Source organism: Plectropomus leopardus, chromosome 11, assembly GCF_008729295.1.
Source record: "Plectropomus leopardus isolate mb chromosome 11, YSFRI_Pleo_2.0, whole genome shotgun sequence".
In the NCBI taxonomy this organism is placed as follows: Eukaryota; Metazoa; Chordata; class Actinopteri; order Perciformes; family Serranidae; genus Plectropomus; species Plectropomus leopardus.
In genome coordinates this window covers 3,109,379-3,181,467 of record NC_056473.1, presented here as the reverse complement: position 1 = coordinate 3,181,467, position 72,089 = coordinate 3,109,379, and the positions used below count along the sequence as shown (strand labels likewise).

Genomic DNA, 72,089 nt, shown 5'->3' with positions numbered 1-72,089 from the left:
CCATGATTGTATTTCATTTGTTATTTACGACATCTATTGCTCGTCTGTCCGTCCTGGAAGAGGGATCCCTCATCATCCTCTGCCGCTCTTCCTGAGGTTTCTTCCTTTTTTTCCCCCGTTCAGGGGTTCTTTTTCGGGAGTTTTTCCTTGGGTGATGTGAGGGTCTAAGGGCAGAGGGATGTCATACACTGTAAAGCCCTCTGAGGCAAACCATGTTTTGTGATAATGGGCTCTATAAATAAAACTGACTTGACTTGACTTGACTTGACTTGTACTATTGTAGACCTATCACCACCACCTAATTAAATGCATAGTTGCAGGATAAAAATTAGATAAACCTTCATAATATTGATATTACATTAACTTAGTATTGTGTGGAATTTAAACTTGAATTTACATGTTAGCTGATTAAAAAAATGTAGCTATAGTAAGATAATGACTGACTTGATAATTTAATTTTTCTAGGATTTTACATTTCCTCCCCTGACCACTTAAAATGTTTGGACAAATTTAGACAGTTAAGACTGTGTTAGGGACCTGCAGGCCAAACTTTCTTGATTAAAACTTGTGTTGTACTATCAGTTATAAAGTAAGTGCTGCTTAAAAATGAGAAGTTAATTCCCCTAACTCAGTGAAGTGCACTTATTGCACATGATTCCATTAGAAGTTGTCACATTAATTTTTTGTTGAGCCAAATCATTTGTTTTTAAAATGTGTAGCGTCTCCTACTTTGAACCTGTTGTAGCTGGAGTAAAAAATTTGTTGTGTTGGTTTTGCAACATGTTTGTCTTGTTGGCGTGGCTGTCCCAGTGGGAAGCGGTTTGCATTGAGTCAGCCACTGTCCTCTTTGTCCTCATCTGTTGACTTATGTACCCTGCAGTAAACTGAGAATGTTGTGAGTTTTAATTCTACTGTACTCACGTAACATCCCTCTATGACAAGAACTGCAGAGTGAGAGGAAATTCAGCTTTCAAAATGTGGAGAAAATTGGGACAAAACTAGATGAATAAAGCAACAGCAACTAAAGCTAGACAATGCTAATAAAGCTCCACCAGTGCGATGGTCATGCAACAAAAGCCAACTTAACTCCAAGTTTTATCCACTCTAAAAATACTTACCTAAAATTCAATAAAAGCACATGAGATTTACTGTCCACTAAATAGCCCCTGACCACAGAAAGCAGAAGTAGATATAAGAGAGGGCAGTGCTATATAACAACCCTGGCTGTGTCGATGAGAAAGATAAGCCTGCTAGCAGCAGGGGAAAAAGGTAAACATCCAGAGAGATTAGATGAGGGACATGCACAGTTCAAACATCGGTCTGAGTGGCAAAAAAACTGCACTGGTGCCAAAACAACCCACCTTCTAGTTTTCAGAGGTAACACAAAGAGGCTACTTTGATCACATGTAATCACACATTTCTTTTTAGTTACAGGTCAACACGTGAAGTTTCAGACTAATGTGCCGGCAGTTGTGACAAACAAGAGAGTGCATGCTGATCGACAGCTGGGCCTGATCTTATCTGAAGCGTGCTACAGCTGTGTGTGCTTGCTGGCCTGCTCCTGGAGCGTGAGGTCTGGGTGTGGTTTCTCGTCAGCCTGCTGTGTGTGTCCCAGGAAAGAGGCACACAGAGCCAAAAAGCTGCATTCAGACTTGTATAATTCACATAAGCACACAGAAAGAGACTTCTTGTGTCACTCAGTAAGTTTACATGATGTCAGAAAAAGTCTGATTATGTAGTTAATCCGACTAAAACTGGACTTTTAAAATATATGTAAACATGTTAGTCTGACTGAAACTGGACTAAATCGAATTTCTCAAAATCCCAGATAATGTGATTATAAGTCGAGCTATTCCGTCATGTAAACACCTCAGTCAGACTTTAACTGCACTAGATGATCTGCGGGTGCTCATAGTCGCCACATCCCTTCCCCTTTGGTGTTTACGGATGGGGACTGTCCGGCACTTATGAGGGGGGAAGGGGGGCAGCAAAACGGCCAGGCAGTTTAAAACAATGTAAGCACTGAGGAGGGACTTGCGATTTTAATTTTGGCTTAGGTGATGGACATGTAACTTGAAAAGGTTGTATTATATATTTATTTCAAATAAAAAAGTCAAACCCCAGCCACCCCCCTCCTCTGATAAATACAGTACAGTCCCACAACCCCGGCCTGGAAGCTAAGTGATGTCCTGCTGTGGACCGGCTGCAGCAAAACATATTTTAGCCACCTAAAAAAATCAATATCATTTTAAGTGTGCACTATATTTTAATATTTACTCCTCTATACACAACAGCTGGTGGAGGCAGTGGTAGAACAGCAGCTCCACTGTTCTTTGGAGTAAAAGAAGTGTTTTTCTCAGAGGAGGCTGGTGTTTTTGATAGGACGGCTTCAAATCCCCATTGGCAAGGGCTGTCTTATGGCAATTGGCCAAGTGGTGAGAATATTCTAAATATAGCGTAGGCTGCATTTAAACTGATATTGATTTTTAGGTAGCTTAAAACTAAACAAGGAAGGCAGAGTTTGCTCAGTGCCGCTTGATTATAAGTGTGTGACGTGGCAGTATTTTAACCTGAAGTTAATGAAAATAAAAAGTAGTGATTTTGTCTGCATCATAGATTGTATAAACAATATAGGTTTATGGCAACTAGCTGAAAGGGGGCATATCTCCACCTGCTGTGGCAGAGTTGGACATACTGTTAAGGGGTTGGACATACGATAAATGGATTCTCCCCCAGTGTTTGTATTCCTGGACAAGGACAGCAGTCCAATTAAATGGCCTAATCAAGCTATAACCATAGCTTGACAGAACTGTGCATGTAAATGTACTGAATCACACTGAACAGTATTTCTGCACTGAGGGAACACCAATGTGGAGAAGAATGGTTTGATCCATCAATGTGTTTTCCACAGTCGTCAAAGGTCGTATTATTCATTGGATCCCGGTGGCTCTGCAGAGTGAGTCACACCACCTCCAGCACAGAGAGGATCTCCACCTCACAGATTCTTTGCGTGGACAACATGCTTACGTACTGCAGACAGGGGAGGAGGGCTTGTGTGCATAAAAGTGACAGACACCAGTACAACTGTGTGGCCAGTGAGTCACTGTACCTGTCTATTGGTAAGTGCTCCATGTAATGGAAAGCAGAACTGCCAGTTCTCAGCTGCATCGTGTATTGTTGGGTGATAAGCAGATAGGATGGTTTGTAACAAGAGGAAGAACACACACAATCATATATGGACCAAACGCCCAACCCTCTGTCATATACGTAAATCACTGACATTTCTCACATCTTTCAAAGCTGGCTATGCCTACAAGTCTCCTCACTGATCATTCCACTTGATCCCATTGATTGCATTTCTGGTTTGACACTTTCACATGTTGCCGCTTTGTTCAGTGAATTTCTTGGCCCGCCTGACTTTCTGCTCCGAGAAGTGTCACTGTTACCTTTTTCAGCTGCATTCCCCGCTGGATATGGGTGTGTGCCTCTGAGGCCACGGGGAGAGGCGTTTTACACTCGCCAACTTCTTCAAGAGTGTCAACAAAGATTCCCCTCGAGCACATTCCCAGGAAGACGATTCACTGGTCACTGATTAGTTCTGGGTAAATATTTGACTTTGTGTATCAAACATAATGCTTGAACACCGATTTACATTGAACGTAATTTTGACCTGATGACATTCCAGTCTGGATGAAAACATTTTCTGATCTAATGGTTACATTTACTTTTTTGATGAGATTCCTTTTCTGGCTTTTTATGTCTGTGATTTTGTTAACTTTGTGTGCTTCCTGAAACAATATTGCTGGTAGTTTTATCATATTTTTTAAAGTTTCATTTTTTGTCTTAGCCATGCTAGCAGACTGTATGTATACACTGTATATATATCTATATATAGATTCAAAGAAACAAGATGGCACAAGTAGCTTTATACATTTCACTTTCACACATTTTGACATGATAAATGACATGTTAGGGCACATTCATCTAAGTATACATGGGTGCATGTATAGGTAAGGGATTCATTTTCATCAGCCACGATACAGCTTAGTAGGAAAACTGTCTTTTTCAGAAAAAGGGCAAAAACTGGATGACGTGCATTGAAACGTAATCAGTGTCACAGTAAGCATGTTACCATGCTGATGTTAGTGTTTTGTTCAAAGGACTGCAATGGCCATGAACAGCCTTGCAGAACCCATCACTTACATGATAGAAAAAGTCTTATGATTTTGTTTTGACTTTAACTGGACTAAATCAAATTTCTAATGCGATTGGAAGTTAAGCTATTCTGTCATGTAAACTGCATATGCTTCTAGTCACTACCCCGGCCTCCCTCTATGATTTGGGATAGGGACTGACGGGGGAAGGGGGGGGGCTGCAAAATGGGTCAGACATTTAAAAAAATGTAAGCACTGAGGAGGGACTTGTGTTTTTAATTTTGGCTTAGGCGAGGGACATACAACTTTATAAGGTAGTAATTTATATTTATTTCAGATAAAACCCCAGCTTCCCCCCTCCTCTGAAAAATAAAGTACAGTACACCGGCACAGAAGCTAAGCGATGTCCTGCTGTGGACGGGCTGCAGCTAAACATATTTTAGCCACCTTAAAAAGTCAATGTCAGTGTAAGTGTTCACTATATTTGAATCTTGTCTCCACTTTATCTTCCACAACAGCTGATGGAGGCAGCGGTAGACCAACAGCTCTGCTGTTTAGTGACGTAAAATGACTGTTTTTCTGAGTGGAATCCGGTGTTTTTTATATAACGGCTTCAAATCCCTGTCCGTAAGACTGTTTTACAGCAAGGTAAAGTGGTGAAAACATTTGAAATATAGCGTAGGCTACAATTGAACTGATACAGATTTTTTTAGAAGCACCCTGAAATTATTGTAAATAAGCAGTTGTGATTGTGATTTGGTTTGTATCATAGACTGTATAAATAATATGGTCTAAAGCAGCTAGCTGAAGGGGGCATATCTCCACCTGCTGTGGCAGAGAATGAACCAAATCACATCACAAAACCAAACACACTCCTTGATGTATTTACAGCTACACTACTCTGAACACCTATAATTTACTTGTGCACTCTGACTCCGTGGCAGACTGACAAAACAAAAAAAACCCATTTACCTCAGTTCCCGTTTAACTGCACGGCTACTAACTGATGAAAAATATTATACCATCAATAACCACCAGTCATCGAGGGTAGTATGTTACAGTACTTTCCCATGAACTTAAGTTTCACTGAACTTGCTCCAACCTGCCACTGCCAGATAAGTAAGCCTGGTATAATCAAAGCTACAACAGCCGTCAGGCTCACCTCACCCTATGTCAGAGAGGGGGAGATTCCTCTCTCCTCCCACAGCGGGACTTGTTTGTTTTCCCCCCCTCAGAAAATGACAAAAATAGCCTTCCGGTGTCTCTCCACAGTGTCTCTACTGTTCCATTAAAGGGTATTTCTTTAGTATGTGATTATCTACTATACTTGCGTGTTGTGGTTCACCAGATCTGCATATTATCTGCTTGGTTCATAGTCACTGTAAGTAATTTAATATCTGTGTTATCCTCCGTGGGATACACCAGGGTTCAATTCTGGGTCCCATACATTTTTTCTGTAGAGGCTACAATTAAGAAAAGTTTTCCTTTCATCACAGGTTGCAATAATATATATCACACCACACTGATTCAATGTTTTACTATCATTACATTACAGATTTTTGCAAAAACTAAAGCGATAAAACACAATTGCGAGATGACTGCATTTCCACTGAGTGATGTTATTTGACTTCTCCTCTAACAATAACATCCCAAGTGGTGATGGATGTTCAAATCATTAGCAGGATTATTTCTATTACAACCACGAACTAGCCGTCATTATTTCCAATGAAGGTGACGTAGGCATGTTACATGAGTGATAAGGGAAAGGCAAGCTCCTTATACTGGAAAGTAGCCATGTATGGGGGATTTCTGGGAGGTGATAGTCCACAATTTCACAGAGGAATGCTATAGCATCATGTGACCTATAAAAGCAAAAAAAAAGTTTTTCCATTGCAAGTTTGCGAAATATAGTTCTCTTAATTGCCTGAAAGACCACCTCATATGAGCTCAAACTTTTGTGCAATAAATAAAATTGACGTGTTTCCATTAGGCATATTCTATATTTGCGCATCTTGAGGGTTGATGGAAAACCACCTACTGTCTACTGACCAATAAAGACAAAAAATGCCAAAACAAGAAGTGTCAATTATCTGAGAGTCTAGGCTAAAAGTTTTGTGTCTTTTCTTGTGGGAGCACAGTGAACACTGTGGGGCGATTTACTTAATTCGCTTTTCTTTTCTTTTTTTTTTTTTACTACATCTGTGGCAGTTTACCAATAAGTAATCTGTGGTTGATTCACACTGAGTATAGCCTTGGCTTTCCTTTTGGAACAAAAGAACAAAAACACATGTGCTGGTGTTGATGATCACCTTTGTGTCCTGAGAGTGTAAATTACATGTGAGCTTCCGTGCACATAAAGTAAATGTTTTTATAAAGCATTTTGTACAAACTGGTTTATAAATCTCTACATAAATACACTGTTACTTCAGTATGAATTGTAATCACATGATCCCTTTGTGACATGTTAATTCAACAGTAGAATGATTAACTAGCTGCCACTGTCCATCTGGACATGAGATTAAACTGTTAATTTAACTATGACACATCCCTGTGGTCTAATTAACTCCACTCCAACATGTGCCACCGAGGTACTTCTCATTTGTGCCAAGAGCAAAAGTACACTAACACCTTCGCTGCCAGCTCCAGGACTTAAGCTCCTGTTTATGTTTGTTGACAGCTGGCCAATGTAACCTCACAGGGCACCACTTCACATTTAAGAAGTCTCTAAATGTGTTTCACGTATGGCTAGAAACAAATGCATGCACTGTATATAGTGAGGCTCATTAAATGAAGTATGTTTCTTGTTTGTCAAGTTTAGTTTTCATTTGAAGAAATAAAGCAGCTGCTAGTGACACTTAATGTTGTTGACTTTGGGGTCTTGCAGAGCCGATGAGGCAGACCCCCTGGAGGGTTTATGAGTGTTAAAGTTGTCCCTGTGCAGAGATCAACAGATGTTCCCTTCCATTGCTCTCTGATAATGACCTGCAGACTGAGGGGAGGTTGTGTGTGTCTCGGACTAAGCAGTGGGAAATAGCTTTGACGTATGCTGCTGTTCCTTGAAAAGGCGAGCGTGATGTCTTTCGTCACAACTCCACTTTCAAAGGCTTTAATGTCACGAGAAAGACGTCAGTGTTCCTTGCAGTCTTACAGCTTATCCGCTGTAATCAATCAGGTAATTGCTCCAGACTTTCGCGGGGGTTTCATTATCCTCGCATTCTCCTTTTAAAGGAGCAGCAGCTCTGATCACATCATTCGTTACAGCTAGCCCATCACCCCCACACCGAGCCGCAGACCACTCCACTGTGCTGTGTTGAATCATACTGTCTGGCCAGCCTTGCGCATGGTTCTGATAAATAACTGTGAAGAGCTCTTTGCAGCGCTGTTTGCAACAGGCGACTGACAGAGTTCAATCAATGCATCTGCCAGTAAACAGTGAGAGGCTAATGAGATTTGCTGTCATTTTACAGCACTGTCATGCTGTGGCTGTCAATTCTACTCTGAAAGATGATGTCTGTCACTGCTTGTGAGTCTTATTTTTGTCAGCTTATTTGCTCAAATCATTATTTTTAATAAATACTTTGGTAATAGGCCTCAACGGGTAGGTCTGGTAAAATGCTATGGATTATTAGACAGGAGTTCTGTGCCTTCTGTGCCACAGCCAGCCATGGAGGCGGAGGTCAGTTCATTCCTATAACAGCTGCTAATTGACACATGACGTACCCGCCCCCCGATCTACAAGCCCATGACACTTGGGCTCTAGAATCCTCTGGTGGCTGAGTGTGCCCGAGTGGGTTACTTTCACCAGCGGAGTGACTGACTTCCAGTGCAGCGCTTTACTAGCTTGAATGGTAGTCTAAAATATTTAATCTTGGGGCTGTGGGCATCACTTGACAGACCGTGTAATTCTACTTTTGGCCACTATATATAATTTGCATCAGAGCCTGGTGCACTTCCAGGGGGCTTGGTGGAAATAGCTAGCTATTTGCAGTTCATTGTGTGAAAGTTCACTCATTCACACAGTTTGATAAATCTGAAAAAAAGTTTAAACATGAAAATTCACTGTTTTATGTGGCTTGGTTTAAGTTTAAACATGCACACTAATAATCCACTTATAATATAATCCACAATTAATCCACTTTTATCCAGAACAATGACAATATTCTTCATTTAATACGAGTCACATAAACAGCATACACCATAAGGCCTTTTTCTAAATCAGCATCAATTTTCTCATCTAACACTCAACAAGAAAACTATTGGCATTCACACCCGGGTCAATTGACTGAAGCAGGCACAGCTTTTTATCGCCTCCGGCTCCAGTGGACATTGATGGGAACACAACACCCAGCTGAATACAGTAATTTCAGCTCCCTAACTGGCGAGATGCAATGATGTGCCATCACTAATCACCATCTGTTTCCACCTAAGCAGTGCTAAAACATTGATCCGTATAAGTCAGACCTCTGTTGCTTCTGCTGTCTACAGTTTACCTGTTCTCCGGCCTGTCCGTGACGTCACACAGACACCAACACACACACAACACACACACACAAAAAGGCAAACTTGTTTACTCCAGCGGTGTGTTCCCTGGAAGTGGGAATGCAGTCAGTCGCCTTTTAGCAGGTTTATTGTGTTTAAAAAACAATGTGTGCACACGCTCATTTGGTGGGAAAGGGGTTTAATTGTATTTCCCAAAGGTTTTCTATCATTGGACAAGTTGTTTTTAACTTTGGAGTTCAGATGAGTTTGTAGCATGCTATTTTATTCCATATTTTACCGACTTTCCCACTTATCTTACCAAATCATAAACAAACGAATTTAACTTCAGTGACCAGAGAAAATCACATTCAGAGCAAACAGCAACCTCAGTAACTGAATCAAAGAGCTGGCATGGAGCTCTGATTGTCTACCTCATGGCACGGCTAAATTTGACTCTACAGCACACAACCCTAATCAGCTGCATCAAAACAATCATTAACTAACCTCCCGTTGCCTCCTTCTGTTTTTTCTGCCTCCTTCTCCACACACGACGGAGGGCTAGTCAACACCTCAGAGACCCCTCGCTCTCACCTCGCACACCCCGTGTCCCATCAAGCCCTTCACACAGCTCCATAACACAAGCAGGACCTCACACACAGCACACAGAGGAGGCTGAATCAGTATCACACACTGAGAAAAACATCATGCTTACACAACACGATGTTCAGTACATTTGAACATTACATTTTCAGACAGGCTGTGTTTTACTTTCAGCCTGGATTTGAATTATGAATTTAGCTCTGTATCCGGCACTTTTTAGTGCCACATAATTCTGGGTGCATGTTTGTTTTTATGCATGACTCCTCTGTACAGCTGCTGTGCTGATGGTACAGCATGTCCTACATGAAGCTGAATGGATGTTTTGATACGACTGCACAGCACGTCCTTAAAAACACAGGCGGACTCTGAACCGCTGTCCACTCACAGAGCATACATATTCAAACTATCTAATAATGCTTAATTTACTGTAATAGGTGCAGACTTTCATAAACACTAGCTTAAAGTTGATATGATCACTTAAATTAATGGCTACAATTTTGCTGTTTATGAAAGAGCTAATATAAAGTAGATTACTGTGAGCTTAGAAAGCCTCACAGCAGTGAGAACTACACAAAGTATTTTGCTGCAACATATTCAACAGACTAACAGATCAAATCAACACATGATTAATCACACCTCAAAGGACAAATATTTCCATTGCTATTTTATTACACACAATTTCGTCTAATCACCAGTGCGTCTCCTTCTCACGTGTTTCAGTTATCTAGAGCAAATATTAAAACTATAAACAATGTTTTTTTCTCAGTGACACACCAATCTCTTCTGTGTTTATTCTTGCTCTTTAATGGCGTAAAGGTTGTAAACCTGATTCCTTGGACGTCAAATAAGTGATGTCCTCCCATAGGTTGTGAGGTTACAAGCACACCATTGATAGGCTGCCTCTGAATGGTGTTAGGAGGAAGCCATCTGCTCCTGTTTATGGTTCATTAACCCCACTACCCCTGGATAACCAGGCTACCCCACAGCAACAGGTACCAGAGGCCTGATATTTAGTATAACTGCCAAAGTATTGTTTCTGCTTCAACCTGCTTCGTAATTCAAAAGACAGCAATAGTTGGAAAACCCTTACCTTCCCAGAAGTCCATAGGCATACAGTGAATCTGCCAGCAGTAATGTGATCTCGTTCTTCTGCATAGACATGACACACTCCTCCAGAGCCTACAGGTGTCAAAATACAACGTGTTATTTAGAGGACTGACTGGGCTTTTTACATAATCACACAAAATACATAAAAGGATAACTCTGGGTTGTGCATTTTATTGTCTTTATTACTGAAAAAAAACAAACATCTGCTGATAAATTTCAAGTTTAACCTTTTGAAACCTGATACCAGTTACAAGTTAGGAGTAACAAGAACATTCCTTAAAATTTGGCAAAAAAAGAAAGGAACAAAGGTTAAAAAAAAGAAAAAAGTGGAAAAATAAAAATATATATTAATATTTAGATAAAATAATTCATAGCAATTGTAATAAGAATAAGAATAATGTGCTGGACATTTTTTCCCTATTTTTCTACGATAATTATTAGCTTTTAAAAAGTTCTCTCTGTCTCTCTCTTTTAAATTAATTTTCAGGTTATTTTCTTGTCTTTTTTTCTTTTGACAGTGCCTTTTTGGCCATGTTGTCAAAGGAAATCAATCCAAATCAGAACAATGCAATTCGCTTAGGTTTTATAGGTTTAAATGCAAGTGAAAAGCATCTGAACGTAGCAGGAGAGAACTGATGTCATTCCAGGTTTCTAAGGGTTAAAGCATATGGATCAGCTTTTAGTGATGCTAGATCTGTCAGTTGGTTCTGACTGAAATATCTCAAGAACTATTGACAGATTTTCATAAAATATGGTACATATATTTGTTGTTCCCACAAGATTAATCTAAATGATTTTGATGATAGTTTGAATCTGAATTATTATGATTCATGACCCAAAAAACTAATGACATTACTTTCAGCCTCAGCCGCACTTTGTGTTCTATGCTAATTTTGCGCCAGACTGTATAAAAGAAGTGGACGTATGCTGAATTCATGTGCTGTCAGAAAATCGTAGTTTCCCAGTTGGGAAGTTGTTCTTCTGACTTTGTTGTGTTTATGAGCTTTTAGGTCGTAAAGTTGAAAGAACATGAGAGCTACAAAGAGGATGGGTTGCAATTCAATGCTAAAAGTGTTTAAACAAGAGGTTTATAGCTGTTTCTGGTTTATTTTTTTTTTTTTTTATACCTTTTTAATTATTTATATATATATATATAAGGGTGGCTTATATTAAATATGTGAATATTAAATTGAATATATATATCATATTCAATTTAATATTTTCATATTTAATATAAGCCACCCTTCATGGACAGCAGTTAAAATTACAATATTAAAACACCACAATACATTTTACATGTGGTCAAAATTTCAAAATTTGATATTTAGCAGTAATTAATTAATTAAAAAACTTTCTTACCATTGACCAAACACTGACTTCTGCCCATTATGTTTATGCATTTATGACGTAAAGTCTGCAACTCGTGTTATAAAATAACGTTGTTATCAGTGGTAGTATACTGGCCTGGCATGCTTTAGAGTTAAACGTTTACTTGCTTGCTTGCTAATAGATGCAGATACTAAAATGTAATAAAAGTAAATAACAGCTACTAGTAACAAAATAACAAAATATATAATTTTTTACCATCACCGTTACCGTTTACATGTCCTGAAAAGTCGTGCAAACATTATAACTCGGCAACTAAGGTATCATCGAAAGTTCCCAATTTCCCACTTGTAATTACAACTTTTAGGGGCTGTTCATGTGCTCATAACTGGTAAGTACGGTAAGTACAATATTTCCGAGAAGCATGTGAAGGCAGAATAGGTGCAGCTTCACAGAGCTGCTAACATGTCTGTAGACTCTCAGACTGTAAAAATACCATATGTAAACAAGACTACTGGTCACTGTTGAAATATGATAGAATAAAACTGAGCTAAATATGTTACCTGGTTTACATCACCCTCTCCGATAACAAACACAAGCTTGCAGTCCTTCTCCACCACTGTGCGGTCCTCCAGGACACATTGCATCTTCACAGTAACCTCCTGGCCCCAGGCAGGCCTCAGGGCATGCATGGCCTCAGACTCCAACACCTTCTTCCTCAACAACCGATCCTCTGCGTGAGGAAAATACAGAAGGTCACGCAGGAGGAAGGAGGATTAATCTTCTGATTGTTGGTAAACACATGCTCAGAAACAACCAAAAACATACCAAGCTTGAATTCAGTCACATTTTAAGTTAAATTAATGGGAAGCAATTGTTTCTGATAACTTAGTGATCATTTTGCAAGATTATCAATACCAAGTGTGTCTCACTGAAGTATCCTCACCTGTGATGTCCTGCCAATCATCTGCCCCAAACAGCTCCTCAAAGGTGGAGGAAGTCCACTCCACCAATGCATATTCTGGAAAGAGACTCTCTGCCAAGCTGTCTCTCTCCAACACCTCATCCTCTGTCGATGGATCTTGAAATCGCACCATCTTCCAGCTATTTGTCTTTCTCAGTTTCCTCCGCTCCTTGCATCCTGTGTCTCCACTTTGCTCAGGATCAGAGGGTGTTTTTATCTCAGTGCATCCACTCTCTCCTGCACAGGTTTCTGTTTCAGCCTGCTCTTTCCCACTCAGCTCCTCGCCTTCCTCTGCAGGCCCACAGGGCTGCTCGGTGTGACCGTCCCCGTTAGAGAGCTTGGGGTTGGCCTCTCTTACCTCAGGCTGCGTGGGCTCCGCTGCAGGGTCGCCATGCTCCTCACAACACGGCTCTGTCTCCATTTCACTGCAGAGAGTGGCGGTCACCACCTGCATTAGCCTCCAGAAAAGATAATCTTCCTTGTTCGAGCCAATGTTCCTCTTAGGTGCAGGTTAGTAGTTCCGTTGGAACCAACCTCTGCCACCTACATTCAGTCAAAACCAAGAAAAAATCTCCATGATGCAATATTTACAAAAATCCATTTTGTTTTAAATCCAACTCAGAATGCATCCCTAAATCCTGGTTTTTATGTAAACTTTTTTGGAAAAGCTTTGTCCCGCCTGCAGCTGCGTTGCCTCAGCACTTTGACCCTGCTTGTGTCCGTCTTAGTCCACACAGTGCAGTGATGTGGTAGCAACAAAAAAATGATCAATGTAAAGAAACTGTGCAGCGCATCGAAGCACTCCCAGCCAGCAGGCTTGTGCAGTGGTAATCTGCAGGATTAGAAGAGAAAAACCTAATCTGCCAGAACGTCTGTAAGCTTCTTAATGACTTCACCATCGTGCCCCACAACGCAGTTTCCATGAATGCAGTCTACCAATAAGATCTCGGGAGATACAAGCTCAAACTTAATTTTCTTTGAGTTATGTTAGGAGATGTTTATTTTCACTTTTTAAGAAAGTGAAACACTAATAACCTGCAGGCTGTTAAATACTGAAACTAGATTACAGAATAAATACATTGTTTCTGAGATGTAAAACTGCTGGAGGATAAAAGTTTCACATCATGTGTATAATGCACTGGCGTATCTTCCCAATTACTCTTAAAGCTTAAGACATTGCTTTGTTTTTAACCCATAAAGCTAGTTCAGTGATTTCTTGTCAGGTAGAGATGGATGCTAAACTGTACATATATACATTATTATGGGTACCATAGATGTACAAACATCTATACAGATAGATCTATATAGATGTAAACACCTGTAGTGCTATTTATCAATCAATATTTTTTTTGTGTGACTTGCTGAATGTTGGAGATATCTGCAACATCTGCCTTCTCTCAAATATAATAAAAAAGTATGGCGCTCAGCTTGTGGTGCTCAAAGTGCCAAAAAATAAATCTGAAAAACTTAAGCAATGTCTTTTTTGTAGAAATCATGACCCTGTTATTCAAGATAATCCACAGACCTTGTTGTGAGCAGTTTCGTGTAGGAACTATTTTCTTTATACACCCTCCAACCACTCATGACAGCACAAGATGTAAACATGAACATTAGCTAGCTTAGTGGTGCTACATGAGCTAGCAGTAGATGCATGCTTATTTCTGCAGTGATTCGTCTGGTGAGTGCAGCTCAGTAGGAATTAAATGGTTCCTACATAACATTGCTCACAACAAGGTCTGTGGATTATCTTGGGTAACCAGATCATGATTTTTGGAAAGAGACATTGCTGTTGATATTTTTTGACACTTTGAGTACCCCGAGCCGAGTGCCTTCTAGTTTTATTATATTCAAGAAAAGGATGGTCGATATCTCCATCACTACAACTCACACCAAAATGATTTGGATCGATAAACAGCACAAATACTCCGTTCATATGGAATCTGACAGATAGTAGAAGGCAGACCGACGACACTTCCTGAACTGCACTGGAAAAGAAGGGAGAAAAAAATCGAACCGAATGGCAGGACAGCAGAATACATGACCATATGTTGCTATGGTGATGCATCCAAAAAATGAACATGTGTTAAATAAAAATAATTTTAAATCTATCACGTTGATATAATTATTGTAGCAGTTTACAAAGCCATAAAAATAAGATTTCTCTTCATATCTTATTACAAACTTAGTGATCGGTAAACTCCCTCTAAAACACAAAGAAAGTTAAATAATCTCCAAAAGTCATTTATTCTTTCATTATTCATCGCCTGCCATATGTCCGCTTTTCTTGTAAAATCTCTGTGGAATTTAAATTTTTGATCATACAATTCTGAGTGTTGTTGCACCAGACTAGTTTTTCGTTGTCCAGAACAGCCATGTTTTCTCCTTGCGCGAGAGCTATGTATAAATTGAAAATTCCATTCTGAAAGGGCAGCAAAATGTTTAAAAAGTTTAAACTTTGGATGGCCATGCTGTCTGCTATTGTCAGTGTTCTCTGCCGGCCTCACCTAATTTTACCGTCCTGCTCTCATTTACTTAAATGACATCCTCTTTGCCATCTACCGTCTGCCAGATTCCATGTGAACGCAAAATAAAGTAAGATGAAAAATACGTATTTTTGATTTTGGGGTGAATTTTCCCTTTAAGTTATAATTCTAAGAAAAGTAAACTCTATGTTCTAATGAGATTTACCTCATAATTACGTACTGCGACAACATTGATCTAAAAGTTGAAGTCCTCTGGCCCCAAGTCAGTTATGTTACCCAAAAAACAGCCACTTGTTGACAGAGGGTGATAATGAGATTTAGATGAAAGTGTGAAAGTGTTATGAATCTGTTGCTCTCAAAACAGAATTGGTACAGAAAACATTGCCCAGTTGTTACATTGGTGCACAACTGCAAAGTAAATGACAAAGGAAATGACAAAGGTTAAATATCACACATTATATCAAGTATTTGGTTGTCATGTCACTGCACAAGCAGAACTAGACTAATGCAATACTGATAACACTCACAATAGAAAACATCGTCCGAGGTGTGTTGTAAAAGAACACTGCAAAACTGACTATGGGACTGCTCTTTAATCCACAGCCAAAGCATGTTGTCTGTCAGGGATTAAAATAATCCATATTCCATATTTGTCTTTTAATATCTCTGACACACAGAGAAATGATACACACACAGTAAGTACAGGTGTCATGTGTTGGTAGTTCGTCCCTTCATAAGTACAACACTTTAATTAAATTCTGAGATACTTCACTTCAGAGGAAGGGCTTTTTTTATACTGCGTTTGACTTCTACTCCGCTACATTTCATTGAAACATATTGCACTTTTTATGTTATTACTTTTATATTATATGTGACATGACAGTTTTAGTTAAATTTCATATAATATATTATTGTAAAACATATGATAATCTTACAAAATTAAATTGCTGCTTACACATTAAATGAACAGACACCTATTCTGATAATGGATTCATTCAACTGCAGTCATATTTCAAACAAAAATGCAAACTTTCTGTGTAACAGCTTCTTAAAATGTGAAGATTTGCTGCTTCTCATTGTCTTATTTGATAGTAAACTGAATGTATTTTGGTTTTGGGCCGTTTTTCGGCAAAGCAAGACATATTAATGTGTCACTTTTGGAAGTTTTGAAGGGATTTTACAGACAAAAGCAAATAATTAGTTAAATGGGAAAATCAGTGTTGGTAATGAAATGTAAAACATTACAGATAACTTTACCCTGCTAAAAATGTAATAAGTAATGTAGATATTTATTTACTTCATCAGAGTGTTTTACCCTATAACATACCATCACTTTTCTAACAATTGTTTAAACAGATTAATAAAGAAAAATTCAGCAAAAAAAAAAACAATACCAAAAGAAAGCATCCCTGCACGGTGAAAAGATCCAAAACAAAAGAATAAATGTCATATTCTACATATAAACTTTTTAAAGAAAACAATATATTTATATGTAACCCCTTTGTAATTACCAACATTTTGACTAGTAATTCTCAGCAACTTAAACTGATTACAATTACATTTATTTTGAAATTTGATTACATGTAGCTAGCTACTTTTCAACACTGGAGAAAATGGGCAGATAAATCACTTCTGATAAGTAAATATAGCCTAAATGACATTATGAATGGGGTCAGTGTACATATTAGGATTTTTTTTCTGTTGATACATAAAGCTATTTTTCAGGTAAATACCAGTTTGAAGTAAACGAAATGTTTTGGGTTTTTGTTTGTTTTTTTAACTGTCCCTTATATATAGGTGACTTAAAGGATCTAAGCACTTGTTCCAACACTGACTATTTGTCGTGGAAAAAATAATAGCTTTCCATAGGTCGTTTTGAAAAATCTATTTCTATTTGTCACTTTTGCATGCGTCTGCAGGTGTATTTACACTCCCTCGTGTGTGTGCTGCAGAAACACACTGAGTGCATTTACCAAAATCCAGTTAGAGGAGTTCAACTCAGACCAAAAATAGATCAAAGACAAGATAAATACAGGCTTGAAACTCCGAGGGCACAAATGCCCAAACGATCGTGACCTGGAAAGCGAAAGTAAAATAGTTTACTTCGCTCGTGCGTGTGTGTGTGTGTGTGTGTGTGTGTGTGTGTGTGTGTGTGTGTTAGCCCCGCCCCGTAGCCCCTCTCCCCCTCTCCCGTGACGGAGCAGGCAGTATGTCGCCAATAGTCTTCAGTTGTAGAAATGGCAGCGCTGAGACAGGAGCATCGGTATGGGCTCTCCTGTGGTAAAATCAACAAAAACACCCCGAATCAAACTCTGTATCACGTCAAACTCACGGACACCGCCATCCGGACCCTCGAAGCCTACCAGAACCTCAAGGTAAGAAAAACGATCCGATTCAACTTTGAAGCTTACGTGCGTTTTTTTCTTACAGCTGTATTTCTCTTAAATCGCCCCCCCAACTCCGGGAACTGTAACTGAAAAACGTTTCCTATTTGGTAGGAAAAAAGTTAAGTTTAAACAGTTGATCATCTTAACTCTCAGCGACAGGAGCTTTTGTTAGAAGATAAATGTTGGTTTATTCTAGCTGCTATACTGTAGATTTATTGCGATCATAACAGGCTGTTCAATAGGCTTTAATGAATGAAGGGATTTCATTAAATTCCCCTATAAGCCTCTGCTAGAAATTGTTTGGTACACAAGAAGAGAGGCTCCGGCTATTTTTTTTTTATTGTTCATATCTGCTCGTTTACCAACGCGTAATCTCGCGGAAAAAGGCATTAAAGTTCCCGTATGACATATGAGGGTTGTGATTATGCCCTGAGCTTTGAAAGCTGTTTTCCTTTCTATATATTACATATGAAAAGCATAATTTAGATTCTATTTTATTTTAGATTTGTTTTGCTCACGGGAATAAATTAATGAACAAGCTATCAAGAAAATTATTCTCTGAATCGGGAGACTCTTTTATTGCTTTTATGGTTCATTAGATTAGACCGAGACAATTTATCCAAATGGGCTTTCCCAGAGCAATGATACAACAGTCAGTCCCACAGTTAGTTTTTTTTTCATTCATTTTTTTGTTAAGATTAAAGACAAATATTTGCGCCACAGTCCCGGGTCACAGTAAACTCTACGGTTGGATGTGTGGCTCGGTGGCAGGGCTCGACAACTTGTCGCTGGGCGTCTTTAGTATTATTGTTTTTTGCCCTTTACACGCCTGGAAGCCCGCCCAGCTCCGGCGCTCATTGGTCTGTGAAGCAGAGTGAACTCCAGAGCTCAGCCAGCCTGACAGCTTCCTCCAGGCCAGAGCAGGCTGGCAGGCTGGAGAGGTTTCTGCAGGAGTTTTCCAAGTCAAAGACCACCCCAGAAAAACACCGTCTTTAGACCGCTGGACTCCCACAGAGACTGTGGTGTGGGAGATTTTGTCCTCAGGAGCCCTCAGCATGAAAAGAGCTTCCTGTTATTACGTGTGAATTATTTGTGATTTTCATGTCTGTTGTGGTGGAGAAGAGAGGGTCTTGTTAACCCTTTGAAACCCGAGGAAATTAGATTTGTTTCTTTCAATAAGTTTAGATCAGATCAGATTTGTTTATTTGTCAAGTTAACACACCATCAGCAATGCAATGACATGTTATGGAAGAGAAACAACCAGTCAACTCACTATTCAATACACAATAAAAATAGAATAAATATTGAAAAATAGATTTAGAAATAGATATATCTCACATCTCATACATGGGAAGAAGGTAATGAGCAACTCAACAAGACATGGCCCCAAAAATAAGCAATAAAGTTAGTAAAAACTTACAAGACAATTACCTGAAAATAAGTTGAAAAGAAAGAAAAGGGGGAAAAAACCCCAACAAAAACAAACAAGAAAATGACCCCATAAAGTGCAAAAATTTAGATGTATTTATAACAGAATTTTAATTATATGATTAGAATGATTATAACTACAGTTTTCTGGACATTTTAACCATTCTTTTTTATTTCACATGTATTTTTGAAAACTAATTATTAAGTAATTTCTTGCAATTTGTGGGACATTTCTTGCAAAGTTGGTTATTGCTCTTTTCGCCCATGTTTTTGAAAGAAATCACACCAATTTGCTTGGTTTAAAAGGGTTAAATAGCCCGCGAAAGGCTGCTCTGAATGCAGCTCAAGAAAACTGATGTTAATCCAGATTATAAAGGGTTAAACCTAAAATAAACAGTTCTTATACAATGATTTATCTGGCTGTTATTATTTTTTTCAAGTAAGTGAGTAAGTGTTGTGGTTTATGACTTTATGACTCAGAAAAATGCATGAAAATGCCATAATTATACAAAGTCAAAGATATTCAAGTCATGGAAAGAAAATTGCTTTTCAAAATAAAAACAGAGATATTCCTTTTTGATAAATCAGAATCAGTGAAACTTTGCCACTTTTGCTAAAACAACCAATCAGGGGCATAAGACAGGGCAGGCACTGCAGTTGCACTGGGGCCCATGAGGTGTGTTTGGGAGGGGGGGCTCTATTGATTAATAAATCATTTCAATTATCCAAAAACTATTTGCTGATAGATTTTCTGTTGAATTCATTAATCTTTACCATTTTCTTGTAAGGTACCATTTATGTAGATTTTATGATTGTATTTATTGTAAGTAGTGGCTCTGTTACTATTCAGCTTGTAAAGGATCCCTTCAACTGGTGTTAATCATTTATTTTTTTTAGTAATGCAGTGCTAAATGTTAGTAATCACTCACTGATTTATCACTCTGTAGTAAGATATTATGTCTATAGTTATTAATACATTGTTTATAAATTTATTGTGGTCCAAGCATTTTATCTGAGGTGGGCAGGCAAAGGGTATCTGTCACAACCTGGCAATTTAAAAAAAATTGAAATTGTTATTAATATCTAATAACTACTCTGTAACTGATATTTAGATATTCATCAAAAGGTGCATTATTAGGGAGTGGTATCACTTAATTGGTTAATTGTTTCAGCTCCAGTGCAAACAAAATGTTAATAATCACATTTTAAATCATCATATAAAATAAAATAAGCTGTTTAAGATATACCATCCGATTTTGCCCTGCAGCTGTGTTTGTAACAAACATTATGAGCTCTAATATTTATTATTCCATTCAATATTAAAAGCAAATGGATGATGAAGAAAATTACAACAATACTCTTCAAAGAGGAAGACATTTCCCAGAACCATTAATAATAAATTAAGCGTGCTGTCAATCATGCGCGCAGCTGTACGTCACAGATAATTGTCTCCATCTATTAACTATGTATCATGTCGCCTCAGAGGCATGATATTTTTTATGGCATTAATATTTTTTTATCAGGCGGGTGGAAAGAAACAATATGATGTTCTGGAGCTTAAGGCAGGTACACTGTGGTCTCGGAGAGCAGGACATTTATAAACCACAGCATGGAGCTTATCAAAAGTATCTTTTGAAAAAATATATAATTGGTTTCAGAAGGAGCTTTGTCTGTCCTCTGGGATCTGTTGCTTTTATTTATTTAATCATTTAGAGGGGAAATCAGCTGAAACAAACAAACATGCTCACAAACTGACCGACACAAGCAAGTTTTCTGCAAGCAATAGATTGATTAATCACACACATTCCTCTGAAGATTAGGGCTATAACCCCCTCAACTGTAGACTTAATGACACTGAAATATGGCAGCAATTCACCAGGGCAAAGCCTGATGGGAAATGGCAATTATGGCAATGTTTTGAGATTTGATGAGCAAAGTTTACCAAACCCTTGTCTCATCAAGCCAGACTGCTGTTATCTGGAGAAATCCAACTGAGCAGAGCCTGAACAATGGAGATATATTTCCACTCATAATGCATGAGCTGTCCATTCGATTAATCATGATTCCTGAATTACTGACCACTTTATTCTCTCTCTCTCTCTCTCTCTCCTCAGGCATCACTATCAAATCAGCCAGCAATTTGCTTCAAGGGGAGCCAGGGGGTAAGATGTTTTGCATACTCTCCCTAATGCCTCAGAAACTGAATGCTCTAATTAGTTTGGATTTGCTGTGGAGCACACTTGTGACAGTTCCTCTGCACATCTTATTTCATTCCTGGCATTCAATAAGTGTTAGCATGACACCAAGAGGTTGAAAACCCAACCACTGCCAATTCATTTGGTGCAAAAAAGTTGTAAAAAGAAGAACTTCTGCAGTAGTGAAATTGACATACTGTTAAAGAAACATAAACAAAGTAAACGTGATTTCAAGGAAATTATTCAAGTATTAAAAGGAAAAGTGCACATGCAAAAAAGTTTTTAAAAATGTATAAATCAAGAGTTAAAATAATTGAAAGGAAAAGCAGCAAATCCTCATACATACGGTATATATGAGAAGCTGGAAAAAATGACTTGCATAATAATAAATATAGTAGCCAATTAATTTTCTAATTAATCATCTACTTGATTTAGCTGCACGCATATACTTTAATGTCGTTTGGTTGTAAAGTAGTTATCTAGTAGGGGAGTAAAAAGTATGATATTCCCCTCTGAAGTGTAGTGGAGTATAAAGTGGCATGAGATTAAAATACATAAGTAATGTTAAAGTTCCTCAGATTTGTACTTCAGTGCAGTACTTGAGTAAATGTACATTTGTACATTTCAGCTCTGGTCAGCAGAGGGACGAACAGTAACTGAAATTACAGTCAGTTACTGGGATCAATGCACCAAGTATTAGGTCTAACATTTAGTAATCCAGTCATTATAATTACTCTAATACATGATCTATATTTGATTAAATTGTATTCATGCATTTTTTAAATGTTCCTCGAATGTGAAACTTATTTTACCTTGCGCTGTGGTCTGTGAAAATGAGATGTTTTTCTCTTGTCTTGTTAGAGTGCTCTCCACCACCATTTCCTTGCACCTAAGAGAAGAACAAAGATAATAAATCATTGGTAAATCCCAAAAATCCATGGGTTCTAACAGAATAAGAACAAATCCTGAGTACGAGCACAAATGAAAGAAAATTTGTTTGTATATTGTTTCTTGCATGAGCCCCCATGTGTCAAATATCCTAGATGGCATATGAAGTACTTAATCTACAAAAATACTTGGCACTGAAAGCAGAAGGGCATTCCTGTTAAAGAAAGATGCCTGTGTCCAGCTAGATTATCGGGCTCTGCCTGCTAGGCTACTACACATTTACCACACAATCAGCCCTGTCTAAAAGGAGCTGTTCTAATCCCTGCAAGAGCCGATTGCATTGACGAAAGTGACTTTGCTCTGTACACAAATGCCGGCCCTGTGTGCTCACACGGGCCCTTGAAGCCCTGAGACAGTGTACGCTACACCCCCAGGCTGCTAGCCAGGTTACTGGGTCAGGCCTGCGACTGGGAAGGCTTTGTTCAGGGAGGGGGAGGAGGGTAAAGGGGGTTGGCGAACCCCAGGGAGCCCCCCATGTCTCCATGTCTCAGTGCGGACATGAAAGATTTGAAATACGGGAATGATGCACGAGCGGTGGAATTTTGATCCAGGCAGTGCGCAAAACATGCCCAAAACACAAATATTACATGTAAACATGTAATGAAACATCTGTAAATGCAGCGGCAGATTAACCTGCTCATGAGAGTCTTTCTGTGAAGAAATGTGAAGTGAGTACAATTTAAGTGTTCTTTAATCACTGAATGGGATTTGGTGATTATATCTAGGCTGGCACATTACATATTCAAATTGCTTTGCGGAATTCAAGCGCGGGCTCCCTCCCCCCTCCGACAATAGTCCCCAAGCTGGACGATTGGGCATTAATGAGGTAGCTGCAACCATTGGTGGTGGGGGAGGCCAGATTAAGCCGTTAGTGGGGGGAGGATGTTGGTGAACATGGCAGTCTGGCATCCAACAGACCCGAGAGGATCACCAGTATATGTGTCTCCAGGCTTAGAGCATCACAGATACTTTTTATTTGCTAGGATGAGTTTTTGCCAGAGATCATCCCTTCCCCAAAAAGCAGCATGAGCTCCAAGAGGTCATGTGTCGCGATCTGTGAGGTTGGTGTCAGCTGACAGTTGCCAGCTGCAGAGCTCCATCACAGAAGCCACGACTGCTCCTCTCCAATCTTTGTCCTCGCTGGCTCATGTCATATTTCCTGTAAAGGGGCACTTCCAGGGCCACAAAAACAAGAGGAATTCTTCAAATCACTGTCCTGGCGTCACTCCAGGGCTCAGCGGTATCAGGGGCCAGGGCTCCTATCAAGAAATAGCACGCTGAGGTTTCTCGGCTGCTTTTCTCTTACCCTGCGGCATTTAGCCCCACTATTGTAAATTGTCTGCCAAGCTTGTAATCATGCGATGAGAGACACAGGCTCTGAGATGCCACTGAGACTCAACTGTGGAACTTACAAATTACAATCAAGAAAATGCTGCTTTGGATCTAGCTGACCTCTATATTTACTAAATTGGAGGAAAGTAAACTGAATGGTTTCGATCTATAGCACCCTGAGCAGTGAAAAGAAATTTGAAAATGATGCAGCTATAAAGAAATAAGAGATTTCATAAAAGCTGGAAGTTGAAAAGAAATTAGATTTCAGGATTACTTTGAAATAATCACCAGGGATTACAAAATATATTCAGAGCTGGTCTGGGTTCCCATGGCCAGGAATTTCACATCGCAGTGCTTATTTTCCTTTCGAGCTGGCAACGCCGCCTGCCTGTTGGCATGATCTATATCCATTTAGTAAGAGATGAAGCTTGTGTCAGTTGTTATTTATTAGATCCAGGCTGCAGGGTGCATATTGATCAGGAAGTGTGTTTTATCCATTGCTACAGTGCTTGTTATTTAACCCTTTGAAACCTGGATCGACATCACTTTTCTTGTGCTGCAGTCAGGTCTTTTCCTTGTTTTTTTGCAAATGTTTTTCGTTGTTGCTGTTTTACTGTCCAGATTTTTGTGGGTTTTATCAGAATTATCACAATTATATATTTGAGATTATTTTACAGAATTTTTGCAATTTTCCACTAATGTTCTTTTACTAATTTCTATCCAACTTTCATTTCTTCTTAAGTAGCTCGTTGCCACCTTCCAATGTTTTTGAAAGAAATTAAGCCAATTTGGTCTCCCAGGGTTAAAAGCACATACCTCACATACTTTGATGTTTCCACTCACACCTTTGTATGGGCTTGTGAGCACTGTATCTATCCAATCAACAGTGTGGTACTCAGTATTATTTTGCACCACTGATTATAACTTTTATGAGTGGAATGTTGTCGCAGTAAACAAGGACATTACATGTGAATACTCTACGTCTGTGTTTCAGGTGTGACATCGATTTCATTTCCTGCTCAGTTCATAAATTGCAGTTGCCAGAGTAATTGTTTTTGTTTATGGCCCTGTCTGTATTTATGTGCACAGCTGCCACATAAAGGCAACGGTGTTGGGATGAGGGGAAAGACGAGGTGCTCTTAAAGATATTCTTATGACGACTGTGTGTGAAGGCTGAGCTTCCCCTGGGCTCTCTCCCGTCGGCCCTCTTGATTATTTTGCCATTTCACCCCATGCCTTGGCTGAGTCCTTGGGAGACATCAGGGCCTCTATCTCACACACGGCTGCTCTGACTCTACCCCCCGCCACACCATGCCGCTTTGCTTCACCTCCCCGCTCGCACTGCAAATAAGCTTTTTGCAGTGTGCGAGTGTGTATGTGTGCATGCACACATCCTTTTTTCTCTCTTTTTTTCCCTGGAAGCTTATTAGAATAACAATAACAGGAATGTGGTTTGAGAGCTGTCCTGTCCCAGTGGCATAGCAGTGAGAGGGAGAGTTGTCCCACGTGTTTCTGAAAGGGCACACGCCGCTCTATTCATCCAGATGTGTTAAGCGAGGCCAAAGTCTCAGTGTTCTCGGCTTGTCTGAGGCCCACTGTGTTTATGCCGAGTTAGTTTGGCCTTAGGATCTTTGGCTTGTTCAGTATATTTTAGGAACACGCCTCATGAGATCCTGCAGTTAAAGAGGACTTTTATTTACTTAGCTCCTCTGTCATTATTGTGCTCTTTTGCTTCAAAGTGGGATTTTGAAGGATGCCATGTTGACTGTGGCAGCGTTTTAGTGGAGCATTTTAAGGTTACAAGAGTGTTGTAAAAGATCAGAAATCAATTGTACAAACTGGGCAGGCAGAGTGACTAAAGATGGCAATATGTAAGTTAAAAAACCCCAAATATGCCATGAAAAGAAACACAGTGACACACACACAGAGTTTTGTGTTCTTGTTGTTTGTTTACATTCCAAGCCAGAGCGATTAGGATGGAAGATGTGACCGTCACCCTGGGAAACTGGAAATAGCACCGAGAAGGACTCACAAAAAGAGGGCAAGCTGCTTTAAATAAGTGACATAGGGAATAAGCAAATTTAAATACTACTCGATTGGTTGTTAAGTCCGGGGTTGATATTACAAAAATGAGTAAGGAAATCCTTAAAAGATTTTATTTGGACTATCATAGAACATAGAAATGGCAATGCTGTTTCATAGGACATGCAACAGATGATGTGATACTTTAGACATATGATTAATGTTTGGGCAGTGGAGCTTCTTGGTGCTCATTTACCCCACAGGCTACTTGGGTCCTGGCATCAGAAGTAATGACTAAATATAATGCTAATTATGGTGTGTGTAACTGATGGCAGCGTGATGCTGTTATTTACTAAAAATATCTTCTTTATACAGAGACCTTTGGTAGCTAGTGCCCAATCACGGACATTGTGTTACAGTATATTATTCCAGAGGTGGGGACTCGAGCCACATGACTTGGACTTGAGTCACAACTTTAACTGCTTTAGAATAAACTGGGCAAAAAGACAACTGCAACTTGCAGCTCGGTGTGACTTAAGTGTTTTGACTTGATAAAGCTTGATAACCAAAGATTAAAAAGTGTTAGGCCTATATAAAAAGTGTGCCATGCATCAGTTAATTTCCCCCAAAGCAACTGATATTAATGCTTTTAATTCCCAGCAAGCCGACACTTAATTCCCCAGATCCATTTTTTTAACCAATCTGATAACATCCAATCAAGTTTCAGCAGAGAACCAGTAAGAACCAAAGTTCAAGCTCCCAGGAAGTGCTCCAAGCTCTGATGCAAATTTGACATAGTGGCCAAAAGTGGAATTACATCATCCATGTTGGTCATGTGATGTCCACAGGCCCAGAAATGTATTCATTTTTTAATATCTTTTTCACCGTCACTCATTTCACCATCTAGAAGTCACTGAATTCGATAACAGTTGGCAAGACTAAAAGAGCCACAAGACTACATTTTTTTAGACCACCATTTAAGCTAGTGAAGCGCTAAACCAGAAGTCAGTCACTCTGCCAGTGGAAGTGACCCACTCGGGCACACTTGGACACGCTAGGCCCCCTAAGTCTTTAGTGTGCAAGGTTCATGGGCCTGTAGATCGTTATCTTATACCTGGAGAAGGAGGCTCGTTTTTTTCTTTTTTTTGCTTTATGTGCCAAAGAGCAGTTCTCATCAATAGGACCCCGCCTCCATAGCTGTATCCAGACTTTCCTAATACATAAGAGCTAAAGTTACATTACCAAGTGCTAGTGAGAAGACATGATACCAATGATGATTTTGTTAGTGTACATAAATTTTGCTTTGGTTAAACAAAAATTAATTGCAGTATGAAAAACATGCCCGTAAGCAAATTACAGATGGAGATGCAACAACTTCCAACTCGGTTTGACATTTGAAGTGGCACAAAGAACGTTAAGTCAGGAAGCTAATATTAAAATACTTAGCAAGCTAATGCTTAGCTAATGTTAGTGAGCTGTTGTTAAAATGGCATCATTTTATGTGAAGAGCAAAAAAATGGCTTGTTTAGGACTCGAAACCCAATTTTTAGGACTTTGGACTTGACTCAGAAATTACCTACCTTGAACTGGGACTAAAGTGCAAAGACTTGAGACTCAAGTTTAACTTGTAAAACAATGACTTGATCCCATCTTTGTAATAATCACATTTCACATGGTGCTTTTCTAGTAAAACACTAATTTAATTCCAGTAAAATCCTACGCATATTTTAAGAGACTAAGCCTCATTTTGCCATTTCAACATTTTCAAATAATGAATTATTAAGATCTTTAAATGTTTAGATGATTACAAGGATGTTAACATTTTAATGACTTCTGATTAATATGACAGTCCTTCTGTGCAAAGCCATCAATTATTAACCATCCAACAGGTCATTTGGCATTGGAAAAACAAAACAAAGTGGACAATAAAGAAATATTCCATACAGTGTCTGCACTGGCCTCTGAGGAGTCTTATCGCAAACATTTTGTTCTTGGATTTAAAAATGTGGCAAAACAGGATATGAGCAACACAACCAGTGCAACTAAGCATGGGCAGTGTTTTTGTTTACAGTAGTGACGAAGCTTAACCCCAAGAGCTGCAATCCAACGCCCCAGAGCTGCTGTTTAACCAGAGAGCTCTAACTGGCTCATGTAATCCTTATTGTGGTGGAAAATACATACTGCATAAAAATGGACTATTATTATGTCTGGAGTTAGAATTCTCAAATTCATGCACATTAAGTAGAATATGCCTCAAAAAAACAGGGGAAAATTTCTTTAAGTTCTATGGTTTCATTTAACCATATTTTAGTTAATATATTTTGCAAACTCAAGGGGGGCACTATTAAAATCATGATACTTATGACTTGAACAATGAAAAATCCCTTTCTCTTATTACACCTGTTACATGTGTTTGACATTTTTCGGCTCACCTCTTCTATCCACGCAACTCAGTTGAACACACCACATCTTGGTGCATGTTTTGGATTCCCCTTTCTCCAAGTTTCCCCGTGAGTTAATCAGGTTTAGGCATACTTTTCCAACACACAATCTGCGAATTGTTAAAGGATTACAGACTGTCTGCCTGCCTGCGTGGAGAGAAAAGTTCAGTAATGTGAGTATAGTGCAGCGCTCCAAGTGGTTTGTGGGATCGCTGCAGTGAAACAGGCTAGGGAATCAACAAGGGAAACACATATAGTGGTGACAGTGCATCTGAGGTCTAATATTCAGCGTGTAAAGGGAATTTTCTAACATCCAAAACACTGGACACCATCTAATGCAAATTAGTAATGCAAAGGTTTATTTGGGGGGAATCCATTGAAAGAAAACTGTTTTTTTTAAATATAGCTTTTCTTTACAAGCAAATAGAGGAAGCAGTGGCTCTAACATAGCCATTACAAACCTCCATCCCTGTGTGTTTAAAGAGGAAGGCACCTACAGTAAAGAAAGGTGGGGTGTCGGGGGAGGGGAGAGACGGAGAGTGTTTGTCGAGGTTGACAGATTAGCCCCAGCCTCTTGGAAAAAGACTGATTCTGCTTGGCATAACAGGCAGTACCTTGGGGGATGCTCGACAGTTGCCCATCCCCATATCCCCACACTTACTCCCGGCAGTCCCCAACCCCCCCTTTCTTTTTGCTTTCCTGTCTCTACCAACCCCCCTCGATGTATAGATCCTCAAACACAGGAACCACCACTTCCATCCTGAGTGCATGATTTAGACCATAAGAGGTGGTGTCACACGTTTTGTTCATAAATAAATTGTTTACTGTCAGACCATCTGAATGGTGAATAAGGATAATTTATGTGACCCTTGCATTTTTGCTAGATACTGGACTTGATTGCTTGCATGTGACACTAAAAACGTAGCTGACAGTTGAATGTTTCCTGTCAGTGCTTCAACTTCTGGAGTTTGGTTGTTATAGAAATACAAGTATATAAAAAATAGAAATATAAAAATAGAAATACAGTAATAGTAAATAATTAGCACTAGAATGGAAATATTTAACTATTTAAAAATAAAGTATGTATAACATGCTGAGTATGTAAGTGTGTAAAAATGTAAATGTAAAGAAATAATAGACAAGTAGGACTAATATGTGAATATTTAAATTACAATATGGATGATGTGCACTGTGTAAAATGTGTAAAATATAACTATGCCTTATGCTACAATGCCACGTACAAAACTAGTATTTAAGTTAAAATATAAACATATACATATTTGTGCAATGCTACAATAAGCAACGGCCATATGCATTAGTGAGATTAACAAGAAGAGTATATACAATATGTGCTATGTTAAATATATAGCCTATATTCAAGAGTTGGAAGAATATTGCATTTTTGAATAACTGCAAAGAGGACTGCTGTGGTTGAAATGTTGCACCAAATAGTGCAGTTAAGACAGTTTTTGCACCTTAAAAACACTATTGCACATTTCAAGTTTAATAAATAAATGATGGGATTTTAATTGTAGATGTCACACATACATATAAACCTAAATAAAGGAGGAACAAATAGTGGCCAGGATCCATCCCCCTCTTCTCGGCTGAGTTGCCTGTCACATTCCTACAGGAAGAGCATTTAGGGCCATCCCTCATGCACCGGCTCTACTGGGAGCCACCGTCACCTACCCATCCCTCCCCCACCCCCCCACCCCCATACACACCCAAACCTCCCAGTCCCCCCCTTTCCCCACCAACAACACACAGCCACACGTCCCCACTGTTCATGAATAATCCAGGCGGGCCGACAGGCCATTGCACTCAGCTTTGTGGGGGAAGAAGCTAGAACAAAAGACGGGCAGCTCACAGAGCAGCTATGGCTGAGTAGGCTCAGATGAGAAGACAATGGTAACTAGTGTCAGTACAGACAGGGGCAGGAGGCAAAGACTTCAGAGTAAATCACATATCCAGGCGCTTGCTCCCATCTCAGTGTTGCCATGCCAAATACCAGAGCTGGGAACCCTGCCTTCTCACTTTCGTCCACAGAGCAAAGAAAGGAAAGACAGAGAGAGAAACTATCCTCTCATCTCTTCCCGCAGATGTTTGTACTGAGGGGAACAGCAGATCTCTTTAGTGGAGCTATTTTTTCCTTCCTCATCAAATAGCAGGGTTAGGAACTCTGTTTAACCTCATCAAAGATGAGCAGTTTCAACATGCTCGGTGAGTTAAAGATGAAGTTTTACAAGGACATCACCGGCAGTGTCCTTTGTCCTTGTTCAAACTGCTGAGCCCCCTGCCAAGATTTTCTGTTCCAGTCCAGTTCACACCTTACAACAGCTTGAAAGTATTTGACATCTCCAAACACACAGCCCCTGGAGTAGCAGATGTGGCCGGGTCGAGGCCACAGAGGCAGTTATTGTATCAGCCTGGACGCCCCATGGGGGGGGGGGCACTGACAAGGTGTTAAGAATTGCCGTTCTGATGCCATTTGGTCGCTGCGACTGTAACTGTCCAACGGTTAGACTCCCATGTCGTGATAATGTGCGGCGTTACTGCACACAGGTCACACTGCTCTTTCTTTCTATTATGAAGCTGTTTAATTTTATTTAACTAGACAAATGCTAATAGTACACTCTGATGATAATAATACCCCATTAAGCTTTTCTCCCATTAATTAATCATGAGATTAAAGGACTCACACAATCATAATTAGAATACTATGGAGCATAAGCAATCTAATGAATTCTTTCCGTGGTTTCAAGCTGGACAAATAACGCTGATTTAATAGTTATCTACATAATTACTAACAGCTCCCACAGCAGGAATAACACTTTCAAAACACACTATAAAGACTTATATAACTAACAGCAATATCTTAAGGGAATACTTACCCACAAAATCACAATTTATACATCAATTAGTAATGCTGTGTTACCTTGAATATGTGCATACCATTTTTATTGCATGCCTCCCTGAAAAACAGTAAACTTATGAAAGTATTGATTGATTTGGGACCACTTTTACCAACAGCAAAACTATCAAACATCCGTTTACAAACTTTTGCACAACTAGTGCAGTATAATCCAAGTCTTATTTATCTGGTATAGGGTTGCAACTTGTAAGCACTTTCTTTATTCATTTAAACGGTCAAATTAATGATTGCTTACGCGATTAAGTGTTATTTTACAAAAACAGTAAAACATTGTTCATTTCAAACAATACAAATGCATTTTTTCCTCAGTCATAGCTAAAAGCAACATATTGCATATACTTTGACAGTTTTTCATAGATTAACTGCTTAAATTTCACGTGTGATTAAGTTCTTAATGACTAATTAATTGATCATTGATTCATTGTTATCATCCCTTATCCAGTCATTTGCTTAGTACTTCCTTAACACATACATTTTCATCAAAAGAACTCTTAGTTATGGGTTCTGGCTTTAAAGTAAGCAAAGATAAGTATACTATAATACTGCAATTATGCTGCATGAGTTATGTTAGAGTTTATATTGGTGTATGTGAGAAAAACATGTCATGACTTATTCATTGACAAATGATCATTTTGTGGGTGAAGTATTCCTTGAAGTAACTTGAAGGACTCACATATTTTTTCTAAACTGAAAGAACTTGAGTAAAAGTCATTTAAATCTTTGCATCTTTGATTTAAGACTCATTAGCAGCATTCAGCTTTTGCATCAAAAGATTAGAATCATTTTGTGCCCCACAACATCATTACCCTCAGCATATGTATGCCATACAATCAATGTACGATGCTGATGTAAATATTACTAAATGTAAGCATGACATCTAAGAGTTGAAAAAATGTACTTGAAACCCAGTTTGCTGTCACAGTGCTTATGGAATTGCATGCAGTTTGAGTCATGTGTTTGTTACATGGATGTGTATACATGACTCATCAGTTTACTGACCTGAGAGCACTTGAACTGTTTATTTCTATGAGCTATTATCAGCTGTGTCTGAACTCTTTTCGCCAGGGTGACAACCTTTTTTAAAAACTGTCCTTTGGTGTGTATCTAGTGTGACTCATTTACCTTTAACTCATATTCAAATTGAAGATTTAAAGCTCAGTGTCTATTTCTGTTCGTTCATGGATGAGTGTGCATGATGAAATCCCCAAAGTTTGACTCTCTGTTGACATGGAGCCTAAACCAGAGTCAGCTAGATATTTTACCTCACTCCCACCATGTGCCCTGTGGCAGTGTGAGGCTTCCTCAGGCTAAAAAAATACTAAACAATACACACACACAGCCTCAGGGGATCAGCCCAAAGATCCACATGGAGATGTCTATGACTCAGCGTCTCTATGTAAATCTACACCTACTACTTGACTGACAGCCGCTTTGGGATCACTTGCAGGGACAAGTGGTCTCACTGACTTAACACATGAAAAGTCAGTTTGTTTCATCAGGCTGGGTGAGATGATAATAACATTGGCCAACTTGCATGAATTGTCTGTGGTGTTAAGTGTATTCTGCCGTCAATAATGAAAACTGTTATCAAACCCGTTTTCATTCAGACTGCAGCAAAGTTGTTGAGTTGGTTCCTCTAGTTGTTGGTATGCAGCAAAAATGTAATGAACCGACCAGGTAACATGATCGTGACTATGTTATTTCCTTAAATGATAACATTATCAACAGAAGGGCCAAGTCCAACCATGATAAACACAAGAAACACTATAATAATGATATATGAGTAAATAAAATGTTGTGGATGTGAACCTGAACTGTTTTCACCATTGAGTTCAGACCAATAAAGCTCAGCAAAAAAAATTAAAAGAAGATATAATACATTCTTCCTCTTATAAATGAAAACTTGAACTCATGAGCAATTAAATGCTCCTTTGCTCAGTGCAATGCACTTTAGGGGGTTGGCAGCCACAGCCTAATTTTGTCTGGCCAAACAAAGGGTGACCACAACAGCCTGCCTGATAATGGATTTTTGATAGCAATGGCAGATAATATGTAACAAAGACACTGTTTCCTAAATCACCTATAACTTTGGAAATGTATGTGTTGACGTGTCTTTTTTGTTATTAGCCACCATACACACCCATACCAATTTGTTGGTTATATTTAGTTATATCATCCGATATGTTGGTTTAGCTCTTGTGATCATGGTTAGCTCATGCTAGCAATGCTAGCAAGCTTTAAGAAGATATTTCTATGGAACGTACATAACTGACATAGTTGGTAGACTTCTCTTCTTACCACAGGTGTACTGTGTTTTAGGGGCAGTTTACAATGCAAGCATGGCTTGCATGAAACATTACATTGTTGCAGTTTGGCTTTTCGTTCACATGACAACAGCGCTTTGGGGGCCTGAAAACGCAACATTTGGAAACCAGGTTGAAACTGAGTGTGATCTTTTGAAAACACAACTCCTTCTGTCACCATGCAAACTGCCATTGCACGGATCCTGTGACATCACAACGGCAATTCGCGCATGTGCATGATGTTTCTTTATGGTGTGTCATTACAAATTCACACCGACAACTACTGGTGTGGCATACATACTACAGCATTTTCGGTTGTTTTGCAGGTCTGCAGGGTTTTTTTATACACAAAGGACAGACTTTTCTGTTTTTAGCAAAGCTGTTTTCATCTAAATGTAGTAATAAATAGTGTCCGATATTCAGCAAAACTTTTGCTTTAACACCTCAGTGTTAAAGGGGCAGCCTCCGAGGCTAAAAAATGAAGCCAAAGCAGAAGTGCCAAAAACTGCGGTTCATCATTGAGACTGGCTCCAAAACAGAATATATTCTCACAGACCCCTGTGTTAAAATGCCCAACTTGAAATGCCCCAGCAGAAATAAACATGTTTAAAGCTGGGAACAAAAAATGACTTTGGTCTCTAAAGCTCTAAAGCTCTAAAGCAAGATGGCGACGACTGAAATGTCGAACTCAACTCTTCAAAGCAACAGTCCTCAAATGTGAAAGATGATGTCACAGTAGCTACATCCATTATTTGTGTAGTCCATGCTCTAACTTCAACAATGGGTCTGCAACCCCTAAGCTCTCCTTAGACTTACTGCACGGGGGCAGCCAAATTATTGTTAATAAATTTGTGAAAGTTTGAAATGCCTGATGCCTGAAAAACACCTTATCATGCATCCAACATATTTAGCCTTTTTATACTTATCTTTGTGAAAGCGGATTTTCTTTTGTCGCCTAAAGAAGCAAAAACATGTCATGACTGCGGCTTTAGGCTGATGCAACTCAGTTTATACAGTATATGTAGTAGAAGGTCCCTGCTATGTTTCAGCTAAGGAGTCCTTGACCTGAAAAACATGGAAGACCCCTTCTTTAATAGCAAATCAGATATTTTTACAAGGATGTTTTTACATTAAATATTATTCTTTACCAAAAGACAGCTAGTAATTTAAGATACTTCAATACAGATTAAACAAACAAGATATAGCATGGTAATAAGTGACTTTTAGAGTAGGCTGATTTTGGTACAGTGCCAGGCGTCTTGTCCCTCTGTTTCCAGTCTTTGTACTACGCTAAGCAAACAGGCTGCCGGCTGTAGCTTCATTTTTATCGTAAAAATACAAGAACTGTATCAATCCTCTCAATTAGGGCTGGGAGTGGAAAAAAATCAAATATCACATTTTTTTTTTAACAAAAACCTGGATACAATATTGCTACAAAATTATAGGGTTGACTATCAGTGCTTTCACAAAATATTCAAGATTTTTGATAAATAATTATCAGTGATGTGAATATAATGTCCAAGTGCATAAAGACAAATAATAGGAAAGATAGAGCGGTCTGGTGAGTTCATAAAATAACATCAATTTACTGTAATGTAGCCTAAGAAAGAAAAGATAATAATTAGGATATTACAATACCCAAAATATATCATATTATAATATGATATCCATATATTTCCTAGCCCCACTCTAAACTTATTACACAAGAAAGTGAATATTGGTAAGCAGGTGTTTAAAAATATCTAACTATTCCTTTAAGTTTTGTAGTCTTGTGTTTTTTTGCTGCCAGGTTAGACAGACAGGCTCTACTTTTGGAGTCAGAAACCGGGAGCTAATGGGTTAAATGACATATGGTTATGTAGCTTGAGAAGGAAGCTGCGAATAAAACGAGGGCGACCTCTGAACAGTCTGACCTGAGTGACATTGATTAGAATTAGAATGTGAAGTGTGCACGGTGGCATGGATGGGGGTGACAGGCAGACCTAATGCATGGCTGGAGGGGGCTCACACTGCAGTGGTGGCACTATTGCGATGCTAAATGTGTAAATGTGCACTCTCATCTCATCACAGGCTAGCTTTTGTTCAGCAGGACTCTCGATTTAAATCAAATTCAAATGCAGCTCTTCTACATCAGTAACTCCATCTCAGTGACTTGTTGCTTCTAATTTTGGTCAAGTCTCCTACTACTTTCCCCTCTGAAAGTAATAGGTCCTGAGGATATGGCTCGCCTCTTGTCCCTGCTTACTTTGATGCTTTTTTGGCTGATCGTCCTTAATTAGCGTAAAACCCAAAGCAGACGTACGCCGCTTTACCACTTCATGTGAACGGCCAGACATAAATAGGTCAGCATTAATGGTCAGCTGTGTGTCTCAAGTGTTCACGGCCTTGTGGGCCGCTTTGCGTTTTGTGTTGACATGAGTGAGCTTGTGCACATGAAGGAAAGCTGGAGGCTGATGGGGGTGGGGTGAATGGCATGCGTTGGGTTTTAGAAAGGGAGGAGGGGTGTCGAGCAGAAGAGCTGTTCATTGGCCCCGTGCTGCAAAAAAAACTGCTTATGGCTTTGCTGCATGACTGGGCATTTGTGACAGCTATAGTTCTGCCTGCCACATCTGCCAGGGACACTGTGCTCTCAGCCAGTCAGCTTATAATCAATCACTTACGACTGATAGCCAGAGAGGCAGCTTCAAGTCCATCTGACTGACATTTGTTTTTCTTGAGACCTGCAGTTATAAAAGCGCCTGTGTGCTTTGGCCTGAGGTGGTACCACGAGGTCTGCTTCAAAAAGAAGTGAAAGAGAGGAGAAATGTGAGCCGTTGCAGACATATCACATTAAGCACTACTCATCAGTAAAAAAAGGACGGGCGATAATTATCGAGCTTGTGTTGAATCTAGGACATTCTATCAACAAAAGTACCAAACTGTCCATTTTCAGGCTGAAACAGCTGCAGGCAGTGCAGAAGAGAGCCGCAGCCAAATGTATTTTAAAGGACATATTACCTGTTGGTTAATGACTTTCTATGTTGAACTGTCCTTTTAGTGGAAGTAGGTTTTTGGGTCATTTTATGTAACAGGTTCCTGACAGAGATAGACTTCGCCCTGCTGGCTTGTTTGTTGCTGGGTAGCTGTGGATGGTCTGTGACAGACGAGGTTATCGCCCAAGTGAAAGAGCTGTCCACTACACTATTGTTGTGTTTTGCCTTTCAGACAGGCTCCTCCCATGAATGGCTACAGGTCATCATCCCTGACCTGGGAGGTACAATGTAGCCTCTGTGATTGGCCCGAGTGGGACATTATTTAGGTCACATTTGTAACTTGAAAAAACAAAACAAACAAAAAAAAAACAGCAAGTCAAGATGCCTTTTACAAGTTCCATTAAAAGAAGCTGCTTTGTAGATTTACTTAAGTTTTTTTCCCCACTTTGAGATGACATGAATCAGATCAGGCCAGATCTGGAAGATAAAACACTAGGGGTGTAACGATACATCCACTGTATGGAGGCATCGATTTATATTCCTGTGATCATACTACATAAATGGCAAGTCGTCCTTCTAGTGTGACTTGTATAGATCTAAAATAATTTTTCAAGGCATAAACTTATTGTATTATACTAAGAATTTGCGCCTTGTATTCAGCATGTCAGACTTTGTTATGTAGATGTATTTTTTGCACTTATAATGGTAAATAATTGTAAATATTAATGCAGTTTATTCACCCATTCTTCGACATTCTTGGGCATGTGTATAGCATCAGAGCTGTTGGTTTACTGCTGCCTCCGTCAGCTGTTGTGTTGGTGAAGAGCAAATAGATATAGATATATAGGTATAGTGAACACTTAAACTGGTATTGATTTTTTTATGTGGCTAAAGTATCTTTTGCTGCATCCACAGCAGGACATCGCTTAGGTTCCGTACCAGTGTTGTGCGACTGTACTTTATTAATCAGAAGAGGGGGACGGCTGGGGTGTGACTTTTTTAAATTAAAAATGCTAAAATGCTACCTTTTCAAGTTGTACTGTATGTCCCTCACTTAAGCCAAAATTAAAGCACCCCTCGTGTGTTGGAGCACCCCTTCCCCCCTTATTAATGAACAGTCCCTATCCCTAACCACCGAGGGGATGCTGATGTGACGACAAGGAGCATGCCCAGATCACCTAGTCCAGTTAAAGTCCAATTTAGGTGACGGAATAGCTCGACTTCCCATTGAATTATCTGGGTGTGTTTGTCTGATCTTGAGAAATTCAGTTTAGTTTGAATTTAGACAGACTAACATGCTTACATCTATTTTAAAAGTCAAGTTTTAGTCAGACTAATAAAATAATTCAACTTTTTCTAACATCATGTAAATGTACTAATTGATGACACCTAGGCATCTAGTAGTTTCCCAGTTACTCTTAAAGGCTTTAGAAAAACATTCAAATAATTATTAAACGATGTTAATGTCCTGTCTGCCTCTTCACATCTGTTACAGAGAGAGGAAACATCAGGGAACATCTTGTATCATTTGTCTATGGAGTAAATTTTTAAACTGTATCACACTGTTAACTGAACATTTTTGAAAGCAAAATTACCATGACTCAGCTTTTTGTAAACACAAATGATTATTTATGATAGGTTTATTTATGATCCCAAATATATTTTACTTGTCTAAACATTGTTTTTAATTAATATCATTTTAATAATTTGTTTCTTTATTTGTCCTGGCAGTATGTGAAGATCCCAGCGCCCACCCCTGAATCTCCTGATGGATTCAGAGTCTTCTCATTCTACCTTTCCAGTGACAGCAAAGACAAGCCTCAGTCCAGCTTCGACTGTATTCACCAGTATGTCTCAGGGTAAGCAGTGCACATAACTCTTTCCACAGTCGACCACAAATGGAATTTGTAGTAAATTTGGTGTCAGACTGAGACCGCAGGGCTTCACCGAACAGTGGCTTCTCTCTACAGCACTACAACAGCAGACTGCACCACTGTCAGAATATATTCAAACAAGACGACAATAACAGCCACGGCTAACCACAGAGGTGTGACCAGTAAAAACTGAGAACAGGGAGGTTGTGTTTTGGGCTCTGCAGTGTCGAAGGGCTGGTTAAAGGGTTGCAAATTTTAGTCTTTGTAACTGATTTATAACATAATATTAGAATTTGCACACAGGCACAAGTCACAGAAACAGTTTGTGTGTCAGACAGCACCACAAATTACTGCATGACAGCACGAATCTCTAACGCATGTGTTTGACAAATGGGCAGTTAACTGAGCCGAGCAGGAGAAGTTGTCAGCTTGATCTCTCTATAAAGTCTCCTCTCTCCTCCTTCCTCCTCCACACAGGGAGGGCAGGGATCACCTGGAGGGCCAGGGCAGCATTCAGGACAAGATCACAGTTTGTGCCACAGATGACTCCTACCAGACGACCCGGGAGCGCATGTCTCAGGTGGAGAAGGACATCTGGAGCCGCTCAGCTATTGAGATCAAGCCAGGGCCAAGTAAGCTTTTGCCTGATAGCTGTATCTACATTCTGGTGTGTCTTCCAGCCACAGTTTATAGCAACCTTCAAGCACGTATGGATCAAGGACAGATAACTGGAGAGTTTTCATGTTCCCAGAGAGCTTTTAAACCATCGCTTCTTACCATTTCATCCTACTGATAATTGCCATATGGTGTGGAAGTTATCACATAATTGATCAAAGTGCTGCGTTGCAATTATTCATGCGAGAGGGATGCCTCTCTGTCTTGTAATTTTCCTTTCATTTTGACCAGATTGCTCAGGCGCTGTGCCAGCTTGCCTGCCAGCACCATTAATGTGATTGAGTTTGCCAGAAGTATGCGCTAACAAGTCTCATGCTGATGAAGTTTTGCCTAAAATGAAATTACACTGACTGGAATTGAATTCATTTTCATTTGATGAAATACCACTAAATATCATCTTAAGAAGAGGCTGTGTTTAAGCTTGAGTGATCCAGGTCTGACATGCAGGATCGTCTTCTTGCAATTAATTTTCTTTATTTATTGCTGTCTCTTTGCCCGAGTCGTGGTTTTAGAGTTACTGTCGATTAAATTGACCGTGCTACAACTTTATAAATGACCTTCTCATGAGGCTTCATGACATTTAGAGGTCCTGTGTGAATTAAAATGCTTGTGTAGTATATATTTTATGAATGGAAACATGCTTTGTAGACCAACGTGATGTTTAGGGTAATTGCTGTAGAAGCCAGCTGTTGGAGCTGATTCTTACACATTACATGCCATGCTTTGCTGCTGTAATAGTCTCTCATAGGCTTTTACAAAATAAATCTAATGTGGCGCCTGCATGCATCAAATAAACAAAAAGACATGAGATCCTGGTTAAAAATATGCAGTTACAGGACACCTGGTATACACTGAACTTGTCTTTTCAAATATGTAACTGTAGTTACCTTATTGTGGACACCACTGAGAGAAATAAACGGGTCATGGATGAGAGTATCTGCCATATATGCAGTGGAGAGCTCACAGTTGTTTTGTGGTGACTGACTGTCTTTTTATGGTACAGTAATACTATACTCATCAGAAAAAAATGTCCACTTACCAGCTCACAATTACAGGATGCAGAGTAGAAAAATGTCCACAATTTAGATAATGTATGATTTTAAAGTTCAGTAGCTTTCAGGGGCAAAGAGGCACTAACAAGTATGCAGCTGAAATGTGTACATGCTGTAAGTTGGACAAGTTGAAAAAGTTTTCCTAAATAAGGGATTTTTTTTGTTTTGAAGTCATTTATTTCCTAGTTAAAGAAGTATGTAATTTTTAGAAAGATTGTCTTTTCATAAAACTGGTCTGGGCAATAGTAGAGATGTAAATACTTTTGAAATTGATGCTATATGATCAGAGAAAAAAAGAGAAAAGGGGCTATGGAATTTGCATTTGTTTAAGAGATAGAAAACCCACAACTACCAGAATGCACTGCACCACATCAAACCAGTAAATGCTTCTAATAGAGGATGATGTAATTCAAGTTTGACAGTTTTGACATAGGAAGCAATATTGTGGCCAGCTGACAATTAAACAGTAAGCTAAAGTAGGTTTATGATATGTTTGATCTCAGTATTTTCAGCCTTCTTTTTTACAATACAGAGAAAAGCATGGCAGCAACTTCCGTTTACAGATTTTTGTATTATAGCCAAACAGTGCACTAAAATGTGTTTCTGAAGACAATTTAAGTATGAAATACACAGTGTAGTCACAAAATCTTAATTTGTATTTGATCAGTGCTGTCAAGTTTTACCCTATGCCTAAAATGTTGTAAGAAACATTTTTAGTGTACTGTTTGGCTGTAATACAAGACTTTGTGAAAATGGTGCCATACTTTTTTCTGTATTATAAAAACAGAGGCTGAAAAAACCTAAGATCAAAGGGTAAAATTAAGCAGTGCTGATACTACATGAACAAGTTTCTCACCTAAAATGTTGTAAGAAACAAATTTTAATGTACTGTTTAACTGTAATTCAAGAGTGTTACCAGCTTGCCGCCATATTATGTGCCAAAACGGCCAAAGTCGCATTATGTCAGCCACTAGCTGGAGCTTTTATATGTCTGGTGCAGTGCATTCTGGTAGTTGTAGGTTTTATACGTCTTGTGGAAAAGCAACTGCGACAACCCTTTCTGTTTGCTGTGGTCATGGAGCACCCATTTCTTTCTTCTGCATAGACAGCCCAGTTTTATGAAAAGACCAGCTGTAATGTACTTCTTTAAGCATTTGTAATTATTTTCCTCTGTAATACCAATACACTATTGCAAAAGGATGCTGTTTTCAGGGTTTGGTCAATGTTCATATACACCCACAACTCTGTGAAGCTTGTCAGTTATCCTGAGTGAGACATTTCTGTCATCATGGGAAGTATCATTCTACAAAAGCTGCCTTAAGAGTCTTCAAACTTTTCTTAAGCTGCTTTAATTTATCACCAGCAAACAATGGTTCTAGTTGGTGCTTGTTTAAAATGTGGCAGTACAGGTTGTTTCAGTGCAGGGAGGATATTTGACTGACATTTTCATGACCTGATCCAAGGCAGATGTTGAAACAAGCTCCTGCAAGACTGTTGCATATTGCAAAGTAGATTTAAAAAGACTCAGTTTGAAAGAAACTTTGTATATTGTTACAACTAAAATATTGAATTATGTTTAGAAATTACACAGCTTTAACAGCATCACTGGGTTTTAAAACACCCTGTGTACATGTTCAACCATACCTTCCCTGCAAGCGCAGTTGGTTTTCGACCTATAGCAACCTCGAAAGTATGGTTTAAAGGTTGTAATGAGATTACGGTCTGCAGATATCTAGCACTGCCTGCCTGGGTCCAGCTGAATTAGTACTGCAACAGAAAGAAAGGGCCTCTCTGTGTTAGCTGCTTTAGTTTCACACTCATGTTTACTCAGCAGTACGCAAAACCTACTGTTAACCCTTTTCACTCTTTCCAACTCACAACAACATTACCTCTGCAACGCTGACACAAGTGCATGAGCACAGTCCCGTGTTCGAGGTATTTATGTATGTAAATTGCTTTTTCAGATTATCTGTTACATGTGCATAGAGCAGACTGCATGACAATAGAGAGATGAAGATGAAGATAAAATGTGGCGTGTGCAGGCCGCTCTTTCAGAATCAGGGCGTGATTTGTATAACTGGCCCGAGGACTGGATTAGGAATGATATGTCGGCTCAGTGCTATTACAGGATACTGTCAACATATGAATCCTTTTATCAGATGAGTTATTATCTCCTTGCTCTCTTCTAGTTTTATGTATTGTAGCAACGGTATTCAAAAACAGCTTTAGATTCCTGTCGTGATAACTACTTGATTCAGTGGAAACTTGCCCTTATCTTCCACAAGTCTAATGTTGAACCTCTGCTGTGTGTCCCTTTGTTTTGATCTTAGGTAAGTACGTAAAGGTCCAGAGAAAGCATGGTCTGGTATCAGGCTCAGATAGCAGCAGCAAGCACTCCCCGAGCAACAAGAGGAGCCTGGTTCCCAGCCCTGTGGCACACCGGCCCTTGAGAGATCGCATCATTCATCTCCTGGCCTTAAAGCCCTACAGGAAACCTGAGCTGCTACTGTGGTTGGAGAGGGAGCGGGCCAGTCCAAAGGACAAGGCTGATCTGACCTCAGTGCTGGACGAGGTGAGACATCTGGCATGTAATGTAAACACAGTCAACTAATGATGAAATATACTCAGATGTAAAGTTTAATCCTTGGGGACTGTTTGGCGTATTTTACGCATGCATGCATAGGGCATACATTTTGGCAAGACTGTGTATTTTAGTTTAATCTTGGAATTTCCAGCTCAGCTTCTACAATGAGTCTAAAATACACAGTGGAAACTACATTGTTACATCCATTGTGTTAAGTACAAAAAATGCACTACTGAAACCCATTCAAACTGCATTTTTTGATCCCACAGCCATCAAAGCATAAAAGCATGCAGTGTTTTATTTCTGGGTGTCATCCCAGGCTTTTGCCTTGTAATTTGTAAATTTTTACAATTTTTCACTTAATGAAATTTTTTTTTTTGCTACCATGTTTGGCATATGGAGAAAATACATGCTACTTTTTTTTACTAGTTGCACTGTCACAGTCGATGTTGCTGCTAATCTTTGACATTGCCCAAGTTGAGATAATAAAAAATATATACATTGCATGTAGTATATTGAAAATAATATTTTTTTTTTTTCCCATCTAAAAACAAAGTGGCTTCATGACAAAAAAACTGGCATTTAAAGGGTAAAAATTCTGAAATGTTAAAGAATATTTGATATTTATGATTAGAACTGATGTTTGTAAAAGAAATTAGCTCCATGAAAAAATAATATAAATGTATAATATTTTTTAAACCTTGATTTTGAAAAATCGTATTTTCTATCGCATTTTGTGCACAGAGCGATACAAGTGTATAATATTAAAACGGGCCCTAAGGGTTGAGAAAACACCCAAGTGTTAAGTGTGATAAATAGAAATTTAGCTGCTTTTAGTGTCAGGTGACACGAGGTCACAGATTGAAATGACAAACCTTAAGTAGTCTCTAACTTGCGATTTTGTTAATGACACTAATGAACTGCTGTGTAGCTATAAAAAGGTGATGTCAGTAACTTTATGTCAGGCATATTTCCTGTGTTCACAATGTTTCAGTGTCCCACTGCAATCATCAAGTGGAGACTGTGCCGCCGCTGGTAGCTGTAATTAGGGCTGTGCTTTAATTATCTTTAGAGGGGAAGATTGTGTTTTGACAGGAGAGGGGTGGGGCGTCTCCAGCTGGGCTTTGACTACTTTCAGAATTGAAAGTGGTTGGTTTGTCTAGATTTTTATCAGCAGGATTAAGTTGTATGAGGGCAGAGTAAAACTGTTTACTGCAGAAACAGTATGAACCCACTGAGTAGAGCTCAGGTCTTTATTTAAACATGAGGTGGAGTTACAGCAGGTTAACACAGTTTGGTACTTTTACAACCTCAGCTGGCCTCTTTTCCTTTTATACTCTATCCTCTTTCTGTTGATTTATTTACACTGGGTACTGTCTGTTTTTCAGGTTGGTAAACTGAACTCTAAAGACCACAGCTATTCTCTGAAGGATGAGCTCTACAGACATGTACAGAGAGACTGGCCTGGATATCTAGAGGAGGAGAAGCAGCTCATCCACAGGCTCCTGATCAGGTGAGAATGAAGTTTTCCACAATACACAAAAACATTTTGTGTTGTGTTCCATTGTGAGATAGAAAATGTATAGTGAAATGATCTGTTCAAAGCAATAGTCCAACATTTTGGGAAATACGCACCAGTGAAATGAGAAGAATGATATGGTTATGTCTACGCTACGCCCCCACTTACCCCTGCTATACTTAAGTAAAGCTAAAATATCCCGGATACCATTGTGTTTTGGTGACATCATTTGGAGCCAGAGTCTGCCCAGAAGTGATATCCACGGTCAGGGATCTCCTGCCAAAACACCAGTGCGACCAATCACAAGCAGCCCCATTAAATGCGAGTGCATGGATAGGCTTTCACAGCTGTCAATCATGGTAGAAAATTCTTTTTTCATAGTATAACTCATTAAAACCAAACTTATCATAAAAACAAACACTTGAACAAACATGAGGGTGACAAGAACTACCTTCTGTGACAGAAACCATCTTTGGGGAAAATTTATTTGGTGTGTACTAGTCTTTAGTTTGGCCCATGGCCTATTTACTAACATGGAGGGGCAGGCTTTATGACCTATACTACAGCCAGGGGGTGATCCAGACTGAAAAGCTACACTTTGGAGTAACTGTCATGTTGTCCATCTTTATACAGTTTACGGCCTGGATCTACAAAGTTAGCCTTCTAGCACATCAAAAGAACACACATTATATTTTGTTTAGAGGTGCTGACAGGGGATTTTGTTACCTTTTGGACAGAGTCAGACTTTGTGCTAAGTTCATCACCGGCTGGCTGTAGCCTAAAGGCCCAGACACACCCAACAGATTCCACAGAATTAACAGCGACGAAGGCCAACTGTTGCATCACCTCAGGTCGCCTGCGTCAAAAGTTGCATTTGAATACACTGCAAAGACTACAGCCAAAGCCCACAAAATCATAAACATTCAGCACCTGTGTGAGAGGAAATATCTCTCCATATCAGCAAGCGGTGGTAATCTGTATTCATCATTCAGGAAGGGAAACTGGAAGACCTACAGTAACCAACAGACGAATAACCCAAACAATTACAAACATTTCTGCAAAAAAGCTCAAAATATTATCCATAATAATATGTGTTTCACTCTCATGCTCAGTTGACATTAGTTACTTTTTTGCTTTCCTGACTTCCATTTCTCTTCTCGTGAGTGTAACTCCCAATCAGAAAGATTTCATTTACTGACAGGCTCAGTCATCTCCAACAGGCTCAGTCATTCAACATGCTGAAACAGCCAAAACAACGCTGACAAGGCCTAACTTGTGCCAACAGTGCGTGACATACCGCCAAATGTGGGGTGACAAATTCTAACTAGTCGGTTTCCATTCCAAATTTGCGCAAAACTTAAGCGACATTTTCAAAAAGTCTATAAATCAAAATTGCCAGGTGACTGCGTTTCCACTGAGTGATTTTATGTGACTTCTCTCACGATGCTATGCAACTTATGTCTATTTATATTGCAGCCACCACACTAGCCGTCATTATTTCCAATCCAAGGCCACATAGGCGTGTTATGTGAGCGATAATGGAAAGGCAAGCCCCTTATACATGGGAGCGGCCACATATGAGGGATTTCTGGGAGGTGATAGTCCACGATTTAACAGAGTAACGGTGGATTCAAAACTTCCAGAGTTATAAGATGCAATAACACCTATAACCTATAACCTCTATGACCTACAAAAGCTAAAAAAAAGTGTTTCCAATGCAGTTTAGTGAAATTTGGCTTTTTTCAAATCGTCTGAAACACCACCTCATACCAAGCAGAAAAACGTTTTTGAGATAAAGGAGAAATTTTTTTTTTAATTGATGTGTTTCCATCTTTTATATTCGCAATTTCAGTTTGTGCAGTTTGAGGGTTAACCCTTTCAAAGCTGGGCAAATTGGCTTGACAAGGAACTTCACATAAATCCCAAAAATGAGCAAGGTATTAGTTGAAAAGAAAGAAAAGTAAAAACAAACAAACAAACAAAACACAGGAAAAAAATGACATCAAAAATGTGTTTTTTCCCCTATTTTCTTTAACATAATTTTAGATATATAACTAAGTATCTTTGCAGTGTTTCACTTTATTCTGAACTTTTGGAAAAAGCTGACTGAAAGCTCAGAATAAAGTGAAACACTGCAAAGATGCAAGTGTGCGGAAATCTTACTTACAAGTTTGATGTTTTTTAGCAACTTGCCAAATCTAAGCTGGATTAAGAAGTGGTCCTCCTGCACGAAATCTACAATTAGGAACATTTTAAATTTAGTTTGCTGGACATTTCCCCCCCCTTTTTTGATAATATCTAATTATCTGCCCAAATAATTCTCAAATCATTTCCTGGTCACGTTTTACTTTTTTTTGTTTTGTTCCAAAAAGTTGCTCATTATGTTTTTTCCCGTGTTATTTAAATAAACCAAGCTAATTTTCTCGGGTTTCAGAGGTTTAAATACTAACGAAAGCCATCTGAATGCAGCACAAGAAAATTGATGTCAATGCAGGTGTTAAAGGGTTAACAGAAACCTGCCCGCTGACATCCGACCGTCAGCTTGGTGTGTCAGGGCCCTTACATTTACTTTACACTCCTGAGAATGTTGTGTATCTTTTCATCTAACTCTCAGCAAGAAAGCAAATAAGATTATTTCCCAAATTGTTAAACTATTGCTCTAAAGTTCTTTTAGACTTTAAGAGAGCCAGTAAAAGACCAAGGGATGGATGCGTTTTGACAGCGCTGGCATTGATACAGAAAGGCCACTGAATTAATGTAGAAGTCTGCTGTGATCATGTTGAAAGGGGAGCTTCTAAATGACTACTTCTCTGCACTGATGAATCTCTTAATGGACACATCAAAGCAGAGGAAAATATTCCCTGCACCGTGTTGCCAAATGGCATTAGCATGGAGGGTTCAGAGCAGCAAGGCTGAGCTTTTCAGGACGAGCTTTCTCCCCTCGTACATTTCCTCTGCCTGCCAGTAAACATGCAGGCCATGTGCTTCATGAGCGCTTTGGAAAGAGCTCAAGTCCTGTTGGCTGATTGCACAACCCACTCTGTTTGCCACCCCTGCTAAGTGTAAAACGCTTGCAATTGTAGTCATCAAATTGTTTGCCAAGTGTGATAAAACTGTGATAGCCTATAAATACTGTAAACTCCAGATTTATTTGCTGTAGTTCATTCATCGGTCGGAGTAGCTTCTTCTTATTCGGTCGACTTTTATCATTTCACTGACTTTTAATCATACTGAGCACATGATTAAAAGGGGTGCATGGATCCTGTTGAGGGTGTGACTTTGTCGTAGCATCTGTTTGAGGAAGGAGCTGTAGGAAGCAGATTAACAGAGGAGGGTCTGGTCCTCCAGAGGTTAAATCTGCTGTTATTGTTCTGTTCAGTGGACTGTGTTTCGTCTTTGTGCTTGCCTCCTGTAGATTGCACCACTAGAGACACAAAACAAAACATACCACATAAACTCGAAAAAAACTTTGATAACACGTCTCAAAGATTTTGTAATGTCAATGATTATCCTTTCTTCCGTGGAAAAACTGCCACTAATGTCTTCTCTGGAAGCCGCATGCTAATAAATGCTCATCCACTTGCTCATAAATCTGCTGACCTACTTACAGCCTCTTCCTGTTTAGCTTTACAGGCCATTTACCTCGCTGTTACTAACCAGCTGAAGGTGTTGTCTTCTCAATCTTTCTCCAGGAAACTGCAGCCACTCCACAGTAGCCAGTTGAAGAGTCCCCAGTCCAACCATTCATTCCACAAAACTCCAGGGGACTCTCCAGCACATCTCAGTCCTGCCAAGAATCTCTCTGTGGTAATTATTCACCTTGAATGAATTCTATTCTGCTACTTCTTCTTTCTTATAACACTAAGAATAGATAGGCTGCTTCCTCCTTTGCAGATACACATTACTGGAAATAATAAACTGCTAGATTTTTTTGTTGTAGTGTCAGACTAAATAAAGCTTGAAAGGAAATTAAAATATTAGTTGGACAACTTGGGAAAAATGTTTATCCACATTCTTCTCGAGACTAAGATGAAAAGAAATATCGCTCTCATGTCTTGTACGGTAAAAACATAGCTAGCATAGCATTTTATGTGCGGTCCTATTTCTCGGTGGGCATCAGTTGTCAACAACCAGCAGACACTCCATGAAGGTGCTGGTCCTGACTTAGAAATCGCCCAGCACATAACCCCCCGTAAAACAATGAATTGTTGTTTTTGCATTTCTGTTTTTGAATGGCTCATACAAGTGAGATAAACGTGTTAATATGTGAGCTGTTGTTCCCTGTGGACAGAGCAAGGCTTGCTGTTTCCAGTCTTCATGCAAAGATAAGCTAACTGGCTGCTGGCTATAGCTTCATATTTACAGTTCTGATGTGAGAGTGGCACAGGTGTGAACTCCAGTCTCATGACTTGGACTCAAATCACAAATTTGACAACTTTAGAGTCAACTTGACAAAATCAAGAAAGACTTGAAACTCCACTTGGATTATAACACTATTGACTTGTGCTTCGCTTGGCCCTGAGCCCTTTGACTTGAAAATACTTGATACCTTCCTAGAGATTAAAATCCAATCCACTTTATTTATATAGCACGATTTTAACAAACACAAGGTTTCCAAAGTGCTGCACAGCAAGATAAAAAGCACGATAAAAGTATTGTGACATCATGACAAAACCTGGTATTTAAGGGTTAAAATTCTGAAAATAATAATCAAAAATCTAATAATAATATAGGTCAATGACAGAGGAAAATAATATTAATGTATTAATATTCTTTAAACCTTGATTTTGAAAAGTGCATTTTTTGCACAGAGCACCAGAGTGTGTTTAATATGAAAGCGGGCCCTAAGGGTTAAAAAGGGCATTCCTGATTTTTGTAATGAAATATATTATCACTCTGTTGTTAAAACTGCACTATATTTGGTGAAGAGTGTACTATGACTTTTTTAGGACTCAAAAGTAAAAGGGAGAGACTTTATTTTTGGACTTGAATTCAAAGTCTTGAGACTTACTTGTAACTTGCAAAACAATCACTTGGTCCCACCTCTGGGGAGTGGTGTCAGTCTTCTCATCTAGAAGGCAGAAGGCTGAAGGCAGATTTATTAGTCTTTTTTTTTTCAAAGTTTTAAAAACTCTCTAACTTCCTGCAGCAAAAAAGCAAACACAAAATGTCTAAGTATTACCGCAATGTAAATATGAAGGAACTTTTAGCACATCTCATGTATCATGCACTCTAATATCCAAAAGTTGAATTAAATCAGTCACTATGTATTGTTTATTTTTGACTCTAGAAACGGCCATTGCCCTCGGACCCATCCAACTGTCAAACCCCCAAAAAACAAAGACTTTTAGACCAGTGTTTGCCTCTGCAGTCGCCGTCTCATGGAGACTGCGGCACCAACGGGGCTCGTAGCTCCTCCAGTCACGGAAACTCTCGAGTGCAGATCAAACTGGAGTTCGACAAAACCAGCAATCATCTCCAGGGGAGCCCACATGGTCTGTACTCGCCACACAAGCTCAGCGGCTCATCCACTGTTCCCAAAGTGGAGAGGACAGAGCCAGCTGCCACTGAACCCAGCCCCAAGCCGCCACACACTGACATGTCCATTTGCACTGACCAGTCGTTCACCAACGGCCAACACAAAAAGAAGAGGTCCAAAAAGCACAAAGACAAAGAACGAGAGCGCTTAAAACCAGACTGGATCGAGACAAGTCCAGACTTAAAGCAGGACAGAGAAAATCTCAAAGGTAAAAACCATTAAACTATAAAACTGTCTTCTCTGTCACACTTTATGCATCCTATTGTGCTGTCATGAGTCTGTTTTAGAGGCTGGCCAATATTGTTTTTTAAAGGGCCGACACCAATATCGGTTATTAAAAAGACAGATAACCGGTATTTGGAACGGATATGCATTTACAATAAAAATGAAAATCTTTCTGTCAATGTTTAGAATTTGTAATATAACAAACTCCAACACAAAAGTTTGTTTAAATGCCTTTAGCAAATGTTTTATCAAAACAGAAACTGTCAACATCATATACAGCAAGTTCTCAGCAACTTTTTTTTTTATAGTCAAGTGAAAATCTAAATAAAAAATTAAAAAATTAAAGTAGTTAGCTAAGGTAAAAGTTCCTCCCGTGCACTTTCTTTGCACTTTTAAATTAATCAATTTTATCTATGATCAATAAAATACAACACAGATACAGATAATTGTCAAAATGCCAAATATTGGCCCAGTAATCAGCCAGGTCGATAATCTGTCTACCCCCTAGTCTGTTTTATATGACATGTTCCGGCCATGACATTATTAGTTGTGATTTAGCAAAAAGAAAATCTCTGGGTTAAGTAAAAGTTGCTGCTGGAGGCCCACAAGGAGCAGTTCATATATTTTCATATTAGACAGAGCAGTGAGTGTTGTTCGGACTGTAAGCGCTTTCTCTGCCCTCCAGTCCTCGCTCCCCGCTGCAGTCTGTTGATGATTGACTGTGAAACAGCTGGGTGACCTACGGTCGAGCGAGTCAGCAGGCAGCATTGCCTCCTACTCTGGGCTGCTGACGTCACTGCTTGCCTTGGACCACATCTCTTATCAGAGAGAGTGATAAATGATTCCCATCGGCCTTGATATGATGGGCACATTATCACATTTGCATTGGCAGATTGCTTTAACATTTTTTTCTAATGTGTGTGTGTGTGTGTGTGTTTTTCCTATCTGCAGACCATGAGGGAGTGAAAACACCAGTCAATCGAACCTCAGCAGAGGAACTGCCCGACTATTTAATGTAAGACTCAAACTCACACTCTGCCCCTGACTGTGCTATGCGTAATAAACCCACATTCAGAGTGGATTTATGATTCAGGAATGTAATCCCAACAATCAGTGGGTTCCTCATAAATCATTGTTGATATAATCTGTCAGTGACAAGTTTAGGTTTCACACTGTTGTTGAGAAAAGAAACCAGCTTGTCCCAAAAGGGTTGGGATCTACTTCAAAACATTGGCATAAACAGAGGGAAGTCAAACACATGTCTAAATGAGCTGTCACAAAGCTTCCCTGAAGCAAACACATGATTTTATGTCTTACATTTATACATCTGGTCAACACATCATGCTGTTAAATGCGTGACGTGTCAGGTCTCTGCAGTGCCACCTACTGGTAGGAATTGAACTTACTTTGAATAAGATCAGTTCTGCTTTAAAATAACATCTTGTTTATGCCCCCCCCAGAAAATACAGCACTATAACAGCACTGGAACAGCGTCAACAGTACAAGGACGACTTCTGTGCCGAGTATGATGAATACAGAGCTCTTCATGACCGGATTGGGGCTATCACAGAGATGTTTGTTCAGTTGGGCTCAAAGATCAACACGCTCTCCCCTGGAACACAAGAGTACAAGGTACTGTCTGCACCAGGAGACTTTAACGTCTCTGTTTCTGATCAAACAACCAACTGATCAGACACACGCCACCCTAACACTTTTTCTTTTGTTCTCTTTCCAGCTCATGGAGGATCAAATACTGCAAAAGTACAGAAAGTATAAGAAAGTAAGAAGTATTTACTTTATTTTTTCTCATTTCAACACTTGTAGCTCTGTGCACTGGGCCTCATGCAAGAACCTCACACTAACACATTCATTCCTGAGAAGCATTTAAAGGAACTTTTTGCATGTAAAAGTAAAATAAAGTAAAATAAACGAAAGAACAACAATTTCCACAGTTCTGTAGATGCTCAAAAATTCTGCCTCAGACAAGGCTTTTGCACAGATTGGTGTCCAGGGAAACATTTTCACATTTTTACTGCATCTGACAGTATAACATCTGTAATCATATTATCATTGATAATGTCATGTCCTGGACCCCTTCCCATATTAATCATACACTGTTTTGTCTTAGAAAGAAACCTTAAAAATAAAAGGAAAACAGAAACTTTTGAAATAAATTTTTTGAATTTACTATTTTTTTTAAGTAAAAATAAATAAAATAAGATAAAATAAAATAAAGTAAAATAAAGCTTGTCAATTCACTTAGAGATTAGGATTCTTTTCTTTTTAGATTTATTGGCATGAGTATTTTGGAACAACAATTTACACAGTTCTGTAGATGCTCAGAAAATTCTGCCTCAGTTAAGGTTTTTATACAGATTGCTGTCTAGGGAAACATCTTGTGTGATTGCACCTGACAGTTTAACATTGCCTGTAATCATATTATCATCTATCATGTCATGTCCCGTGGACCCCCTCCCATATTAGTCATACACTGATTTGTATTCTAAAGACATTTGACATCTAACCTCATGTAAACCTGTAAATCCTTTCTTTCTGACATGCAGTAGTGCCACCACGTGATGGCCAGGGGGAACCACAGCCAACCCGATACATGAAATTAATAATACATTATTTAAGGGGCCACTGTGTGGTGTTTTTAAACTTTAGTCTGCTTGTTCACAGTAGAAGTTTCTTACAGTCAATGTACTCCTTTAGATTCAAGCTGTTAGATTAATGATGTCAAGAGGTGGCAGATCACCGCACACTCCTTTTATAAAACATTCCCACAATGTCACATGAGAACAAAGGAAGAACATTTTCAAAGCAACATTCAGAACATGTTATTGAGGACTGAGATTGCAGACCATTTTTATGGGATTGAATATAATGTGATATTTTAACCAATAAAATCACATTTTTAACATGTTTTGATATTTAAAATGAATGATGAGTCTAAACTGAAGGAGAACGCTCTAGGAACTAAAAGAAAATATAACAAAAACATTGCATTGTACCTTTTTCAAAACGTTTTTAGAACCAAAATTGCTCGCAGGGATAGTTTTCAACTAGCCATACTAACACAGTAGTTATGTAATTCAGTTATGGCTTTTGGTTTTTGTGCCACCTCTAGATTTTTGGCCCCATCTGGCCATCCCTATGACCACCGCTGACGTGGCTTTAATAGCTGTAATAATAATTTACAATTTCGTAATATAGCATAGCATATAGTAGCCTATTGACCCAACTAAATGTGTGACAGTTTAAGAACACAAGAATGCTCTTGCATGAGGCCCATCATGTTGGATGTTTCTAAAAACTAACTTGTCTTCTCTTCCCCCCCAGAAGTTTCCCGGGTATCGGGAAGAGAAGAAGCGATGCGAGTACCTCCATCTGAAACTGTCGCATATCAAAGGCCTGATCACAGATTATGACCAAGCACAGGGACTCTCATAGTGACCAGCCTCTGCCCTTAGCAGGGTGTCAACATGACTGGACCAAAAGACTCCTAATGGACCCAAAGACTGGCCAGCTGAGTCCCGGAGTTGCTGAGACACTTATTCACTTTACTCCTCCGAGTGTTAATGGCATTGAGGAGCATTTTTTTAAAAAAAAAGTGGGCTGAGACCACCGACTCGTGATCAAATGTTGCCCTTTAACTTTATGGTTTCCGACTATGATTATTGCTGTAATGGCTGATTCTGTTCTGCTGTAAAATGGTCTGATGACACAGTGAAAGCCAAATCTGTTTTTTTCTGAAACGCAAAGCAGAGGTGATCCTTTCTGCCTAATTGCAATTGTATTCTATCATGTCAGAACTAAAAAATAATGTGTTGATTTGTAAAAAGAAAAGTATTAAATTGATGGTACAATCAATCTTAGGGGGAAACAAACATACTTAAAGTCTTTATATTTGACATACAGAGGAATCTGTTTATTTGCTGTTAGCTGATAGAAAGTAAACACATTTGGTATTCATTAGTTGCAGTAATATGATCATTAATGACATTAATAAGGTCGAGCTATTAACAATTTCATATTGTGGTCTTCAGACTACATGCAAATAAAATTTTTATCATCTGTACAAAGCCTGTATTTCTGCAGGACTAAAACCCTACAAAGGTGTGTCTTGTATCACTAAAATGATCATAAAATGAAGTTTAAAGCATCATATGCAAAGTTCTTCTGGCTTTGATCATAAGGAACAATACCATGTAGCTTATGCCACAAAACCACTCCTCCCAGTACCTGAATGCTGGTTTCAAGGTAGTGCTCGTGCACAATTAGTGTCAACCTTACCCACATGTAGCCTACCACCAACTGCCTTTTCACTATCAACTCTAGGTTTGTTTACTGGTACACAGTTAATATGCTTTATTTATGCTGTAGAAAAATAATTACCAGCTGCCCCATGAAACTTTTCCTTTTACATGCAGTTTTAAAAGCTTACAGGGTATTTTATCTCGGTTATCACACTTGTCCACACATTTTTTGATTTACTGTGATTTTGTTTTGGTTTGAAGTCTTGAGATAGATTTGCAAAAGAGATGCCTTGACCTAATTGGACTGGACATTTTTAGTCCCATGTGCAAAAACGTGCAGAGGATGGCACTATGGGTCGGTCACTGGGGTCATACCACTTCAGTTCAGTTGGTAAAGAGCAGGTGGACCTCTAAAGGCTGCTGGCAAGGATTTCAGACTCACTTTAGACTTTCTGGAATTATCTGTCACAAGGCAGGTACATTTGAATAACCACAAACTGTAATTTATTTTACTTTATAATTAGCTGTAGTCTGAAGTAGGAAATAGTGATCAGATTTCAGTGTTCTCTGGATGTTTTCATCAGCGTATCTCACAGCCGTTGTCTTAACAATGACTTAAAATGGAAAAATTAAGCTAATATTTGCCTTAACATGTATGTCGGACATCTCCAAGATTATGCCATCCCTGTTCAGAAATGGTCTTGGGTTTACATGCACAGTTCAAAACCTTCACAGACTTTTCTGTAATTGTCTATTAGTTTGAAGGAAGTTGTTACTGGATAGTTGTTACTGGATCGTCATATCTGTGTTGTTATTTTTTCCCCATGTAGCAACGTCTTACGCTTATTCCGTTTCAGCTTCATTTGTCGTCTCGTAATCTGTCGGATAATCATGAACTGTTAAGGAATTCAATTTACTGTCCTATCTTATCGAGCACCACTGTCAGAAGAAAGAATTGTTGCAGAAATCTATACAACATAATGTACTTTGCTTCTCTTGATTTCTCATCGAAAATGCTCAGTGGGCAAATTGTCACATATTTAGCAGTGTTTTTTTTTTTTTTTAGTTTTTTTTTTTACATAAGTTAAATGAATGTTTTTCCAAGATTTGGTAGGTAACTTCTGGTATGTTTGAAGGATTTGAGACTAGCAGCAGTTGCTCTGTCTTGGCACATACGAGTTTCCAAGAAAGGAATATTGACTAGCAATGACTATTGGAAAAATGAGAATTGTAAGCCCAGATTTTGAACATGAAATATCATCAAAGTTTAAAATGTTGGATTGCTAAAGCTCCGGTACACCTACAGATATGTCTTCTTTATTTTTGGCTTTTTTGGACCTCACACTCTTATGATTTTTCTGTCAATATGCATTTTGATGAGCTTAGCAAATGTGCCACATAGCTCCATGCAACTTCAGAAAATTGGCCAAAATGACAACTGTGTATTGGTATGGTACTGGATCTGGAAATCAGTGAGTTGTTTTAAAAGACAAAAGTGCAATGCCTGCTCAGATATACAACATAATTTATTTGTGTTTCATGGAATTTCTCATTCAAAGACTAAAAGGTACTGAAAAGGGTTTTGAGTGAATGAAGTCAGGATGGGATCCTCAACATTTAGACACCATTCAGTCCATGATACCTTAAAAGTAATAATTTACAGAAGTAATACAAGTTAAGGGCTTCCCATGTACCACTAATGTACTATTGATTCATTGTGCAAGACATATGTGATCAAACACATGGCATTGTGGGCAAAATATCAGTCGAATCAGTATGAATGAAGATAATCAAACTGTTCATGCCAACATGTTTTTAGGACACCGGACCCTTGGTGAAAGGGGCCTCTCAAGTGCTGACTGTGATGTTTTTTTACTGTTGCAGGAGCGAACTACTGATGGTGCCTTTCTCATTGAAAAAGCAGAGCCAGTCTGCGTGTAACGATCATTGGTATTCTTAAAAAATTGTTTTAAAAAAAGTTGAACCAGCAGTATTTACACATCTGTAGTTTCACACTGTTGCCACTGTTCAGAGTGCTTTGATCATAATTTTTGGGAAAAAGCTGATATCAGATGCCTTGTAAAATGTATTAAGTGGCGCTGACATTTTTCCAGGTGTAAAAATTCTGCATTTTAAAAATGCAAGGTTTTACAGGACACCAATTAAATTGCATCTAATGTAGCTGTCTGCATACAAATGGCCTGGATTTTGTTTTCAAATTTAATACTGCTGCGTTTAATTACTGAACAGTACTGGAAAAGCAAGGCCATGATAGCAATGTGAAATCAAACATTTTGCCTATTATGAATCACTGCAATTGATCTACGTAGGAGAACAAATTTCTTTTATTTATTGCTTTGTATGTGTTTGTCCTTTTTTGGGATTCGTCCTTGCATAGTTTGTTCATTCTTTTCACAGCAAAACTCATAGTACGGTGAAAGGGAAATGGAATATATTTTTGCAATTTTTGATGGTGGATGCTTTATCATAATGTCATCCTCTTGAAAAAAGCTTTCAGAAAAAAAGTGTATTGTTGTTTCAGTATAAATGAAAAATAAAGCTCTTTTCAATTCAGGAAGGCGTCATTTTTCCCCAAGAGGGCAGTGTTACCACATCTCTAAACTAAACTGCAGCTGTTTTCTACTGATCACCACTCACACAGACAATTCAATACATGTAGTTTTTAAAAAAGCAATTAAAGAGTTTCATCTTTATTTTAGTGTTTTATAAAACTTCCATTCAACTGTGAAAACATTAAGTTATTTGAACTAAATGACACTAGTACATGTGAGCATAAATGTCACATGCACTTGCAGCTTTTTACTTCTTTCATATTTTTGCATAAGTTGGAAGTTTTAAATTTATCTTAGCACACTTGTCTGTATCACAAAGATAAAAAAACAGTCATACACAAGCATACGATTCCTAGACAATATATTAAGATTTTAATCTTTTTGTAATCACATTATTGTGGGTCTATTTGCCCATGTTATGCATAGTTGTTTTGCTCTAATTCTTTTTTTAACACTTTCTTTAAAAGAACATATCATATAATCTGACAGTCAAAGTCCCGAAAAGCAGAATTAAAAATAAATAGATGGCATAGGCTTTTTTTCACAGAAGATATTTTGACTTGTCACAGGAGGAAAAGCACAGAAATTTTCAGGATCCTCATACTGAGCATGCTGGCACATCACAGTCACTCTCACTGGGACACTTTAAAAGAACAGAACCATCCTGTTAAAAGTAACATCTTCCAACTATGACAAATCAAAATGCCCGCTGTGGAAAAGGCCTACCCCCTGAAATCTCCCAGCTGCTTTTTCCCCTCTGGAAGCACCTTATTCATCACTAGAGTCATAGAAGTTAAACTTTAAGCATTACAAAACAGAGAAACAGAGAGCAGAGAAAGACAGTGGATTAAAGGAATACTTCAATCACAAAGTGACCATTTGTAAATCAATTAGTCTTACTGTGTTACCTTGGATTTGTGAGGAAAACTTTTTTTCTATCATGACTTCAAGGAAAACAGTGTACAATTCATTGGGGACCAGGTTTAACAACAGGCAAAACTATATCTAGACATCAGGTTAAAAACTGAAGTCTCAATTATCCAGTGGTATGCTCAGTACTTCCCAAATATGCATTTTGTTAGAATTGGAGTCTGACTTTTAAGAGAGCATAGAGGTTTCTAGGGCTGACCTGCATTGATCAACAGTGAATAATCAGAGCTTCAGCTGGGGGGGCAACATGTGCCTGCAGCCAACCCACAACAGTTTCAGCGTCAGGAGAGACAGACACCTTCAGTGCCAGGTGAGGGAGAGCGCAGAATCCCGACCCCGACAGTTTTAGCGTCAGTTAAAAGTTAAATGATTTGTTAAAAGTTAAAAAACTCAAACAGTTACTGAGTACAATAATCTGTATCCAGTGTTCTAAACTAGTTAAATTTTGTTGTGTGACTGAGATGATATGTGTCCCCACTATGACAGACGTTAAAATTCACCTGCTCTGTGCTGCAGGACAGGGCTCCACTCGGAGAGCTCTAGGGGCTCATGTGTTTGCATTCCGGTGCTGCTAACACCGACACTGGAATGGCCCTTCTCAGTCAATAAACCTTCTAATAACCATTGGGTAAAATGATCATTCCTGTCAGTGTGAGTGACAGGCGCAGCAGCAGGATCATGATAAACAGAGAAAGAAGAGGCGCTGAGCGGGCCAACTCAAACTTCCGAGATGTTGGGTTTAATTAACTTTTTATGCACTTTTTGTGACATTACCAAGCATGTGCCAATTTTTACTATCATGGACAAAGGATTATAGACTTTCAAACTACTAAACATAACCTGATAAAGCCCTGTCAAACAGAAGCAGAGCAATGCAATGTAATGACATTCATCCTCTGCCAAAAAACCCTAAACAAACACAACAAACTAAACAAAAACTCATTTTTTGACTGCTGATCAGACTAATTGATATGCAATTGGTCATTTCTGTGTGTACAGTCTTCCTTTGAAGTGGCAGTAAGATCTTACTTTTGGTAAGCAAAAGCAAGTGCAAAAAAGTAAGGAGCCCTTATTTTTACAGTAGTACTAAAACAGTCAGCTGGTGTTGTATGTAACGTTGGAGAAGACGGTTATGCACACAGGTTTAGCCTTGGCTCTTTTAAATTACAAAAAAATAAAAAATAAACAAGGCTACTAATTAAACTTGATTTGCTCCCTTTTAACCCAGTGTTTTAAACTTTAACTGGTCCCAGTTCATGTTATTTTGTGTCTCAAAAGCATATTTATATGTTATTAGTTCAATCAAACGGTTAATCAAATATATGTTACAAAACAGTCAAATCAAGTAAGTCATGGCTTCAGTTATTGCTGACCTGAGTTTGGTGCCCGTGGTTAGTCGCCTAATTTCCACACTTATCATCATGGTTTGAGTTTTAACCTGGGCTGTGCAAGGGTTAAAATTCCAATAACTGAGGACATCAAACCACAAAATCCCACCACTCCTGCATTTGACTGGTATATACCCAACCTATCTAGGGGAATGAAGAGATCACATATATTTTTGAGTGTGTCCAAGGCAACAGCAGGATGTGATTTTAGGCTCTCCCACAGCAGAAAGAGAAAGGCATCCAGCTGGGGAACCACAGCTTCGGCCACCTCAGGACTCTCATTGAGATGCTTCTGCATTTTCTGCCTAAAGTGTGTATCTCTTGCTCTCTCTGCCATTAACTGGAGGACCACATAAACGTCTCTGGTCAGACTCATAACTAGTGAGAAGAAGTAGCAGCGAGAGGAGTTTAGGCTCCAGCGGTCCTTGTCGATATCATGGATAAGGCCGACACTTCTGGCCCAAAGTACATTGTCACAGACAAAGTAGAGGGCGCGGCTCACGTTGACCGCAGTGAGACACAGGCACAGCACGCGGTCAGAGAGTTGCATGGTTCGCTTAGCAGTCTCAATGGAATTTATTGTGTTCCCCAGCCTGAACACTGACAAAGGAAGAAGAAAAAAAGGATATTAGAGCAGTAATCAATTTAATATGAAATGTCAGCTCAACATTTTATAGAAGCAGCTTTTATAGAGAGCAGAACACAATTTAGTTACATTCAGTACAAACTACACTGTCTTTCATCTTATACACTGCTCAAAACAATTAAATATCACAGTAGAACAGAAAGTCTATATAAAATCTGGGATATCTATCTGCCCAGTCTGGGAGTGTAATCTATTGTGAAACAATTTTAGTTGCTATGGTGCAAATATAACCAACAACAGGTGGACAGGAGAGGCAACAGCAAGACAATCCCCCAAAAAAGGGAATGATTTTGTAGTTAGTGGCAACCCAGCTAGCAAGTTTTGGTTCTAAAAACACTGAGAATGGTACTGTGCAAGCAATGCAATGTTTTAGTAACATTTTTTAGTTTTCTTTAAGTTCTCCAAATATTCTTCTTAAAGTTAAGAGTAGCATTCTCTAAAAACACCAAAAAATGTTCAAAATGTTTTTTTGTTGTTGTTGTTTTTTTTTTTTTTGTTTTTTTTTTAAATTATTACAACATATCACATTACATTACATTTTGACTTTAAAAATGTTCTGTAACCTCAGGCCTCAATAATATCTTCTGAATGTTGCTTTGAAAATGTTCTTTCTTTGTTCTCATGTAACATTGTGGGATCCTCACAATGTAGCAGTTGAAACATTACATCTTGCATTTTTAACCTTATAGGGACATTATTTGAAATGATAAGCATCCTTAAAATGTTCTTTGAACACTGGATTAAAATGTTTTCTTAAAAACATTTTTGCAACTTGTAGGTAATGTTAGCCAGTGCTGTGTGAACATTCCTTGCTAGTTGGGTACAAACCATTTCTCTCTCCTTAACCTTATTTTCTATAGTTTAGCATTTTGCTAGTGCCCTTGTCACTACTGGCAGCATGAGGTGGTACCTGCATTTCGGTTGCACAGGTAGTTCAGCTCCTCCGGGATGCCAAATCTATACATGCTGTTACAAGAAGGTTTGCTGTGTCTCCCTGCACAGTGTGAAGAGTGTGGAGGAGGTACCAGGAGACCGGCTGTTACTCGAGGAGAGCTGGACATGAGGCTGGGCGTTATGGCTTAAATATAAAATTGCATTATTTTAAAGCAATATCACGATACGCTATATATTGCAATATTTTTAAATGTCCTTTAAACTAATGATAACTACTAAAATCAAAAAATACTGAATGAACTGCAATTACAACTAAAAAATGCATTTCCTGCGGAACATGCGTGTGGATACTAATAGCGGAACTCAGTTTGAGAGCATGTTTGAAAATGCATAAATTTATTGCTAAAAATGAAGAGATGTATTACAAATTGACGGAAATATCTCAAAAAACTGGCAGAAATAAAGCTAACTGCTTTAAAGTAAAGAAGCCACAAGTTGAACTGCAAGAGTGTCATAGGAAGAAGTTTATGTCAGCTGAAAAGATTAAAATAATCAGTGTTTAATAGTTTAGGCATAAAATGTGGAAAATAAAATGAGAGAAATAAATGTCCTTGAAGAGCATAATATTTTGACACTAAAATGGTTACTGTAGCTTAAAGTATGCAGAGGTAGCAGTTGACCAGAAAGTACAGGAGAAATAGTACTATTAGTATTAGTAGCATGAGCGTTAGCCGTAGTAGTAGTTGTAGTTCTGGAAGTAACCATAGATAAAACCAATAATTATTAACTGGGCTCTTTCATTGGCTCGAAGAGCCAATTAAGGGCCCCTTCCACCTGAGGGATCACAAGGGCCAATGATTGCAATATAAAGGGTCATTTAACCATTAATGACTAGTGGACAAGTAGACCAGGCATCACTAACTGGCATCTTTGCTTTGAAAAAGTCACGCACACACCAGGATGGCACTCTGTGTGTGTGTGTGTGTGTGTGTGTGTGTGTGTGTGTGTGTAAGTGCCTGTTGCCATGGTAATTAATGGCCCAGGTGCACTCTTCCTCTCCCTTTTCCTCTCAGGTCAGCTCAAAGGAGGCAGTTGAATTTGATGGAAATGTCCCTGTCAAACTCCTCCATTTCACAGCCATACCTTTCACCAAATAGTCGAAATATTACAACGGGAAGAAAAGGAGGTCGTACCAAATGCAGATAAACCAAATTTGCCTGAAAAAATATCTGCTACATATCCCAAATCCTTGTGTAAGAAAAAGCTTGCAGCAGCAAATTTCCAGAAATTTCTCATCTCAGTTTGTATTGGAGTAAATGGGGAATTTTTGGGGTCTCCCTTCCTTTGGAGGTGCACTGAGCCAGCTGTGTTGGGTTGTCAGCTTTCAAACTATCCTTTTCTGACTTCCTAAGTTTTCCTACGTTTGGATATACATATTGTGTATGAAGACCTCAAACTGTTGGCAGCAGAAGACTTTGAGAAATCTTTGTGAAAGAGCAGAGACAGAGATATCCAGAGTGCAGGAGCTCGTTAGTGATGTCACGTGCTCTGACCTCCAACATTCCGTCTCCATTTGACTCCATTATAAACGCAGAAATCGTCTGAAAAGAGCATAAAACTTAAATCGCCAAAACTCAAAAACTGTAAAAGATACAAAAGAGCTGAATCATACCAGGAGAGTTGAAGGCCTTGTGATCAGTTAAACAGTTAAATGGAGTCTCGAGCTGAAAGTATGCGGAAACAGTAAACTTTGAAAGTGGAGTGGGTTAAAGAGAATTTGAAAAATTTTAATGGGAACATTTTTTTTTTTAAAAAAAGCTTAATATTTTAAAAAGTATAAACAGTAGAAATGAGAAAAGTCATAGCAATAATGTCCTGAATGAGCTGAGCATTCTAATAGTTGAATGGTTTAAATAGCACAAAGTATCCAGAACTAGTTAGCCGACGACACGAGCGTCAAGTGTAAAAAAAAATGGCGAGCCACCGTTTCTCTAGGTGTGCTGCAGCTGACACGCAGCTCAGATGCACCTGACAAGCGCTCCACAGGCGAGAAGTGTGCACGCTCTTACTTGATAACATGAGCGCCGAAACCAAAAACATGGTCGCCGCTGCTCATGCTCTCATGATGTGCACTGTGTGAAATGGTGTGATGCGTCAATGCACATTACATGAATCAACATATTCTCGTAATCGATTACGCCGATTATGTCGACGCGTCGCCCCAGCCCTAGCGTCGACACAATGCACGGCACCAAAACAAACAAAGCACAGGACACTGACACTGACCAGCCTGCTCAAAACAAGGAGTAGCTCGCAACTGAAAGAGGGGCTCCTTCTGCCGTTTGGACGTGGTTTAGGTATGACAAGTCAAACACAGAACTAGGGGTGGGTGAATAAACGAATACACTCAATGCAATGTGGCTTGTTCCCTGGGCGATGTATAAAATGACTATCGCCAGCATATAAATTGTCTTGTCTCTCAAACAGCTCTCTGCCTTTCACAGAGACACACCAGAAAGCAGGGCTTTCGCAGAGCTCCAGACCCTGACTATTAAGTCACATTTTGTAACCAGTGCACCAGTGCAACTTCAAAATCTTTGCAATCTATAAACTGGAGAACTGTTAGTTTGTTTCCAGCTCGCAGTGCATGAATCCTCATACCGCAGTTACAATTTAACTTTCTGCTATCGCTAAAATCCAGCTGTTGACCAGAAGCTTCAACTCCGCAGCAAAAACATCAACACTTCTGGCCTGAAAGAAGCCAGGTCCTTCATAATAAAAGCATCATGAGTTCTGCTTTTGTTTCATTTAATTATAACAATACTTTATTTAACTTTACTATAATAGTAACATTAGAACAGTATTTTATTAAACTTTGATGTAACAGTAGTTTTTTTTTTTTAACTTTATAGTTAACTTTATTTAACATTAGAACAGTATTTTATTAAACTTTGATATAACAGTAGTTTATCAACTATTTTACGGCAGTAGCTACTTTATTTGAAACTGTAGTTCATTTGATAATTTTGTATTTCAGTAGTTTACAGTAGTTTAGAAATGTCAAAATATCAAGAGTCACACTATAGCCTAAAAATGTTGTGATACTATTTTAAAACCATATTGCCCAGCCCTAGATAGACTGAGACATTCCAGATTTTATAGACTTTGTTATACTGTGATGTTTAAGTGTTCCCCTAATTGTTTTGAGCAGTGTATATTTGTCCCTCAAAGAGAAAGATGTCAATGTCTCCACTTACTGTGTCTTTACATACTGTGATGGCAACTACTCAAGCTGAGGCTCCTCCTTGCATTTGGTGCTTTCTGAGGCCTTCATGGCATCATTTACAAGCCACTCTCCCAAGAAAATTCACCTCTCACAGGCTCTATTTTTTAAATTGTGACACCTGTCTCCTTCACCAACTATTGCTGACAGACAGACCTGACGTAGAGGCCAAAGAGCCTTATGGCTGCAGCTCTGAAGCACAGCAGAGATAATTAAAGGGTGCATGAACACAGACTGCCCTGGTTCTCTATGGTCCTGAAAGGGATGAGGTCTTTCTTTCCTGTCTCTGCTCTAAGGCATCACCCTGTCCTTTGTTTCCATGTGGAGCTAAGTCTCTGAAAGATTTGAAATCATGATATAGTGACAGAGTGCTGTAGAAGAGGTGTGATGTACGGTGATACTAGGCAGGTTTCCATTACAGATCTACGTAAAACTTAAGTGATATTTTCGAAATGTTAATAAAACACAAGATGTATCAATTCCATTGCGTGATGTTATATGACTTCTCTAGATTAACATTCCAAGAAGCATGGTGATGGATGTTCAAAATATGAGCAGCTTATAGGCGTGTTATGCGAGCAATAATTTGAAAGGCAAGCCCCTTACACGTGGGAGCAGCCATGTATGAGGGATATCTGGGAGGTGATAGTCTACGATTTCACAGAGGAATCGTGGATTAAAAACTTCCAGATGATCTGCTCAAGTTTTGAAGAGTTATGTGATGCAGTAACACCTCTTAGCTCCTGCTGCATTGTGAGGGAGCGAGTTCCTACTGACAAGCACACAGCCATAGCATTATGTGACCTAGAAAAGCCAAAAAGTGTTTCCATTGCAGTTTTGCAAAATATGGCTTTTGCGATTCACCTGAAATACCACCTCATGCGAGTGTAAAAAGTTTTTTGCCATAAATGGACAGTTTTTTTAATTGAAATGTTTCTCTTAGGCATATTTTGTATTTGCTATTTCAATTTGCACAATTTGAAGGGTTAATAGAAACCTGCCTACTGAAATACTGAGAAAAATGGGAAAAGTGGACTTCTTACAGAGCCCACCAAAAAGATACAACGAGAACCTCTGTATAGAGAAGAAGTTGTATCAAAATGCTTTATATCTGACTGACATAAAAGTCTGTTTGTTCTGTAATAACTAAATGAAAAGCAATAAAAATGTTGCCACAGAGTGTCAAAGTTCAAAAAGTTTCAGTCCGGGCTGTAAAGTAAACTTATGAGCTGTCAAGGCCACTCAGGGGTCATCAGTTTTACAGTTCCATATGACAGCTCGCTGTGCAGTCACCCACACACCATTTATATCAGCTCCCACTGGAGAACACGCTACAGACTTCAACACAGCCACAAACAACCATTAGTCTGGTCAAGCAAGAGCTCTCAACTTGTGAAACGTTCACTGTGATTTGCACTGCACTAATACAGAGCATGAGCAAATGGGACCCTGACAATTTTTTGGAACATCCTGAAACGTGTGCTAGGTTATAAACTGTTCATGAGCTGGAAAGAGAATATAAGCATAACTGCAGCTACAAACTAAACATGAAATGTGTACAATTTAAATACATTTTCAGATTGAGCATCTTGTCAACTTCATGTGGAAAAAATGTTGTATACAGTAGTGTTTTCAGAGACAGTATGTTGGCAGTTGCAGTTTTTAAAAACATATGTTAAGATTGATGCATTGAAAGAGAAGCGAGTAAAATACTGTTGATGCTGATTTAATGGTGGCATCATGCTTGCAGGTTTCCAGGTAATGCAGAAGAGGGCAACCCCCTCTTAACCCTTTTAAAACCTGAGCAAACTAGCTTAATTTTTTTGAAAACATGGAAAAGAGGCAATAAGCAACTCAAGAGGAAATTACCCCAAAAAATTAAGAAATCATTAAAAAGTTACAAAATACTTACCTGGAAATTGGACAGAAAAAAAGGATATAATATGAAAAAACTAAAAATTACCTCAACAGTAAAAAACAAAAACAAACAAAAGTTCTTAAAATTATAATTTTGTAACATAATTTAAAATTTGGAATCATGATAATTATAAATATAGTTTTCTGAACATTTTCCCCTGGCTTTAAAAAAAATCTAAATCTACAAAATCTGAGATTTGCAGGACATTTCTTGCCAAGTTGCTCATTGCATTTTTCCCCATGTTTTCCCCATGTTCCCCAACCAATAAAAGAAAATTTCAAAATTTTAAATACTTATAAAAAAGGCATCCGAATGTAACACAAGGAAACTGATGTTTATCCAGGTTTAAAAGGAATAAATACAGACCATCCTCAGTAACATTTAGGAAAATGAAAAAGCAATAAACAAAATAAAATATTTATCTATAGGGAAAACAAGGGCAGAGGTGCTTTTTCACAGAGAAAATGCAATAAATGTATAATTTATTAATGAACTGAATTTAATAAGTGTGTCTACTTTGTAAGCTCCCATCTGCTAATTCAACTTTACACGAGAAAGGATGTTTGTGCCTCAGCTGACCACTTCTCTGGTATAGTAATAACAGGTTGAAAGGTTATTCAACAAAGTACTTAGGAACAAATGTTTAGAACAAGCTTTTTCTGCTCTTTTCTATTCTATTAATATTTCCTGAAACAATCGTGGTGGTTCCAAAAGTTTTCATCAAAGAGGTTAGTTTATTAAAACATTGACAATAGACAGAATTTGAGTAAGTCACACAACTAAAACTGTTTTGTTTCTTTTTGCTGTGACTCAGCTCCTGTGTGGTGGGGAGTCTACAGTATGTGCTGACCTTGATGAAAGTGAGATATAACTGTTTATAGAGAAAATCAGCAGCAAGGCAGGTTTTCTGAGGAGTAAGAAAAAAGGACTGAGGCTGCCATGGAGTGAAAAAAAACAGCTGATGTCATTATCATGCAGCAGACCACAGTGCTATTATAAATCCAATGACAGATTGACAGAATAATGAAGAGAGAAGCTTTAATTTGCTCAATTTGTGCTTGGAGTTCTATAAAACTGATGCTGAATATGTAGGAAGATAACTAAACCGACTTCACTGAAATTCACAATCATGGCGTAGAATTATATTTAGAAAAGGAGAAAGCAAGAAAAACTAGTAGTTCAGAGAGTTATAATTGCATGTTGTGGTGTGAATGGTTAAAAGCATAATTGGCATTTATTAGAGAAAAATGATCGGCCAAGTCCATCCTCTAAAGTGTGAGAACTGTAAGTTTCATCAGTGGACTGTCAGTAATGGACTTTGCGATGTCATCCGGTTTTATAAAATTGCAAATCATCTTTTGACTGCTGATTAAACAAAACAAGCTCTTTGAAGAAGCCACGCTGGGCTCAGGGAAATTTTAAAGGGCTTTTTTTAATACATTATAAAATGATTCATCACAATAACAAATGAAGGGACCAATCCATACAAAAGTGATAATGATTTGCACCCCTAGGGTGAACAGTTATAACAATGTTATTTTAGTTTCACCTTGTTGGCAAGCTGAAACTTAAATTTAGCATCTTTTTCAGGAACAAATCCTGTTTCTTGCTCCAGGCAAGGAAACACTTGATTTTGGCAACTTTGTTGCCTTTATTGGACTTTGGTGATCTACTCCTTGTGAGTGCACCTGACCAGTGCCTAAAGGTGGACACTGTGTACCATTGTGCTTTATGTTTTAATGCTGGCTGTGGAAATCATGTACGCCACTGCACACTGTATGCTACTCTAAATGGCCTTCTCTGTCCATCCGTAGACTCTCACATTGGTTGCTTTTTGCTTTCTTAATCTCTCATTAAGCCGAGTCCTTCTTATGTATTAAATGTATGTACATGTGTAAAAACCAACAGCAATATGACAGTATTCCACAAATAATAATCACCAAGGTTTGAACAGAACTTGGCAAAAAGTTTTTAAATATGCTGCCACTTCGTCTTCGTCTAATTTACAGACAGACCTGACACTGCCTGAGCTGATAACTTTCAGGGCATTTGAGGTCATTTTAAAGGATTAAGAAAAAAGCAGTCTTGGTCAATGTGATTGCTATCCAGATAATCACTGAAATTGTTTTAGACAATTGTTTTTTTTTAACTGGTTCTTGTGTTTGATTTTGACTGGATTTTATGCTTGCTTATTTGTAATGTGTGACAGTTGTAATATTTGTCTGCTTGTATTAATTGTTTTATCAATGTCTTATGCTGCTGTCTTGGCCAGGTTGCTTTTTAAAAAAAAAAAAAAAAAAAAAAATAAAATTAATATATACACACACACACACACACACACACACAATACACACAATACACAATACTGTGCAAAAGTCTTAGGCCACTTTAAACCTTTGTTATTTTACCAAGGTAGTAGTCTCTTTATTAAAATACAACCAGAACATATAGAAAACATGTATGCAGTATTAACAATTAAGTTAAGTATTCAGAGTGACCTCCCTTTCCACTCAGTATATCTTGAACTCTCCTGTGCAGGCAGTATTAGATTTACAATACTAATCCACTGGTGTATTTACATGAGGCTGCATTCAAGACCTGTCCAAAGCTCAATACTGATTATACAATACTTTGGGCCACCTTTTGTTTTGGTTGTGCAATTCCACGTTTCACGCTAAGGCTGCAAATCATAAGCACTTTCCTTGATCGATAATTGGTAAAATTAACAATTCATGAATTCATTGTTTGACCTTTATTCAAAAAAAGCGTTCCTTACATCAAATAATTACAAATGTGTTTTTTCACAGCAACATATTGCAAATAATTCGACAGCAATACACAGCCCATGGATTAATCAATTCAATTTCATGATTAAATTCTTCATGACCAATTAATTGATTGTTAATTAATTTTTATCATCCCTATTTCATACTAAATATTGACTTCAATCCGAAGAATACATCTTGTTGTGACTTTTGGGGTGTTTTAATGCTTTGAACATTTTCTCTGTATTATTTGTTTATACCTACACGAAAAGAGTTACCCTACTCCTCATTTTGTTCGGCACCTCCTGAACTGAGCAAACCCAAGTCAAACTGCTGTAGCTGCACTGAGTGAGCCTACCTTTACAGTCACAGGTGCAGGCTACTCACGTTTTCTTCCAGCGCTCATGTTGGTTTCCAGACTTTTAAGTTTCGCAACCAGGTCCTTTCTCTCCGAGTTGTTTCGCAGTAAATATCTCGACAGTGCGCAGGCATATTGAGTTGCCCTGGAACAAAGAAAGAAGACGGAGAGAAAGTAGAAGGTTGACTTTAAATTAGGAGCTGTCTGCACGCGCTGCCTTTGTGCCACCTACTAACTTAACTTTCTATCAATAAAATACTTTTTACGCCAGTCTACGACCAGGTCCGAGACACTCGAAAGGACTCACCTGAAGATACGGTCCCTTCCTTGACTTTGGTTTGTGAATGTGACTACCGCGTCCATGGTTTAACCGAAGAAGAACAACTTGTTCTAGTTAGCAAAGCAGGGCTGCACGCGCGGTCAAAGGCGGACCCCAGGAGACATTTACGCCAGTTTATCGCTTCCGTCGGTGATGCCAGTTACTTCTGTTCGAGTTGAACGACGTTAGAAGTGGTGGTTCGTCTAACGTTGCGTATTAAAATTCAGGTTGATAATCTGTTTTTTGAAACTTCTTCCACGTTGACACTAGGCTAATTATCCTGACACAAGACAGCTGAGCAAGGCATGCTTGTTTCACTACGGACAGCTTTGGAAACGGATCAAAAGCCGGACAGGTTTTGTTGACGGACCACCACGTTACTATTGGTTACTATGGTAACTGTACAATTTATCGCAGTTAGTGTTCATTAGTGCACTAGAATAAACAATTAACTCTTAAAGGGCTCTGGTGTTCATCAGAGTCCTTTAAGAATAAAAGAACAAAAGAAGTTTATTCTAGTGCACTAGTGTTCATTAGTGCACTAGAATAGAAAAGGGGCTCTGGTGTTCACTCAAATAAACATAAGTTCACAAACGCGTCGAAGTAAGAGAAAATGTAATTATCCACAATAAGAACATTTAACAAATATATTTTTTGTAAGTATTACTAGATTTTTTTTTATTTTTATTTTTTAAAAAAAGAATGTAACCAGTACGAAAAAAACAGTCACTGTAAACACGCTATTGATTTTTACAGACGCACTAAGTCCTCTTAATTATATCAGAACAATTTTACAAAGAATTTTGGGTTTCTTGCAAATTAATTTATCTTAAATAAGTGTTACATGTGTTGAAAAAATATGTATGTGCAAGTTGTATTTATTTTTATGTTTGTACATGACAGGGAAATGTACCAAACTATGTTGCATTTCCACATTGTTTTTATGACACATTTTGATTTTGGGCGTTTTCATACAATAGACCTATAAAAAAGATCATGGATGCACTGGACCTAACTCTCAAAAATATTTTTTTGCAACTTAAATTATACATTTAAAAATAACTATGTTATTGAAACTACATAAATACATTTCATTATGTTTTTTAATCTTATAAGATAAAGTTGAAATTTCAACTAACTGTTGGTGACTCACTTAAACAAGTTTCAGAGATGGATTTTTATGATCAGCTATTAGCCAATTTTTTTTTAAAAAAGTTTCCTTTTACAGATAAAGATAACTGAAACTGTTGAGATTGTTTGTATTTTCTGTCCCTTAAGGAGCTGTTATGCATTAATCAGAGGATGGGGAGGACCTTTTTTTGACATGTAGAAAATCACATTAACATTAAATGTCACTGTTTTAGGATCGGATTTATTTGGGGTTTTTTTTTTATGATGGAAGTGTTTGTCCAATATAATGTGTTTAAGGAACATTGAAAATTTGAAAGTGTAATGTGTAGTGATTTTTTTTTTTCACAGTTTCTGGCTATGATAAATAGTATGATTTTGGTGATTTATTTATTTTTTCATTGGCAGTAAAATAAATGCAAAATACAGTCATTTCAAGTTACCCCTCCCCTGATAAAAAAAAAAAAAAAAACATAGGTGCCTCCCTAGTGCTTAACAAACAGTCCCTGACTACAAAACAATCAGTCAGTCTAAGCTTAATGCATCACACTGTACCGTTGTCAGCTCACCTCTAGCTCCATTGCCCCTGTTATTTTTTCTAAATGTATAGATTAATTGCTGTATGTGACAGGAATGAGTAGCAGGAGAGCAGCATAAAATTTCCATATTTTATGCATAATCTAATATCTGAAAAGAGATTAGTGACAGTTCACATGAATTGAATGAGTGACTCAGGCTGCTTACTGGAGGCCCACAGCTGGCATGTTCAAGGACTTAAGATATGCTTAACTTAATGCATCATTTCAATTATGTCTCCCTCCTTTGTATTTTGTAGTAAGGGTCAAGTGTTACCCATCAATCAAACACAGAATATCTTATCACAGTCATTTCACATTGTTGATCCCGAATTTGTAATTGCCATAAATAAATGATGTTAAATGTATCTTAGAGTGTAACATGCCATTATTTGTCATTGTAAGTTTATATGCATATATTATACCTCAAACATTCACCTGGCATTATCATGATGTTCTTATAAGTTGACCTCTTTTTCATTCAAAACAAAATTCTTGACTGGATCTTGCCTCCAAATCCTTTAAAAAAAACATGAGTCTGGAAATATATGAGGACATTTGGGGACCTTCTGTACTTATTAACCCTCTGAAACCTAGAGTGACATTGCTTTTCTTGTGGTACTTTCAGATGCCTTCCACAAGTGTTTAAACCTTTGAACTCTGAGCAAATTGTTGCAATTTCTTTCAAAATCATGACCAAACAGGCAATGAGCAATGTGGATATAAATGTTTTACAAATGAGTGGATTTAGAAAAGGTTTTTTTTATGATAGGGAAAATGTCTGGGGAAAAAAAGAAAAAAAAAAAAAGGAAAACTATATTTAGAATTATCAAATTTGAAATTATGTGACAAACTTAAACAATTTTTGAAAGCATTATTTCCATGTAATTTCAATGTTTTTTGTTTGGTTTTTTTGTTTTTTGTCTTTTACGTTCATTTTTCACTATTTTTCAGGATTTTGTTTTCTGACTTTTTACAAATGTCTTGCTCATTTTCGGGTCAGTCCTTCTTCCGTTGCCTTCTTCCCATGTTTTTGAAAGAAACTGAGCTAATGTGCTCAGATTTCAAAGGGTTAAAGGGGATGTTTAAGATGGGTGGGGTTATCCACATGGTGGGATTTGACAGCCACCCTCATGAGAAACAGTAACAGCACAAACCTCTGCAGTGTAGTCTCAGAGCATGACAGCGTGCTTGGTAACAGCTAAGCAGTTTTACAGGCTTCATCCCTTCACTCAGCAGATTTCATCGCTCCTTTAGCAAGAGAGATATTTTAGTCGCTGACATTTTGATTGTCAGTGTTTGGCATGTGGTGGGCTGATAATTCACGTTGAAAAGCTGACTAATTGGGCATCACATCCAAAAGGCTCTCTGTCACTGGAGGCTGTCCAGAGTTAAGATGATTTCATGCAACTGAGGAGATAATTCACTTGCACATTTTGCTCAGCGCAGCACAAGATATCCATGTGACTTCCCTGGCTTCAGTGGCACTCCTAGTCTCAGTTTCACAAG

General features: G+C 38.6%; 2 protein-coding genes across 2 annotated transcripts; one reads left to right on the top strand and one right to left on the bottom strand.

Annotated features, from left to right (window-relative positions):
• The first annotated feature begins 17,350 nt into the window (after nt 1-17,350).
• LOC121950448 (RNA polymerase II elongation factor ELL) lies at nt 17,351-56,377 on the top strand. The gene is made up of 12 exons (XM_042496446.1): nt 17,351-17,488; nt 21,043-21,090; nt 37,808-37,935; nt 38,428-38,582; nt 42,008-42,249; nt 43,650-43,774; nt 47,473-47,587; nt 49,071-49,527; nt 50,496-50,559; nt 51,005-51,176; nt 51,280-51,324; nt 52,887-56,377. Exons 1-12 carry the CDS (start codon nt 17,351-17,353, stop codon nt 52,995-52,997), a joined length of 1,800 nt encoding a protein of 599 aa, XP_042352380.1. The 3' UTR covers nt 52,998-56,377.
• A 348-nt stretch (nt 56,378-56,725) lies between these two features.
• On the bottom strand, nt 56,726-69,183 carry pex11a (peroxisomal biogenesis factor 11 alpha). The gene is made up of 3 exons (XM_042495431.1): nt 68,866-69,183; nt 68,588-68,703; nt 56,726-59,294 (listed from the first exon to the last, which is right to left on the bottom strand). Exons 1-3 carry the CDS (start codon nt 68,919-68,921, stop codon nt 58,726-58,728), a joined length of 741 nt encoding a protein of 246 aa, XP_042351365.1. The 5' UTR covers nt 68,922-69,183; the 3' UTR covers nt 56,726-58,725.
• Between the last annotated feature and the right edge of the window lie 2,906 nt (nt 69,184-72,089).

What these genes read in the sequence shown, in the direction of transcription:
- LOC121950448 (XM_042496446.1), top strand. Translation starts at nt 17,351, where the DNA reads ATGGCAGCGCTGAGACAGGAGCATCGGTATGGGCTCTCCTGTGGTAAA. An exon ending in ATTCACCAGTATGTCTCAGG is followed by an intron (nt 37,936 to 38,427) that starts GTAAGCAGTGCA and finishes TCCTCCACACAG; the next exon opens with GGAGGGCAGGGATCACCTGG. An exon ending in CTGCCAAGAATCTCTCTGTG is followed by an intron (nt 47,588 to 49,070) that starts GTAATTATTCAC and finishes TTTTGACTCTAG; the next exon opens with AAACGGCCATTGCCCTCGGA.
- pex11a (XM_042495431.1), bottom strand. Translation starts at nt 68,921, where the DNA reads ATGGACGCGGTAGTCACATTCACAAACCAAAGTCAAGGAAGGGACCGT. An exon ending in GGAAGGGACCGTATCTTCAG is followed by an intron (nt 68,704 to 68,865) that starts GTGAGTCCTTTC and finishes TCTTTGTTCCAG; the next exon opens with GGCAACTCAATATGCCTGCG. An exon ending in CATGAGCGCTGGAAGAAAAC is followed by an intron (nt 59,295 to 68,587) that starts GTGAGTAGCCTG and finishes TTCCTTTGTCAG; the next exon opens with TGTTCAGGCTGGGGAACACA.